The 70819-nt window shown below is 46.9% G+C and overlaps 1 protein-coding gene across 1 annotated transcript; it reads left to right on the top strand.

Moving 5' to 3' along the window:
* Positions 1–23806: 23806 nt before the first annotated feature.
* Positions 23807–54533, top strand: NLGN4X (neuroligin 4 X-linked; the record flags this gene model as incomplete). The annotated part of the gene is made up of 4 exons (XM_081276899.1): positions 23807–24620; positions 45203–45388; positions 46980–47769; positions 53667–54533. The coding sequence occupies 4 exons, from the start codon at positions 23807–23809 to the stop codon at positions 54520–54522; spliced, it is 2646 nt and encodes an 881-aa protein (XP_081133025.1). The 3' UTR covers positions 54523–54533.
* Between the last annotated feature and the right edge of the window lie 16286 nt (positions 54534–70819).

Genomic DNA, 70819 nt, shown 5'->3' with positions numbered 1-70819 from the left:
CGTGATCCTGTAGATTCCCCGACCTGCACCCCTCAAACCTTCCTTGTTCAGACTTCGTGACATTGAGAAATAACCAGGAAAGTGCAGCTCACGACGGTCCACGATTGACTCCGAGATGTAACGGCTGTGGACACAGTCCGCAGAGTCCCTCTCTCTCCCTCTGTGCAAGTTAACGTCCTCGTACCCAGATTCTGGGGACACGAGACACAGGTGCAAAAGGGCCTTGGAGGTCACGATCCAATTAAGGGTCTTGGGTTGGCGCTTGTCCTGATGGGTCCACGTGGACCCGGGCGATCACGGACTTCAGTGCATGTTCCAAGGTCCTGGGGTCACAGCCCCCATGTGCCCTTGTCTCACAAGTGTCTACTGGGTAATAAAGATTTTTCTGGATGATGACCGCCGCCATGTTTTGGGCTCCAGATTGCAGAAACCCAGCTCATTAGCAGGGAATCAAATACGTTGATCCTTTTCTCTTTTCTTTAATGTCCACTTGAGACAACTCCTGATCCTCAAAATCTGTAAATTCCTCCTTTTGCGCAAACCTTGTTTATTTCTACGCCTGAGATCATTCCTTTTTCTCAGACACTGGAGGATCCACCTTCATGGAAACGCCAATTCACACCTGTGTCCCTCATCCGGGGGGTGACATTCCCGGCATCCGGTATCGGGGGTCGCTAAAAGCAAAACCGTAGGTCTCTGCGGTGTCCCTCGGGTGGCTCTTCTCATGGGTCCTTTAAATACTTCCTGATAAATTACAAGGTTCCGTGATTTTTGCAAGAGCTCAGCGCTAGGTCTGCAAGTGATTGACAGGCGTCGTGAGGGACCTAGAGATCTCAACCAGTGACTGGGGGCTCCAATCTTTGCCTGCACCCTCCGCATCCATCTGTCTCCTGTCACATCTGGTGGTTTCTTCCTCTCGAAGGGAATCGTGCCTTGGTTTCAACACTCACCTGGGGTCCAGGACGATTTTGCCCCAAGAGCTCGAACGCCTGACATTTGCAAGGATCTTGTTTCCAAAGATCTTCACGTCCCAAGGCTGGAGGTGAACCTGGGTTTATGGAGGACCCTATGCCAACCATTGCACCCCACCTTGTCCCCTGGATCTGGGTGGCAGTGTACATTTGGGGGTCCCAGGTGGGCACTCCCTGAATGTGGACCCCAGCTGTCTCTGGGATGCTGTCCGTCTGTCTGCTGAGCACGCCGCGCTCCCTTAGGGACAGAACCACCCTCCACCAGCCTCCTGTCTCTCCTTACATCCTCTTTGCCTGAAGCGATGCAGCCCGACAGGATTCGCAAGTTCTTTTCCTGAACCTTAAAACTTGTGCATTTGCTATTCAAGTGACAAATTATCAATCAATTAAAAAAAAAAAAAAGAAAGAAAGAAGAAGGTTTTTCTCCACTTGGTCACAAATCTTGTGGCTTCGCTTCAGCAACATGAACGGCTGCATTTCACACTGGCTTCATGAATCATGGTGGGGACAAAGCTCTCTACCCAAAGATGGCTGGTCACGGTGGCTCACACCTGTAACCCCAGGACTCAGGAGGCTGAGGCAGGAGGATCCCATGTTGCAGGCCGGCCTCAGCGAGGCCCTAAGCACCTTACAGAGACCCTGTCTCAAAATAAAAGGTAAAAATGGATGGAGTTGGTGGCCCCGTGGTTAAGCACCCTGGGGTTCCATCTCTTGCACCCCAAATAAAAATAAAACCAGCCCCAAAGACCTTTGTCTGTTGATTGGCAGGACTGACGTCATTTTTCTTCCGCTTGGATCCATCTTTTGGGTTGAACTGCGGGTAATTAGATCAGCGTCAATATGAATCCATTATAAAGAGATTCTATAATCTTTTTTTTTTTTGGTCTAAAATGCTAAAAGAATTAAATTGAATCCTGTTTCAAAAGCAGACAAGCATCTTCTTGGATTTGGGATATTGCCTGTTGGAAGGGATTCACTTAAGGGGAAATAGACTTATCTTCTTTTTGGCCAAAATCCTGGCTCTCATTTACCACAATTTGGCAAAATCATTGGTGGTTTCAATACGAAGGGTTTGTGCATAATTCTGCCAGGAGTTTCCGAGAGCCCAAATCCATTCAGGAACCACCTTTTTTTCCTGTTATGGTTTTATCTGGGGAAGCTACTCTATTCCGAGAGATTTCAGACCAGGGGAAAGAGCCCTTGCAGAAGGATCCGTATTTACCGATCGTTAAGCACTTTCAGCTCCGAGAGGAGCAGATCGGATACGCTGCAGAAAGAGCCGGGCAAATGGAACCTGGGATCCCCATCGAGAACGTCCCCAGTTTGCATTTGGACAGTCTCCGACTCTGGCAACCTGGAGAAACATCATCCCTGGTCTCAAAGGAGCAACCCTCGCTTTTTACAATCCCATCCTGATGCCTCTCATGGGAAGTGCACATTTGGGAAGCGTCCAGTATGTTCTTTGGGGGAAGAGAGAGATGATAGCAACTCCGAGTGAGTCATCACTAAATGGATGTCGGACGAAGTCGTCCGTGATGTTCCCACCAGCCGCCAGTCGTAGCCAGGATGACGGGATGCGTACCCACGCTTTGAGAGAGGCACAGATCCAACAAGCCAGAGGATGGAACCAGCCCGGGTTATCTCCCCATGAAGGAATGGAGGAAGCGCTGTGTTTGTGTATAGACAGGGGAGTATTACACAGCCACGAAGAAGAAGGAGGCGATGGCATTTGCAGGGAAATAAGGGCAACTTGAGGACATTCTGTTAAGGGAAATGAGGCATATTCAGAAGACCAAGGATTCCAGGTTGTCTCTCCCATGTGGAGGCTAGAGAGGAAAAAGGAAAAGAGAGGTCAGAGGTGGGGAATCTCATAAAAATCAAAGGTTGAATTAGGATGGAGATGGGTTGACGCTGGGTGCTGGGAGCCTGGACCAGGACACTCCAAGTCTCAACTCTTCACCTTCGCACTAACTCACAAGAAATATCGTCCGAGCGTCCTTGCTATCCAACCCATTAGGATGGTCCTTGGATTAATAAAACCCCAAATAAGAAGTTTTGTTGAAGACTTTGTGGAGACTTTGGGACTATAGCTCGCTGATGGTAGGAAGAGGATATGCTCCAGGCGCTTTAGAAAACCGTGAGGCCGTTTAGAGAAGAGATTAAATGTACAACGAGCAGGCGATCCGGGTCTTTCACTTGTGACTTAGCAAAGTGCTAAGCAACTCGGTGAGACCCTGTCTCTAAATAAAATGTAAAACGGGGCTGGGGACGGGGCTCAGGGGTCCAGCACCACGGTGACTGTGAAATTCTGTGCTGTTGTACATCGTGGGGTCAGATCTCACGCTACGTCAATCATTCTCTGTGCAGAGTATCCACAAGGTGTATGCTACCCTCCTGGTAATCACTTAGTAGCTGTCTCCGTTATTCAATCTCCTGTCACAATATCTATTTCTGGTGTCTCGGGAATCTTTATTTTACTTAATTTTGTGTCCCTAGATCTCAAAAGCAGTAATGCTGGCACTTTGGATATGTCCCCCCAAAACAAAACAACAACAACAAAACAATTGCTATTCTAAGTTGAAGACGTGAACGTCCTCTCAGAGTTGCAAAAAAAAAAAACAATCTTTTTTGTCTGTTTGTTTAATTTATTCTCAGGACTAAGCCCCAGTTTGCTTAACCACAGAGCCTCATCCCCAGCCCTTTTAAATTTTTATTTTGAGGCAGAATCTTACCAAGTTTCTCAGGGCCTCACTAAGTGGCTGAGGCTGGCCTCCAACTTGCGATCCTCTTGCCTCAGCCTCCCGAGTCACTGGGATGACAGTGTGCACCTATGCATAATGCAAAAATAATGATTTTCAGTTGGAGTCCGGCAACAGCTAACTGCAGGCTCATACTTCACCTTGGACCTCAGCTACATTTCTCTCTCTCTCTCTCTCCCTCTCTTTCTGTGCACGTGTGTGGTTGAGGATTGAACCCAGAGCCTCCTGCATGCTAGCTAATTGCTGTGCCGTCGGCTACACCCACAGCCCCTGAGCTAAAGGCTACAAACCCCCGGGGACACACAACATGAAAATGGGCACAGAAAACGATCGAGCCAAGAAATCTGGGACTTGGGGTGGCCAGTCTTGGAACTGTAGAAAATGGAGCGAGATGGGATTGCATGTGCAGAAACGACAATCTTGTGGTGCAGAGGTTTTTATTTCTAAAACCTCATCCTTGCTGAGCCAAAAAAGAAAATAAAATCTACACATCACTTTAGGTTGAGTGTTGAAAGACGGAACCCATGGTTCTTCCTACTATGTGCTAATTCCACGGGTCCAAGAGGTGTTTAAAATACAGCTCTCTATTTGTGCCCGAAAGAGACTTTCTAGTGCATTTTGGGGGGTTAGCTTTATGTCAATTTCTCTAAAAAAAAATATGCACTTGCGTATGTGGCTGTATTTGTGGGAGAACGTGGACATACCGAGGAATATGATATTTATTCGTTAGGAACGTGGGTTCCTATTCATGTTCTGGTGCCCAAGACAGTGGGTTCGACAGTGTGCATTTCCAGTCCCCTCTGGTTCGTTTAATAGATTCCAGGTGAGCGCAGGTGGAACAGCAAACTGAGGTCACAGTCAAGCGCCACCACGTCCTACGTCAAATTTATCTTTTCTATAGCTGTCCCTGTAAAGTCAGCTTCAAGGGCGCCCAGTTGGCCTTCCCACTTTGTGTGGGTCGACTTTCCGATACTGTAACAAACGCCTGACAGAGTCAACGTACAGAGACAAAAGGTTATTTTGTTATTTGGCTTTCCCATCGGAGGTTTCCATGCAGGGTTCAGGGGCCTGGTTGGTTATGGGCCTGTGGACAAGCAGCGCGTGGTGGTCAGCGTGGAGTTTGGAGGAGAAGGTCCTTCATCCCAAAGCAGGGACATAAGACTGACGGAGAGGAAAGGGGAGGGGTTCTTACCATCCCCCTGAAGGCCACGCCCCAGTATCCTAACTTCCTCCCTCTAGGCTCCACCTGCCAAAGTCCCCCCACCTCTGCAGGCTGGGGACAAGCCTTTGACACATGGGACTTGCTAGGACATGGCAGAGCCAAACAGGACCTTGGGCAGGGATTGAACCCGGGGACACTCGACCCCTGAGCCCCCTCCCCAGCCCTATTTTGCATTTTATCTAGAGACAGGGTCTCCCTGAGTTACTGAGGGCCTCCCTTTGGCGGAGGCTGGCTTTGAACTCGCCATCCTCCAGCCTCAGCCTCCTGAGCCGCTGGGATGACAGGCGTGCGCCACCACCGTGCCCAGAATAAAAGGAGATTTTCAGAGATGCCTTTTCTGTATATTTAGGTTGAGGAATCTCCTATTCCCACTGAACTGACTTAACCCTGAGAGAGGATGCCATGCCTAGATCTTTCTGGGGCCAAAAAGCAAATTTTAATTGAATCTCGCTCTAGAATAAGTGTTGTCAATTGCAAGGAAACGGATTCACTCCGCAGGAGATTTCAGAGATGAATCGAGGGCGGACCGTGGCAGGAGGTCTGCTCAGCTCAAACACCTTCCCTGCCATATTCAAAGATTATCCGAGTCAACACTGAGTGTTGGATAAAGGTCCTGCGCCGGCCCGGGCTGCACGCGAGCCCTTCAGACAGGACTCTCCCGCCAGGTTCACCCTCCAGGTCTGTGCAGAGAGGTGAAGGGCTGACGTCCAAGCCACCAAACCCTCCTGTCAATCAAACTGCATCTTCCACCTTGGAGGTGAGATTTCCCAGAGATTAAAAGAAGAATCTCCAGGAGGCACATTGGCTGCATCTTGTCTTCTTAGAAATGTCTCAGAAGGAAATGGAGGAGAAGAAAATTTTGCAAAAGTATATCCATAAAAAAATAATATATCTATCTCTATACACACATTTTATCAGTCTGGTTTGCTAAGTGATGCACGGTGATTGACATTGTTGCAAGAGAATATGTTTCTCCAGGTTTCTTTAGAGGAACATGCAAATTCACGCAAGAAGGTTAAACTAACAACAAAGACAAAATCCCTCTTCATCAGAATCTTATTCGAGACCTTATTTCCACAGCAACTTGTTACGATTGATTTATGGATGGTTTGTTCGACTGAGTGACGGAAGGATTGGCTTATTTCACTCAGCACGATGTTCTCCAGCTCCATCCATTGACCTGCAAATGCTATCATTTCATTCTTCTTGAAGGCTGAGTAATATTCCACTGTGTACATGTACCACGTTTTCTTTATCCCACACCCCTCCTGGGGACCCAGGTTCTGAGCCTAGGTCTGCTTCACCACTTACTTACACCCCAGACCCCCTATCCTCTTTGTGCATGCACACAATATCTTTATTTTCTATATTTATTTCTATGTGGTGCTGAGAATCCAATCAGTGCCTCACACAGGCCGGGCGAGTGCTCTACCACTGAACCACAGTCCCAGCCCCTTTTTAATTTTTTTTTAAGAGAAAATTCTTGCTAAGCAATCATTACTCTTCCACCTCAGCCTCCCGAGCTGCTGGAATTATAGGGGTGCACCAGACCCCCCCCCCAGCAGCGAACTTGAAACTCGAGCTATTTTAATTATATTCCAAATAATGGCTTTAGACATGAAGATGCATCCTTCGTCTCTGCAAAAGGAAGGAGCCGGCTTCCTGACGGTGAGGTTTTCCGTTTGGTAAAATGATCTTCTACGAATTTTTAGCAGGAGGAAAAAAAAAAGCACGTTTTCTTCTTTTATTTCTGATGTCATCTTTCTTCATTAAGGAGAATAAACCAAAAGACGTAGCAAAATCCGCAGCCTCTGCCATTTCAGGTCTGTGCCAACAGTAGTGAGACGGGGTACAGAGGCTGCCGGGCGGTTCCCGTCCTGCTGTGAGATATGTGCCTGCGGGGCCCCGTGCAGACTGCAAAACCAAGATGCTGGGAAGGGGCTGTGATGTTTATTTGCTTTGCAAAACCAGACGAGGCTCGGAGAGGTCCCACCAGAGAGGAGCTGAGTGGCCACTGTTGGAGAGGTGATTGCAACCCACCTGGTGGATGAGCGAGGCCCTCAGCAACTCAGCAAGATCCTGAATAAAATACAGAATAGGGCTGGGATGGGGCACAGTGGCCAAGTGCTGCTTGGCTCTGGCCCAAGGGGAGGCAGAACAAGATGGCGGCAGGGCCTGGAGGAGGAGAGCAGCTCAGGACAGGGCACCAGGGAGCAGAGAGAGCTCTGCTCACCAGGGACAGGACAGAGACCCCAAAGGCACAGCCCAGGGACCCCCTCCTCCAGCCACACCCCACCTGCTGCAGTCACCACCCAGTGAGTCCATCCAAGTGGATTAATCCACTACTAGTCTACACCCAGTGAGTCCATCCAAGTGGATTAATCCACTTATTAGTCTACACCCAGTGAGTCCATCCAAGTGGATTAATCCACTTATTAGTCTACACCCAGTGAGTCCATCCAAGTGGATTAATCCACTTATTAGTCTACACCCAGTGAGTCCATCCAAGTGGATTAATCCACTTATTAGTCTACACCCAGTGAGTCCATCCAAGTGGATTAATCCACTATTAGGTTGCACCAGGGAGCAGAGAGAGCTCTGCTCACCAGGGACAGGATAGAGACCCCAAAGGCACAGCCCAGGGGAAAATTATGTTGTGTATATTGAATTTTTAAAAATTAGTTCTGTTTAGTTCTGTATGGCACTAGGCTGCACTTGGACACGTCCTACATGGATGGAGTGTCCCTTCTCCTCCTTCTGGTTGGACATGGTGCAGAATCACCCTGGTCCTGGGGTCACATGTGCACACAGGGTCACAATGTCCCATTCATTCTCCTGTCCTCCCTACCCCACACCCCTCCCCTCCCTTCACTCACCTCTACCTAATCCAAAGCACCTGGATTCTTCCTAGACACCCCCTTATTGTAAATTAGCATCCACAGATCAGAGAAAACATTCAACCTTTTTTTTTTTTTTTGGGAGGGGGATTGGTTTATTTTACTCAGCATGATATTCTCCAGCTCCACTCATTGACCTGCAAATGCCATCATTTCATTCTTCTTGAAGGCTGAGTAATATTCCATCGCGTAGACATACCACATTTTCTTTATCCATTCATCTGTTGAAGGGCACCACAGAAAGTTTTCTTGTAGGTTTTATGGATTCATGTTTCCTCTGAATATATTTATCCATTTATATAATATATCTTCAAATACGTGTGTGTGTTATATATATATATATATATATAACAGTAATATGGTGGGGATATATGACATGCACCACCTGTTTTCATTGGTGACCATGTTTTGTGCAACTTGCTTTTGTGCCTTAGAAGTCTTCTCCCTGCCTATAATCTATGAAAATTCCATCTATTTATTTAAAAAATTACACACACACACACACACACACACGGATATGTAGGTATAAATTTTCATAGACACACACATCCGTAGCAAGAATATATACTAGATATGCGTATTTCTCCAAATTTGTAAGCCTGCATCTCATGCATGCGTAAACTTTGTGAGCCTTCATATATATGTGTGTGTGTGTGTGTGTGTGTGTGTGTGTGTGTGTTTAAAATAAAGATGCAGCAGTTCACGTTGCATATTCTATTTGTAACATATACACTGTGACAGTTTTTTTTTTGTTTTTTTTAATGTTGAGTGTCCCCCAATGGCCCATGTGTTAAAACACCTAGCCCCAAGACTGATGCTATTTGCACGTAGTGGCACCTTTAAGAGGAGGAGCCTACTGGGAAGTCTTATGTGATTGGGGGCGTGGCCTAGGAAGGGATATGGGACCCCAGCCTCTTCCTGTTTCCCTTTCTCTCTCTCCCTCTCTTCCTGTTGACAGCATAAGCCATTTTACTTTGCGACACACTCTCCACTGTGATGCTGTCCCTCCACACAGGTTCAAAGCAAGAATGGTACATGATCGTGAACTGGAACTGAGAAACAAAACGAACCTTTTTTTTTTTTTTTGCTCTATAAGTTAGTTTCATCCAGCAATTTGTTACAGCAACGGAAAACTCACCAACACAGACACATAGATACTGAACCATCACTCACACTGGCTCTTTTTGTTCATCTATCAATAGTTGCCGCCAACATTGGAAGACTTTCAAGGGTCACAGATTTCTCTAAGGGCAATAAGCTAGACTAAGAGTAGGCACACAGAATCTCATCACACTGTTCCCTTCCATGCCTATGTCATGAACATGATATCTATTTAAGTAGCTCAGCCTGGTGGTCCCCAGTTATTTCGGAGGCTGAGGCCAGAGGATCACAAATTGGAGGCCAGCCTCAGCAACTTAATATGACCCGAAGCAACATAGCAGAAACCTGTGTTGATACATAATATAAAAAGGGCTGGTGACAACATAGCTCAGTGGGTTGGACCCCTGATTCCCCTGTGGGTGGACCTCAGTAATAGAGCCCTTGTCCACCATGCAGGAGGCCCTGGGATCCACCTTCAGCTGCAAAAATAAATTTAAAAATACAAAGAACGTCACTTGTCATCATCAGAAATTTCTGCCATGATCCTGTGCCCATTTTTTCATGTTTAAAAATGGGTCTGGACTCTTGTTCTCCAAATGAGCAGGTCCCCAAGTATCGGTCCTTGGTGCCATCGACGTGATCATCTGTGACCTCCCCTACCTGCCTGTTTCACCTAACAGAGACTCGAGACCCGCAGGTCTGTGAGCAACGGGAGTCCATGAGCCCTGGCTTCATGTTGATCGTCTCTGAATCTCGCCGCTGGTCGGGCTGAGCCGCGTCCGCCTGGGAAGGAGTCTTTGCAAGGACTGAGACCCTCGGGGGCACCTCCTGCCTGGCTTTCCTGGGGACAGGATGCACTTCGATACCTCCTCATGGGACAGATGCTAAGAAAAAGCAAACTTCAGCTAGCGACCCCTTTCCCTGGAAGAAAGAGGCTTGTGCACTTAGTATGCACTTGCTGAGTTCACATGACAGCCAGCTCCGTCCGGGTGGATCTGCAGTGGCCCGAACACGGCTTCTTGGACATCGAATCTCACGGACGTCACCCAGAGAGCTGCTTTGGAAGCTCAGGGTTGGGACCACTACAGTCTGTCCCCTCCACGGACATCAGAGTACGTGTGAGGTCATTTTGGAGGTTGACGTCCCCACAGTTGCTCCAGCCTGGCCTCCTGTAGCTGCTAAAATCTGATGGAGTCTTGGTCAGGTTTTCCCCAAACCCAGGTCAGACTTGTCCAGCTGCTGAGGACAGACTGAAGACTCCCGATTGGGGAACCAGGGACCCGACACCGACACCTTGGAGGACGACAACTTGAGTTTGGGTCGTGGTTTCCGAGATTCCGGTCCATGGTTGGCCGGCTCCATGGCATGGAGCCTGGAACAAAATGGCGGAAGGGTGTGGTGGAGACAAGTGGCTCGCCCCATAGGACCCAGGACGCAGAGAGAGTCAAAGACAAGTGGACAGGGGTCATCCATACTCCTGCAGGGCAGGACCTCCGTGAGCGACTTCCTCCGTCTCGGACCATTTCCACCACGTCCCAAGGGTCCATCCAAACTCTGAACCCATCAGTGGATTAATCCACTTGGAGACCAGAGTCCTCAGGATCCAATCGCTTCCCAATTGTCTGACTGTGAACTTTGTGGTGTTGAGGACCAAGCCTTTGACACACGACATCCGAGGGGACCACGTAGGTCTCTACCTAGAAACAAGGAACGCACCCAAAGTGCATTTGGGGGGCCATCAGATTCACTGGGTTAACCCCAGGATGGCGTCACCTAACCAAGTGACAGTGGCGGAAAGTCACCTAACACTGCAGATCCATGCAGAAGGATCATGCAAAGGAACGTTCATGAAGGGACAGTGATAAACGTTCAAATAGGACGAATATCGAACGTGACCCCCCAACGTAGTCAAATTATCCAAAATATCCGGCGCCCCCCCGTATCAGATAAAATCATTTTGGGGGGTTTGGCCAATCTTGGTTTAGTGGATTCATATCAGTGGGTAGTAAATGAACCTAAAAATACTTGTTCGTCACCAAGGAACTGGGAACGGGTGAGTCAATTAAACCCACAAGGATGGAGCCAAGAGCCAACATGGCACCCTCTACCTCATTTCTGCATCATGTTCTGCCTACTGCATACCATTCAGCATCGAGGCCACCACCATCTGCAAGGCTTGACCAAGAGGTCGGAGTCTCTTTCCACGGGGTCAACAGCCCTCATGATCCCTTCTCCATCTGCTATGAATGTCCCAGAACGGGAGTCTGCCATTTTGTTGGCGGCTCCTGGTGAACCTGGATGCCCGTGCCCGGGGTCCCTCAGCAGGTCTTGCATGGCCGACTGGCTTCGTCTTTACGGTTTATGACTCTGGATTTCAGCATCGAGCGATTGTGCCCCTCTAGAGTCCCTTAGCTCTGTCTGGAGGTACTGATTGTCACATCTGGAGGTGGACCGCGATCCTCGTACCAGTTGGTGGAGATGCTCGACATCTTCCAATTTGTAGGACTGCCACCATATCAAAAATTGATCAGGTTCCTAAGGCTCCTGAGGATGATGTTGGAGAACTGAGTCCCAGGCCCAATGTTGTGGTTTTCAGTTGTAAAACGCTTTGCCTTCGCCATGAGCTCCCGACGGGTGGTACATTTGCCCCGTCTTTCCCCCGAGGACATTGGGCTATGCTTGGAGTTATTATTGGCTGTGCCAACGGAAGGCTGGGGATGTTCCTGGTACCAGTTGGTGGAGGCCAGAGATGTCCCTCAACATGCCCCCCCATGGGCCGACCAGCCCTTCCCAAACAGAAACCCTCCACCTTCTAGAGACACTGCTATGGAGTTTGAGAAGAACCATTTCAAAGATGGCGGTGCTGACTCCCTTCACGTGGGTTGGGAAACATCTTTGAAGTGCAGCAGAGGGAAGAGCATTTGAAATCACTTTTACTGTGTTTAAGTCACAGCTTAGAACAAATCACAACGGAGATCCAGGTGTGGTGGTGCACTCCTGCACCCCCAGTGACTCAGGAGGCTGAGGCAGGAGGCTCTCACTTTGGAGGCCAGCCTCAGCAATTTAGCAAGATGGTGTCTTGACATTTTAAAAATGAAAAGGACGGGGGACGTAGGTCAGTGGTGGAGTCGTGCCCAGCATAGTAGAGGCCCTGGGTTCAATCCCCAGCAGCACACAGCTGATTCTCCTTCTGCGTCTCTTTGTGCGTCATCATCATCGTGAGCACCGCATTCATTGATTGACAGCCGGTTATATTGGCAGGGAGCCATGGGCTTCTCTAAGGAGCACACCCCCATCTCTTACCCACTCGGAGTCTCTCTCCTAAGCGGTCCCATATTTTTTCCTGCAGTGTATGTTTCCCCCATCCGTACTTTAAGGGAGCAAGCGCGACAGAAATTCCACACCCCCCTGTGAGCCCTGTGATATTCAAACATGTCCTTAAAAACAACTCTGTGTATTGCATCTGGCTCAAGGGATGGCTAGAGACACCGCAGCCATCCAGGTAGACAGTCGGTGACACATTATTGCACCTGCTCCAGTGCAGTCTGCCCCTCAGACTGAGCTGCTGCAGACGGAGAAGAGCCTGAATTTCATTACGGAGCCTTAGTTTCCTATCAGAGTCACGCACCTGGGGACAGGTGGACTCAGGGACCCCTGTCAGCCGCCGTGGGCCACATCCCAGCCCTTTTTATTTTTTTTTATTTAGACACAGGGTCTTGCTGAGTTGCTCAAGGCCTCCCTAAGTCGCTGAGCCTGGCCTCCAACTTGAGATCCTCCTGCCTCCACCTCCTGAGCCACTGGGATTACAGGTGTGCACCACCACCGTGCCCAGCTTGAGTTTTAGAGTGACATATATATTTTATATTATATTTTTAATATTTCCTCCCAGCAGTGTGAGATCTTGAACAATGTTTACTAGTGTCTGATTTTTATTTTCGGTTTCTGAACCCGTAAGCCTGAGCAAAAACCCACCGTTTGATGAACTTGCCAATCGGGAGAGGATACGTTTCCACATGGCTATTGGTCATTCTGCGACTGGTTTGGTGAAATCTCTTATAATTTTTTCTTTCATATTAAAAAACAACATGGAATTGACTCTTTTTTTTTTTTTTTTTGCTCCATATGAGTAACAGAACTATTTTTCCCGGTAGATAATGAATATTACAATATTACATTATATTTTTCAATCTTTCTTTTTTCTTTTTTCACTTATTTAACTGAGGATTGAACCTAATCACACTTTACCACTAAGTCACATCATTCATATCTATATCATTTTTTTTTTCCCAGACGATTTCTCCCCAAGTTACTCAGGGGTTCACTAAGTTACTGAGACCGGCCTCAACCTTGGGGATCCTCCTGCCTCAGCCTCCTGAGTCACTGGTCTTACAGGAGGGCCCTACTACACCTGTCTCTTACTATCATTAATTGAAAAATAAATCGTCACCTCATGTCCCTGAAGTTCTCTTTGTTCTTATGTTATTCTGTTCATATAAATTTGGCGAAAATCCACAACATCTGGTATCGCAAACCTTTTCTTTTCCTTTCCAAGAAGGTCTCAGCTAATTTTGATGCTTAGATTTGGGTGCAAATTTCCAATTCCTCCTCTGAAAAGCAGCCATCTCAGTTTAATTCGGAAACGTAAAGGATCTCTTGTCCAACCTAAGTTCCTGGGACATCCTTCAGGACTCAGTAGACGGATTCATGAATATTCACACCCTTCCACGTGTGTGAGTCTCGACCTTTTTCTCTGTGATCTTTTACAATGTTCTGAAAAGAGAGTCCATCGATCTCATTTAATTAATTTGTGGGAAATGGAATTGGGAAATTCATCAGCCATGATTCTGCTTTGAGATGTTCACTTCCTCTTAATGGAAAAACGTAAAATGCCATTTCTTTTTTGTTTAGCATTAATTTTGCAACCAATGGTCCTATATTCTCTGGAATTTCCCTCATGCTCAGAAACACTGTGAGCACAAACACCTTGAATCCTTCTTTTTTCCACCTTAGGATGTGTTTCTTTCTCTCTGATCAATTTGCAGTTGCAAAGGTCCACAGTAAATGTCAGACACAGAGATTTATGGATTTCTCTTCTTCTTTCTGAGTTTAATCAGTGTCTAACATTTACACAATAAAATAATCCCAAATTTTATCAGAGAATTGGTTTATCTTCATGTTTTTATCATTATTATTACTTTTATTATTGTTATTATTATTATTATTATTATTATTATTATTATCACTTGTATCACGGATTGAACTCAGGGGTGCTTAACCACTGAGCCACATCCCCAGCCCTTTTTAGATTTTATTTAGAAACAGCATCTCCTTAAATTACTTAGAGCCTCCCTACATTGCTGAGGCTAGCCTCTAACTTGCAATCCTCCTGCCTCAGCCTCCTGAGCAGCTGGGAGGACAGCATGCATCCCCCGGACCTGTCTGTGTGTTAAGATATCTCTAAGGCTGTTATTGTATGTTGAAGTTTACTTTCTGAACATATTTGTTCAGATTTCATTGTCTTTACTATGACTATAGTGACTTTGTGTAATTCACAGAAACATAGAGACACATACATGGACAAATTAGGATATAGAATAGACGTTTTATGTCCCCACATTAATCCACAGGTGGGGTGTGGCTGGAGGAGGGGGTCCCTGGGCTGTGCCTTTGGGGTCTCTGTCCTGTCCCTGGTGAGCAGAGCTCTCTCTGCTCCCTGGTGCCCTGTCCTGAGCTGCTCTCCTCCTCCAGGCCCTGCCGCCATCTTGTTCTGCTCCCCTTGGGCCAGAGCCATGGAGTCGGCCACCAGGGACTGAGCCTCGGACACCATGAGCCAAATAAATACGAATATCAATGACCCATAATTGTTCTCTGTCTCTTTTCTTTGAAGGGAATGGAACCCAGTGTCTTGCCCTCACTAGGCACCTTCCCTATCACTGATCCCCAGCCCAAGTAATCATGATCCATTATCTTCACATGCATGTATTTAAATTAGGCACAAATTAGGGATTCTTCTTCTCTTTTATTATTTAAAACACTTGTTTCTTTATTGTCGATATTTTCTCTATCTTTTTTTTTTCCTTCCATGATGCATCCTGGATACTTTTCTTCTCAGCGCTCAAGTTCAACGATTCTCTTTTCAGCTACATCTATTCTGTTCTTAGGCCGATCCTGGATCCCCTCCTTAATTTAATTTATTTTTTTTTAATTTTTTGGATCTAGAAATACTATTCAGACTTTCCTGATATTCTCATCTATCTCCTCCTCTATTGTCTCCTAGTCATCATTCTCCTCCTGCATCTCCTCCTCCTTCTCCTCCTCCTTCTCTTCCTGCATCTCTTCTTCCTTCTCCTCCTCCTTCTCCTCATTCATCTCTTCCTCCATCTCCCCCTCCATCTCCTCCTCCTTCTCTTCCTGCATCTCTTCTTCCTTCTCCTCCTCCTTCTCCTCATTCATCTCTTCCTCCATCTCCTCCTGCATCTCCTCCTCCATCTCCCCCTCCATCTCCTCCTTCTCCTCCTGCATCTCTTCCTCCATCTCCTCCTCCATCTCCTCCTGCATCTCCTCCTCCATCTCCCCCTCCATCTCCTCCTGCATCTCCCCCTCCATCTCCTCCTCCTCCTGCATCTCTTCCTCCATCTCCTCATTCATCTCTTCCTCCATCTCCTCCTGCATCTCCCCCTCCATCTCCTCCTCCTCCTGCATCTCCTCCTCCTTCTCCTCATTCATCTCTTCCTCCATCTCCTCCTGCATCTCCTCCTCCATCTCCCCCTCCATCTCCTCCTCCATCTGCTCCTCCTCCTGCATCTCTTCCTCCATCTCCTCCTCCATCTCCTCCTCTATCTCCTCCTGCATCTCCTCCTCCATCTCCCCCTCTATCTCTTTCTCCATCTCCTCCTTAATCTCCCCCTGCATCTTCCCATGCAGCTCCTCCTCCATCTCCTGCATCTCCTCCTGCATCTCCTCCTCCATCTCCTCCTTCTCCTCCTCCTTCTTCTCCTGCATCTCTTCCTCCATCTCCTCATGCATCTTCTCCTCCTTCTTTATGTTCTTTGGCCATCTTCCCAAACAAATTGGACTCACCCCTGCTTAATCGTTCCACCAAATTCTTTTGTTACCCCTTGCTCCTGCATCTTGCGGGTCCCTTACTTCTTTCTTCCTGTGCTCAGTCATCTTTGCAAATTGGTGGTTGCATTTTCCAAAGAATTCAAGTCCATGAACTGATTCCTCAATGAGCATCCTCCTCCAGGGCAGACCACCTGGGAATACTCAGGTTCATGGTCTTCCCTTCCTCCAGCCCCAGGTTTCCCATATTGCAGAGATGCTGTGGGGCTGCGGCTGGGGATGCAAATCCTTGTAGGATTGAATTTCAATTTCTTGCAGGTGCATGTGGCCTGGTTATGAGGTCCTCCAGGGTAAGAGGATCATTCTGGCAGCTCTCCTACAGCCAATATGAGTGTTGCACATTGTCCCCTTATGTCATAGCCCTGTGCCTTCCCTCCAGTTGCTTATAGCTGGGAAAAATGACTGAGGACCAGACCTGCTTTGTCTGTGGCTATCTTTCTGCACATCCTTTTTTTTTTTTTAAATCAAGTTTGCAGCTGTGCAATTTAAACATGATTTTAGCATCAAAATGCTTCCAAAAAATATATATATTTTTTTTTAAAAATCCCACCAACCTGAATGTGTGCCCTGTAAGTGCATTGATTCAAGTCGCCCTGTCCACGATTACAAGACCCAGACTTCTGATTTACCCGCACCCGGCTCAGATGCCCAGGGAAGAGACACAATTTGCAGGTCTGATGCGAATGCTGTATTAGAACTCTATTCTCTTAGGAGCGCTCCAGAGGGCAGAGAATTTCCACTTTATTTTATTTTTTTTCCCTGCAAACATGAATGCCATTTAAATAAGCAACCGCATCCCTCAGAACTCAGGCTTCAAGGAAATTTCCCTCAGTTCATCATGGTGCAGTAAGACGGCAGATGCCGCTCGGATGGCAATTAGGATTTCGTTAGCGCCTGAGTCATGGATGAGGAGAGAGTTTCATTACAATTTCTCGGTGAATCAGTGAACCGTACTCTTGGCTGATTTCCGCCGGTTTCTTTACAGTTTTCAATCAATATTGGAGTGTTTCCTGGGAAAACGCGCGTGTGGGGCTGTGGGGGTTGTTCTCAGACTGTTTGTTCTTTGAAATTGTAGGATTAAAAGCCACTTTAGGACGGAATTCAGGAACCACTTTACAGAAAATCGACGGAAGCCCGGGTTTCGTTTGAAATTAATAGATTGGCATTTTTTTCCCATCTCAGCGCTCTCCTGTAGGAGATGTGATGTTGTGGCAGACGGTCGACCTTAAACGTCGATGGTGGGTTTATGGCCGCCTGTTTCTGAGTTTGTGTGGAATCCATCTACAGAGGGCAAGGAAGGTGGATATTTTGCACATTGATAGCAGAGAATAAATGAGATACAATACGCACAAAGCGACGAGTAACCCTCTTCCTACTCAACAATTATGCAAATAAAATAATAAGCCTTCATATTTTACATCTATGGATTATCCCAGGAGTCTTGAATTTATGCTGTGATGGATGCAAATTAAGGTTTCACGTTGATCCTTGTCAATATGCAATTCTGCCTGAATAATTTGAAAGTTTAGTGGACTTGATAGCAATGTCAATTCCGTCTTTAAGATAATATTCAATGTGTGCTTTGCTAGTAATGAAGGTCAGTACCAATAAGATGTTAGTAGAGTGTTCAAAAACAGTTTCTGCCCAGGCCCCGTGGTGCATGCTGCTGTTAATCCCTGCAGCTCGGGAGGCTGAGGCAGGAGGATCGCGAGTTCAAAGCCAGCCTCACCCAAAGCGAGGCCCTAAGCAACTCAGGGAGACCCTGTCTCTAAATAAAATGCAAAATAGGGCTGGGGATGGGGTTCAGGGATTGAGTGCTCCAGGGTTCAATCCCTGGTATCCCCCCTCCAAAAAAGAAAAATGGTTTCAGGACTCTGAAGTTTCCCAAGTGCTTCGTGGCCTCAAGAAAATCTGAAAGCGTGACATTTTTTTATTCTCTGTCGTGGATAATCAGGTGTCTCTAGTGGAAAGGTAGTTTTGTATGTGGATATAGGAAAAAATACATATTTATGTGCATCTGATAAGGCGTGTGTGTTGAGAGCTGTGCTCTGTGACCATGAATCCTCAGCGAAGACCCAAGCACCTTGGGGGACACGCTCTGTTCTTGGGGACCCCCCAGGTGGCTGAATGTGCGATTGGTACATGGATCAGCCGATGCCCTGCTGTCCTCCGAGACACACCCGGAGCTTTCTGTGGGTCGAGGTGCTGAGTGGCACTTGAGGTTCATTATGCACATGTCAAGGACCTGGTCGAGGAAAGCACTTGGAGGTCAGCTGCTGAGAGAAAGGGCACCAGGACAGGGGGACGTGAGCGTGAAGATGCAAAATGGAGCAGCCCATGGGACAGAGACCCCAGGGATGGAGCTGCACATGGATAGACCGTGATCTTCCCCCAGGGCAAATGTGGTTCTGAAAACCCAGGGGAGCCCTTCAGGGTACCAGGGGGTCTGGTGTCCATGCAGGAAGAAGAGGAGGAGGAGGGGACTTCCATGTGTGACTTATGCCACGTGTTGTGGTCACCTTTGTGTCACGGTGACCAAAGGACCTGACAAGGACCATTTAGTGGAGAAAAAGTTGATTGGGCTCACGGTGTCCGAGGTCCAGTCCCTGGTGGCCGACTCCATGGCTCTGGCCCAAGGGGAGCAGAACAAGATGGCGGCAGGGCCTGGAGGAGGAGAGCAGCTCAGGACAGGGCACCAGGGAGCAGAGAGAGCTCTGCTCACCAGGGACAGGACAGAGACCCCAAAGGGACAGCCCAGGGACCCCTCCTCCAGCCACCCCCCACCTGCTGCAGTCACCACCCAGTGAGTCCATCCAAGTGGATTAATCCACTATTAGTCTACACCCAGTGAGTCCATCCAAGTGGATTAAACCACTTATTAGTCTACACCCAGTGAGTCCATCCAAGTGGATTAATCCACTTATTAGTCTACACCCAGTGAGTCCATCCAAGTGGATTAATCCACTTATTAGTCTACACCCAGTGAGTCCATCCAAGTGGATTAATCCACTTATTAGTCTACACCCAGTGAGTCCATCCAAGTGGATTAATCCACTTATTAGTGTACACCCAGTGAGTCCATCCAAGTGGATTAATTCACTATGAGTCTACACCCAGTGAGTCCATCCAAGTGGATTAATTCACTATGAGTCTACACCCAGTGAGTCCATCCAAGTGGATTAATCCACTATGAGTCTACACCTCTCACAACCCACTCATTCCACACATGGCCTTATCTGGAGTATCTAATGTCTAAACCACAGCATCATTTGTACCAATAAATAGACAAATAACTTGGGAAACTATCCACAGGAGCTGTTGCTTACGTTAGCAAATACAAAGCCCAGAATCCAATTCCCAGCAGAGATTACATATTGACATGTATCATACATTATTACATATTTCATATACAATTTGTATGCAAGATACGTGACATAAAATCATAAAACTTTCAGGTTCTGACTGGGGCTCAGCGGCAGAGCGCCTGCCTAGCACGTGCGAGGCCCTGGGTTCCATCCTCAGCACCACATAAAAAAATAAAATTAAATAAACGTATTGTATCCAACTCCAACTGAGAAATAAATATTTTTTTTTAAAAATTATAAAAATTTCAGAAAAAAATAGAGGGAAATTTTGTGACCTGGGCGATAGGCAAAAAAATGAGTAAAGATTGGGAGGCTGAGGCAGGAGGATGGCGAGTTCAAAGCCAGCCTCAGCAAAGTGAGGCCCTAAGCAACTCAGGGACTTCAGCTGGACTTCTGGTGGGACTTCCTGGGTTCTACCCTCCCCTTCAACAGTCAAGAACAAATTGCAACTCGATGCAAGAAATTTCAGGCTTCACAGAAAGATGAAGCTGCACCTTCATGAATCTGTAGTTGGGCTTCACAGAGCATCATTGAAGGTCAGTGCTAGGGACTGTGCTGTGCATGTTCAGGTATTTAGCAGCATCTCTGGCCCATACACAGTGGATGCCAATTGCCATGTGTCTGCCCTGGATCCTTAAAAAATCAAATTTTTTTTTTAGTATTTTATCTGATTTTTCCCTCCAAACATGCACTTTTGGTTTCCAGGCCATATTTTGTATTTTCTTTGCATCTTGAAAAATCTTGCGAAACATTTTCAAGATAACACACGGTTGACAGTAAACATGATTTGATCTATGGACTTTGCTTTTGAAAACCCCTCCCAAGTTTGCATTGGAGAATTATCAAGAGAGATGCATATAGAAGGTTTTGTGTGTGTGTGCGTGTGCGTGTGTGTGTTTTGCAAAAGTTTGCACTAGTGAAAAATGGTTAAAAAGTCTGCCGCATCCTGGAACGGAACTGGTTTCCCAAAATGCTTCTTTTTAATTCAGCTCTCAGGTTGCACATTTCATGTTCCCCTACACAAGACGAACTATTGAGAAAGAAAAAAGAAGAAGAAATAAAACTGTTTAAAAGTCTTTACCAGCCACCCTCAGCCACTTAGCGAGACCCCGTCTCAAAATAAAAAGACAAAATGTCCTGAGATGTAGTTCAGGGATCCAGCATCCTGGGGTTCAATCCCTGGTTACCAATAAAATAAAATAAAATAAAATAGAATAAAATGCCTTTACCAATATTTATCATATTTTTTGATGGACACATGAAACAATTCAATTGATCACATTTTTTAAAATATTCAAAACTCAGAAGTTTCTCTTCCTATTTCAACTGAATGTTGGGGACATGAACAGACTTTCTTTTAAATCATCTTTCGGAAGAGATCTTGACGGCTCTCAAAAAAGCCTCACTAAGTGGCTGAGGCTGGCCTCCAACTTCCCGTCCTCCTGCCTCGGCCTCCCCAGTTGGCAGGAATTACCGATGAGCACCACCACCCCCTACCAAAGACCTTGAAAATCCTAAAATAAGGGCTGTGGAATTTGGAGGAACACTGCTGCCAAAAAGCAGCCCGTGTATTTTCCTTTTTCGGGATGATAAGAGACAGAAAAACACATTGAGCGAAGGGTAAGGATCTTCCGAGCACAGGACTCCCTCTTGAAAATCCACTAAAGGGATTGCCCGGCAGGAGGCAGGCAGCTCGGTAACAAGAAGCCCCATTAGTCACCCACGGAGTTGGCTCCTCTGACATTGTCACCCCATGAGCTGCTCTTTCTGCGTTTGCTGATTTGGGCAGAAGCCTTCCCCCTCCCACCTGCCGGCCTCCGGGCCATGGTCCGGACATCAGGGGTCCTGAATTTGCAATAAACGTGGATCCTCATAGAAACAGGCAGTATATTAAACACCTGGGCAGCTGGACACGGTGGTGGCCCACACCTGCAATCCCAGTGGCTCAGGAGGCTGAGGCAGGAGGATCGAGAGTGCAAAGCCAGCCTCTGCCAAAGGGAGGCCCTCAGCAACTCAGGGAGACCCTATCTCTCAATAAAATGCAAAATAGGGCTGGGGACAGGGCTCAGGGGCCGAGCACTCCTGGGTTCAACCCCTGAAACAACAACCAAAAAGAGGTAAAATGTGGTCGGGATTCTAAGTCACAAGCACAGAAGTGAGACTTTCCGTCCACCCTGGACTCCACTTCTGGGGTCTTCCTGCCCCTCCGTGGTGCCTCCCAACAGAGGCTGTCAGTCACCAGGAGTGACCTATTCCTGGAACCCCCAACCCTCTGCCCAAGGCAGGCACAGCCACTCCTGCTGACAGAGGTGACATTGGTCTCCATCCTCCTGCCTCAGCCTCCACAGTCTCTGGGATTACAGGTGTACGCCCCTGCACCCGGCCAGGTGGGCCATTCAGGAGCATCCCTGCAACCACGGGCACCTTGCCCTCCGTGACAGCCACGTCCTGCTGCTCAACCTGGGAATGTTGGTGACTCTGGCCCTCACCTGTCTCCTCACTTGCTTGGGGGAGCTGCAGGTCAACTCAACAGAACTCAGGGTGACCCAGCAGCAGGGACCCGACTCTCAGGAGGCCATTTGCAACACACAGAGTGAGCCACCCATGGAGCCTGGGCCTGGGGTCTCTCCTGGGGGTGGGTGACCAAGTAGGGAGAGGCAGGGTCACCAGGCCCTTGATCAACAAGGTCACCCTTCACCCGAAAACCTCTGAGGTGCCCCTTCTCAGAGTCGGTGACCTGGAGAGTCACAACCCGCCCAGTGGTCTTGGCAACACGGATTCCTTTTACATTTTTTATTTTTTTTGTATAAATAGGTGACATCGAAAGTCACCTAGAGTTTGCCACTTATGGACAGAGCTAAATAGAGACTCCACCTGGACTCGTGATAATTCCTGAAAATGGAAATTAAGGTCGTTTGTGGTAATTATTCATCATTCCTGCTAATCGATTTCTGCTCCTGATTCAGTGAGTCTAGACAGTTCATACTGCAGTCTGCCTGCTATCCACATAGATTGCAACTTTGAGGCCGACTTCTCATTATTGCAACTTGTCATTATCGAACTTGTAATTATTGCCGACTCTCATGATTGACAGCGGAGATGAGCTACTGCCCCACCTTCTCAGGCTCACAGTTGACAGGTGAGCAGCAGCCTTATTAGCCCTAAGGACAGGGGACAGACCCCCCCCATTAGTCCGTGTAACTGTGTTTTGTGTGTCTCTTAAACTTGAAAGTGAAGAATGGATACGTTGCTGGTGGGACTGCAAATTGGTGCAGCCATTCTGGAAAGCAGGATGGAGATTTCTCAGAAAAACTTGGAAGGGAACCAGTTTTCCCACTCCTCGGTTTATACCCAAAGGACTTAAAATCAGCATGCTACAGGGACACAGCCATGTCAGTCATTACAGCAGAACAATTCACAATAGCTAAACCATGGAGCCAACCTAGGTGCCCTTCAGTAGATAACTGGATAAAGAAAATGTGGTATATATACAATGGAATATTACTCAGCCATAAAGAAGAATAAGTAGAACATTTGTCGATAAATGATGGAACTGGAGAGCATCATTCTAAGCCAAATAAGCCAATCCCAGAAACAGAAAGGTTGAATGTTCTCAGTGATATGCAGACGCTAACGCACAGCAAGGTAGGAGCAGAAGAATAAAATTGGTCCATTGGATTACACAAAAGGGAGTGAAGAGAAATTGGCGGGAAATGGGAATAGGAAAGACGGCAGAATTAGCTGGACATAAATTTGCTATGGACACGTACAAATACACCACGGTGGATCTCACCATGTGGACATCCTCAAGAAATCAATATAAAAATGAAATGAAATAACTATGGGTAAATGGCAGAAAGATCAATAGCGGGAAGTGATTCAGGAGAGGGAAAGAGAGACACTGGGACCTGATTTAGAGTAAGAAGTATTCCGTGCCTACATAATTCCATCAAACTGGATTTTACTGTCATGTATAACTTAAAAGAACCAATAAAATAAAATTTTTAAAACAGTTAAAGCCACACAACATGGTCAAAGAGGAGAGTTACTTCCCTTATGGCAGAAGGAGCCTCTGAATTCCAAGAGTGAAGGTCCAGAGAAGAATCCCAGGTCCATCGAGGGACAGAAGATGACTATTTACTAGGATTGGCCTGGAGAGAAGCTAAAGAAGGAATTCAGGCCACACAGCTTGTCCCCCAACCCTGTGTCCAGGTCCTGGGGAGAGTCAGAAACCAATATGGCAGGTGGTGTCAGAAACCAATATGGCGGATGGCGTCAGAAACCAATATGGCAGGTGGTGTCGGAAACCAATATGGCGGATGGCGTCAGAAACCAATATGGCGGGTGGTGTCAGAAACCAATATGGCGGATGGCGTCGGAAACCAATATGGCGGAGGGCGTCGGAAACCAATATGGAGGGTGGCGTCGGAAAGCAATATGGCGGGTGGCGTCGGAAACCAATATGGCAGAGGGCGTCGGAAACCAATATGGCGGGTGGTGTCGGAAACCAATATGGCGGGTGGTGTCGGAAACCAATATGGAGGGTGGTGTCGGAAACCAATATGCGGGTGGTGTCGGAAACCAATATGGAGGGTGGTGTCGGAAAGCAATATGGCGGGTGGTGTCGGAAACCAATATGGAGGGTGGCGTCGGAAAGCAATATGGAGGGTGGCGTCAGAAAGCAATATGGCGGATGGCGTCAGAAACCAATATGGCGGGTGGCGTCGGAAACAAATATGGCGGATGGCGTCGGAAACCAATATGGAGGGTGGCGTCGGAAAGCAATATGGCGGGTGGCGTCGGAAACCAATATGGCAGAGGGCGTCGGAAACCAATATGGCGGAGGGCGTGGAAACCAATATGGCGTCGGGCGTCGGAAACCAATATGGCGGATGGCGTCGGAAAGCAATATGGAGGGTGGCGTCGGAAAGCAATATGGCGGGTGGCGTCGGAAACCAATATGGCGGAGGGCGTCGGAAACCAATATGGCGGAGGGCGTCGGAAACCAATATGGCGGAGGGCGTCGGAAACCAATATGGCGGAGGGCGTGGGAAACCAATATGGCGGGCGGTGTCATGGAATCTGCTTTGCATCTTGGACAGAAGAACTTCTCCCTGAGATGGACCCAAGGCAGAGCTTCAGCTGGACTTCCAATGTTGTCCCCCGAAAGGAGGTGCATCCCAGTAGGTTTCTTGGTCCTCTGAATCTAGGAAGTCAGATGTCACAGCCATGGCAAAGGGACACTCATGTCCCCAGTGATCCTGCAGGAGCCACCGAGCTACAGATCCCGCCCCAGACGTTGGGCCAAGGCTTCCCCCCAGCTGCTCCCCTGGGGCCATTGATCCTGAGGTCCTTCTGTGACGCTCAGCAGCATGAGTATAAAAGTTCTAGAAGGATAGTGCCCCCTCCAGGGGACACGGTGAACATCCCAAAATGTCCTTCCCAGCCATTTGGACTCAGGGTTTCCTAAGCCTCGGGGGCCCCTGGATCCCCCCTGAGGGTTGATTTTCTTTGCAAGGCTGACAAGTTCCGCAAGCTGTGGAGGACACTCCGTTATTGTCACTGCACCAGATCCAGGGGACCCTCCAGAGCCAGGGGTTGGACCAGGTGGCCAACTGAGGGTGCAGGACTCCAAGCCACGGGGGGGGGGAGTCTGTTTTGAGTGACAGGGACCAACTAGCACCTTCCTGAGATCATTCCAAACAGGTTAATTAGTTACAAGTGTCACTGCAGCCCGTGTAAACATATGGCATCCATAGATCTATGTTGCATGTGTATACAGCTGGTAGATATTATATGATCACCGCATTGGCGCAACGGATGTCTTTCTTGGAAAGTTTGGTTCTGGGCAGCTCTGGCTTGAAGCCAGCCGTGTGGGAGCCATCACTGAAATCCACACGCTGCATCGATAATGAGAAGAAAAAATGATATTTGCTGCTCAAGAAAACAGAGAGGTCTAGCAAATGTCATCCATCTCCGAAGAAATGAAGCCTCCGAGTTGTGCTGCAAAAACGAGAATTCAATCCTCCTGCCTCAGCCTCCCGAGCTGCTGGGGGTGACCAGTGTGCACCACCATGTCTGACTCACAGAAATCTATTTTTTTTCTTTTTTCCTGAGGATTGAACCCCGCGATGTGCTGAACCCCTGAGGGACACCCCAGCCCTTTTTTACATCTTGTTTGGACCCAGGGACTCGCTGAGTTGCTACGTGCCTTGCTAAGTCGTGGAGGCTGGCCTTGAACTCCAGAGCCTCCTATCTTGGCCTCCCCAGCCCAGCAATCTTCACTGATACCCACTTTGTGCCCAAACGACTTGATGGACGTTCTGGGGGAGTTTGTAGAACCTTGACAGATTGCTCCATGACATGTCCCCTGCTCCATCCATGGAGACCTTCCGGACGTGAATGTTTTCTTTGCAGTTGCTACTTTTTAACCTCCTTTGGCCTCCACAGAAAGCATCTTGGAGGCTCTATTCAGGTGTGACACTCACACTTGCTCTAAGGACACTGTACCCAGATCTGTTTGGTTCTAAGTCTCTCCATTCGCTCCTAAGAGCAGACCCGTGGGGTGTCTGACGGATGATGCCCACGGTCCTTCTGTCCAGGGGTGGAGCCCAGTGTTTGCAGGTTCAGATACAAACCACGCAGCATGTGCAACTGGCCGTGTGCTGCGAGGTGCAGGGAGAGGACAGTTGTGCACTGGAGCTTCCAACTGCAGCCTAAGGTGACATGGGATTCGCCACCTTCGTCATCTTCCAACTGGCCTCTACCCCGAGCAATTTTGGGTGACAGACTCTTTTCTTGAGAGTCTCCTCGAGCTTCTGATTCTCTGCTCCTGAAATAATCGAAGGACGTCTTTGTCGTTTCTGTGGAGATTGTGATTAAATACCATCTTGTAACAGAGCCATCGAGGGTCACTTCTTGCCAGGTGCGGTGGCAAACACCTGTCATCTCAGCAACTCTGGAGGCTGAGGCCGGCTGGAGGATCGCCAGTTGGAGGCCAGCCTCAGCCAGGTATCCAGCCCTTAAACAACTGAGTGAGACTCTTGTCTCAAAATAAAATATAAAAAGGGCTGGGGACATGGGTCGTGGCGAAGCGCCTCTAGGTTGGATCCTTGGAGATGCGTCACCTCTAAGTCCCATCTCTGACCTCAGACATCGTTTGGAACTCGCTCTGCACCGTGTTAGAATAAAAGCAATGAGCCCCGTCCCAGGTGCCTGCTAAATGACCTTGCAAAATGCAAAGAGATTGTGTCCACCTGTAGCTAAAAAACAAATATTTAAAAAACTAAGAATAAAGTATATTAACCACAAATAATAAAATGGAACAGTTGCAATAATATCATGCAATAAATATCTGTAAAACACTTGCACGCTATTTATGAGACTTTGCACTTTATATATTCAGGCAAATATTTGGGGGGGGGGAATAAATGAAATTCCAAAGGTAGACAAGATTGCAATACTTAATGTTGAATAGTTTGGCTGATTTTTTTTAGCTAATATTGACATCTTGGATATTTTGAGCTATTTTACGAGTATCATTTTATTAGGTGAGATTGGCATTCGATGAGCTAATAGATCATATTAACGGTTTGGTTCATCTTATTTGCTACGACGGATGCACATTTTATTACCTAACAGGTTAAATCGTTTTCATCCTTCTATCAAGTCAATATGCATTTTATTATCTAACATTGATATATTGAATAGTTTTCATCTTTTATTGCAAAGGTTGATGTATGGCTTTTTGCTAATATCCATAGGTTGAAGAGTCCGCGTCACTCTTAGCAAAAATCGGTCGACAGTTTTTCGGCGAATATGGATAGATTGAATTTTTTTTTCCATGATTTTGTTAGCAAAGATGGATGTGCATTTGTTAGCGGATGTTTGCCTGCATCATTTTGTGAGATGAGATGCACACACATGGTTTTAGGTGACACTGATACACTCAGAGTTTGTGTGTCTTATTCGCAAAGCGCCATAAACATTTTATCACCTAATGTTGATATTTTTTTACTAATTTGCCCCATTTGGTCAGCGAAGACTGGGACATGACCTGACATCGCTCTATTGAATACCTCTCGTCATTTGCTTAGTGAAGACGGACAGGCATTATGTCCACCCACTAGGATTCACAAAGTCCTCCTCTGAGAACTTGGAACACATGAGCTTTTTGGGGGGCTGCAGGTAACCTGGGAATGAACTTGGGGGACGCTCGACCCCCGAGCCCCGTCCCCAGCCCTATTTTGCATTTTATTTAGAGACAGGGTCTCACGGAGTTGCTTAGGGCCTCCCTTTGGCTGAGGCTGGCCTCCAACTAGTGATCCTCCTGCCTCAGCCTCCCAAGCCGCTGGGATGATAGACATGTACCTCTGCGCCCGGCCACATGACCACTTTGATCGGTCCATGGTCATGAATCAAGTGTCCCTTGGATGTCACTAAGGTGTCCTCCTTCTAAGGGGATGGATAGAGACCCAGCCTCCAACGCTACCCGGGGGCACAGCCATGTCCAAACGGGTCTCAGCTTTGGGAGTGACTCACATTTTTCCCGGTATCCATGGCGAGGAACCCGCCTCCCCGACCTTAACAGGATTTTCAAATCGACACTGACAATTCCCGTAAATCAGAACGAGTCTTTTTCTCCTCCCCACCTCCCGGGTCTTATGTAAATGGGAGCGCTGACTTTTAGGGATTGAGTGCTCTCGGAAATGTCAGGCAACCTGATAGAAAACAACTTACCATGCTCCTGTTTGGATCTTAAAGGGATACGGTGTGAAAATACGCATTATTTTTTCTGTTTTTTTGAGAACCATCCAGCCTGGATGGGTTTTTTTTTTTTTTTTTTTAATGTATATTAGAAACTGGAGAATTGAGCAGATCTATCAAGGTAGATTTTTTTTTTTTTTGGCTTTTAAAAGGGAAATCAGGATTCAGAAGGAAATATTATAATTTGCTTAAGTAAGAACTGGTGCCCGCCTGTCATCCCCGCGGCTCGGGAGGCTGAGGCAGGAGGATCGTGAGGTCAAAGCCAGCCTCACCCAAAACGAGGCCCTAAGCAACTCAGTGAGACCCTGTCTGTAAATAAAATGCAAAATAGGGCTGGGGATGGGGCTCAGGGTTCGAGGGCTCCTGAGTTCAATCCTTGGTACCAAAAAAGTAGATATATCATTGCCTAAAATATGGGCAACTTATGCCAGATGTCAACTGTAGGCTACGAGGGATAAGAAAATATTTTCTATTATTTAAAAGAAAAAGGTGTACGAATCTTTTTTCCACTTTTCCCCCCATTTCTGTCCTGAGATTTAATTCCAACTTGACCTCAGTGGCACTATGAGTGTGTGTGCAAGAATGTTCCTTCGGAAGGTACCTGTCTCACGTACTAACTCGTAAAAGTGAGAAATTAAGCCGCGGATCCCCCTTGGATGTCAGTTTACCACAGTGTATAATACTCCACAGCCTTGTGAAGAGGCCGCTTTATTCTTTGTCTTTCCAAACGGCTTTCTGTGCATTTCTCCGTTTCTTTCTAGAACCCACAGGCTTTTCTGCACACCTGCACACAGCTGAAGCTTTATGCACATTTATTTTTAGTGTTTCCTCACCAAATCGGGATCCTATTGACTATAGAACTGTGATGTGCTTGATTCTGTGCCTTAGCAAGTGAGTTGACAGGTGTAAATGCTATAGATATTTTTTTGGACCGAGGATTCAACTCAGGGTTGCTTAACTACCGAGCCACGTCCCCTGCCCTTTATGTACATATTTTTATTTTTTGAGATAGGGTCTCGATAAGGTGCTTAAATTACCGCATCTGGCTTTCAACTCCCGATCCTCCTGCCTCAGCCTCCCAAGCTGCTGGGATGACAGGCGTGCGTCACCGCGTCCCGGTGAGGTCGATCATTTCTTAAGCAATAGTGCAATGTTCAGCCTCATGGGTGTGCGGTCATTGGTTAAAGTGTCTTCCTGTTTGGGGACATTTATGAATAATGGTCCAGAGGGGGGAAAACATTCTACATTTTCCTGTTTTGTGATAAATGTGTAAAGAATTAGAAGCTGAGTCCGGTGCCCACCGATGACGGTCTCCAAGACACTTTGCGAAGATGTCACTGCAGTATATTGCAAATCCATCGCCAATGAGCTCAAATGTCCACGGGTGAATTTTTTTTTATTATCGATCACATGCAAATCGATCCTTTCGTGCACGATCGGCAGTGCCCAGGAGTCAAAATGCAAATCATAAAAAAAAAAAAAAGCAATCGACCTCACCACCAGGAAATAAATTCTTAAAAAATTCCTTGAGCATTTTGAGTATTTTTTTAAAAAAATAATGAGGTTTCAGAGCAAAATGGGACAGTCACAAAAGGGCTTTTCTTTCCTTTTCGTTTTTGGTCCCGGGGATTGAACTCAACCACCCTCCACCCCTGAGCCCTGTCCCCAGCCCTATTTTGTGTTTTATTTAGAGACAGGGTCTCCCTGAGTTGCTGAGGGTCTTGAAGTTGATGAGGCTGGCCTCCAACTTCTCATCCTCCTGCCTCAGCCTCCAAGCCCAGGGGCTGACAGGTGTGTACCACTTTATGTGCCCGGACATTTACAAGGGGCCATTTTTCCTGCCAAGTTCAACCGACGCCCTTGTGTTCCCCTCACAGATCGGGGAGTCAGAGGAGGTACACGATACGGTGTCAGGTGTGCAGATTTTACACGGCCATCCCTAGGGACGGGTTTCGGGGCCGTCACTCATTTTCTTTATTTGATTTTGGAAATTGAATCTAGGTCTGCCCGGCGACCGAGCTCAGGAGCATTCCTTCCCAGATGTTCATGCACAGCCCCTAAACGTAGCTCCTAAAGATCCCTGAGACAGGGGATTGACAGGTTTGGAGGACGTTGTCCCCAAGAGCTGCCATCGCTCGTCCTAGTACCTCCTGATGCTTCCCACCTTGTGATGCTCAGGCCTAAATGGACAGTTCGGAAGAAAGAAGGAGGAGAGCCGGGCGTGGTGCCTCTCGCCTGTCATCCCAGCGGTTGGAGAGGCTGAGGCAGGAGGATCCCAAATTGGAGTCCAGCCTCAGCAATTTAGGGAGGCCCTAAGCCACTTAGGGAGAACCTGTCTCCAAAAAGTAAAACAGAACAAAACGTAAGACACTCATCACCTTAAAATGGTAAAAAGTGGGAAAAGGCTATTGAAAAGAACACACTTAAAAAATTTTCAAAAAACATGAAGGCGGCCATGTTCCATTGTCCTCCATGATGGAGGGAAAGTGGCTCACGATCGAGTGGCAGACGCGAAACTTGAATCACAGAGTTGTGCTCCTTCCAGTTTGGGTGGGTGTTAAGTTGAGCACGAGACAATGGGAAAACTCACAGGCAGCAGAGATTGACTGGGGGCTCTTTGTTCCCTGTGGCCGACGGCTTCCTACCTCCCAATTTGTCAAAATTCAAAGGACGATACCAAGCGCTTAGGAAAACTCATAAAGCCCCGCAGTCCTTGCAGGCAAATGCTTCTCTTGTCTCCATTTCCAGTGCGTGGAAATCCGGCAAGGGCTGACCCGTATCTGTTCAGGTGTGCCCCCAAAAGGTGCCAGAGGATAAGAAATTAAGGATGTTTGAGGTGTGAATATGTTTATATATTTTTTTTTTAATCATGAATGACCTTTTTTTGTTGTTGTTTTGCTTTGCTTTTCTGTTTGTTTCTTTCTTTCTTGGTGCTAGGGATTTAATCCAGAGTCTCTTCACCACGGTGCAACCTTCCCCGCCATTTTTTATTTTTACTTTTTATTTATTTATTTTTTTTTTAAATTTTGAGACAACATCTTTCTAAGTTGCTGAGGCTGGCCTCCAGCGTGGTCATCCTCCTGCCTCAGCCTCCCGCTCTACTCACACTCCGTGACTAGCTTGCTTCACAAACGAGCCCCAAGTCGACTGAGTGAACTGGGACACGGATGCCTTTTATTCATGCATCCACTATTTCGACCCACCTGTCATGCTCAGGGTGACCCCTGAAGGCCACCACCCAACGCCCCCACAGCACAACCTGCTGCTTCCTGCAGGGTTATGTCACCATCCTGCACGGCCCTTGCTGATGTGGGCCCTGGATGTCCTCACTCAGTTCATGTCTGAGCCCTGATCTTCAGAATCTCTAGATATGTATATTTATGCAAATAGGCTCATGTTTGTAATATTAATATATGTAAATAGATGCATACGTAATTCAGTCAGGTGAATATGTGTGTGGTATATGTATGGGATCACGTGACCTAGGCATATAGGAAAGAGCACCTTGAGCCACATGTTTACATGTCACATGTTATATATGCACCATAGGTTGTGCACACACACAATGTGTATGAAAACATCATGCATGTTATCTGTATGTTACATATTAAATATTATATATTGCATAATATGATATATTACATAGGGTATTATTATATATTATATTGCACAAAATATGCATATTACCTATGTCTATTTATTTTTTATTTATTTAAATGTATATTATATATGCGTATTATGTGTACATATATAGTATTACATATATCATACATCTTTAAAGTGCATGTGCTTTACATATATGTGCACACACACGTGTCTATCGATTTCAGTTATTGTTTTCACTTTGATCGTAGCATTGCAGGGGATTTTCTTCCTGATATCCAGGGAGTGGACCTATCCACCCCACAATTCACAGTATTTGGAAGCCTCTTGAAGGAAGGTTATTTGCATTTGCCCTGAAGAATTTAGCTGCCCATCACGAAGCACGACAGCTTGTATTACCTTCAAACAGACTCGCAGGACAAGCAGTGAAAGAACCATCAAGGCTTGCCATAGGAGAAAATGCCCGTTTATTGAGGAACAGCTCTGCATACTTATAGAGCTGGGGGTCGTCTGACAGTTGACATGGGGTGCTTTTTGATTGGTGGGTAAGGATCAGGTGAGCAGCAGGGCTAGTCTGATTGGTGGGTGAGGATCATGTGAGCCAGCAGGGCTAGTCTGATTGGTGGGTGAGGATCATGTGAGCCAGCAGGGCTAGTCTGATTGGTGGGTGAGGATCATGTAAGCCAGCAGGGCTCTGATTGGTGGGTGAGGATCACGTGAGCCAGCAGGTCTAGTCTGATTGGTGGGTAAGGATCAGGTGAGCCAGCAGGGCTAGTCTGATGGGTGGGTAAGGATCAGGTGAGCCAGCAGGGCTCTGATTGGTGGGTGAGGATCACGTGAGCCAGCAGGTCTAGTCTGATTGGTGGGTAAGGATCAGGTGAGCCAGCAGGGCTCTGATTGGTGGGTGAGGATCAGTGAGCCAGCAGGGCTCTGATTGGTGGGTAAGGATCATGTGAGCCAGCAGGGCTCTGATTGGTGGGTGAGGATCAGGTGAGCCAGCAGGGCTAGTCTGATTGGTGGGTAAGGATCAGGTGAGCCAGCAGGGCTAGTCTGATTGGTGACTAAGGATCAGGTGAGCCAGCAGGGCTCTGATTGGTGGGTAAGGATCAGGTGAGCCAGCAGGGCTAGTCTGATTGGTGGGTAAGGATCAGGTGAGCCAGCAGGGCTCTGATTGGTGGGTGAGGATCAGTGAGCCAGCAGGGCTCTGATTGGTGGGTAAGGATCAGGTGAGCCAGCAGGGCTAGTCTGATTGGTGGGTAAGGATCAGGTGAGCCAGCAGGGCTCTGATTGGTGGGTGAGGATCAGTGAGCCAGCAGGGCTCTGATTGGTGGGTAAGGATCAGGTGAGCCAGCAGGGCTCTCTGATTGGTGGGTGAGGATCAGGTGAGCCAGCAGGGCTCACCATTAGACGCCTCTTCTCTGGGGATGGGGAAGTTAGTCTTTGGAGCCGGGGCCACTCCCAACAAGCAGCATCTCTTAAAGCACCCTGAGCTGTGTGGCATGTGAACCTGCCCTGAAAGAAGACATTTCTTTTGTTTTAAATTTCTTTTTCGTTTTTTGTCTTTTATTTATTTTTGGAGCAGATTTGCTCCCTCTTATTTTTTTTTCTTAAATAAATGTTAAATTACTTAAGAGTTTTCCGACCCTCCTTATTGACAAGGAGAGTCGACAGGCATTTCTCTCCAGCTCATCCGTACCAGGCAGCATCTTGATTTTTTTGTTGATCTTCAGTTGGAATCATCTTTGCACCTTGTCTGAGGTCACATTATTCTCTGGGACCTCCTCCTGGCTCCTTGGTGCTGGGCAGTGACCGCAGGACCTTGTGCATAGACCTGGCGACCACTCTCCCACCTGTCGGTTGCCTGAGGGTCAGGATTTGCACTGGGGAAAAAGTTGAAGGCAGATGGTCACAAAAATGAAGGCAGGTGTATCGTGCGTCTGCTGCACAGTCTGATGTGGTTTTGCAAATTTCATAGTTTGTGAAAATATTTTATAACTTAAATATCTGATTTACTTTTATAAAAATTTTTTTACCAATTTTTGAAAACATCTGTTGCACATCTTATAGTCTCGAACCATCCTGGATTTTTAAAAAAATAACATAAATTATCTATTATATATTGTGAGCAGAGAGAACTGTCCCCAGGTACAACTTAGAGTGACATTTTTTTCAGATGGCACAGTAACAATCCGAAGTCACACCGTACAAGTGATACCGAGTGTGTCTAACGCTGCATACCAACAATGCACAGCAACACTGCTTCATGGCGGATTTTGTGTGTGTGTTGTCATTACATAAATATGTAAAAATAAAAGTTAAAAAAATAAACAAATAAACCCAAGGGACAGAGGTGAACACCCAGTAATGCCAGCAAGTTGGGAGGCTGAGGCAGGAGGATCACAAGTTGGAGGCCAGCCTCAACTACTTAGCAAGACGCTAAGGAGCTTAGGATGTCTCTGTCTCAAAATTTCTTTAAAAAAATTAAATTTAAAAAAGCAAGAAAAAAAGAAAGGAGATGTGGCTCATTGGCGGAGGCTGGCTTTGAACTTGCCATCCTCCTGCCTCAGCCTCCTGAGCCACTGGGATGACAGGAGTGCACACCACACCTGGCTAGTTTTCCGTCTTTTCTGTTAAATGCGTCTGAATTCTATGATTCTTCATTTCTTACCTGTTCAAGTTGTTCTTGCAAAGTTGCAAAACATCCCTTCGATTCCTCTTCGCCTGCGTCTGCCGGGCAGGAACTGGGGTAGCATGGATATTTATTCCGTTTCCCGCTTAAATATAGCCATTTCTATTTTTGCCTTGAAGCACTAAAGGCAAACACCTTCAGTCTAAGAATAAGACGTGCCTCACAAAGCTATGCCTGTCATCTAGGTCTTAATATAGCGCGCTTTTCCTCAATGTGTGTCGCTTTGATATTTTACATTTTATTTCACCAAAAAAAAAAAAAAAAAGCATACACATGTTGGTGGGTAGAACAGATCGATCAGAGAAACACCAGGATCCTGAGAAAAATGACTACTTCCACAAAAACGTCTTCACTTAATATCCATCTTCTCCTGCACGCAGCTCGGATTCCCTGTCCCAGTTATCGAGGATTCTCAGAGACTAAATCTCCTGAGGGCACCCGTGTTTCTCTAAATAATTTAATAATTTCCTTATTTTGGAAAAAAAAAAACTTTCTTGAATCTCTCATGCTGTTTACATAGGAGACCTCACCAACTTGAAAAACGCTCCCCATGTCTATGAATCCTTGGTTCATTTGCAACAAAAGAGCCATGATTTCAACATTGATAGATCTCAACTGTCTTCAAAGAGGTCGTTCTTAGAAGAAGGAGGTCCAGAGACCCATCCTACCATTTCCATTGTTGATGCTGTTCCTCTGCTTAGTCGTAACTTTCTTTTCTTTTTTCTTTCTTTGGGAATTGAATTCAGGGACACCCGACCCCTGAGCCCCGTCCCCAGCCCTATTTTGCATTTTATTTAGAGACAGGGTCTCACTGAGTTGCTAGAGCCTCGCTTTGGCTGAGGCTGGCCTCCAACTTGCGATCCTCCTGCCTCAGCCTCCCAAGCTGCTGGGATGACAGACATGCACCATTGAGCTGGGTTTACCCATAGGTTTCTGAGCATCTCTCTTCTCTGCATGGTGACACTTTCCATTTGATTGATTTCTGCAAGGAATCACAGAAACACTGGTTACCAGTTTGAGTCTCTTCCTTTTTCTTTAGGTCCTGTGCAAACCCTGTGAGAATCATAGGACTTTTCTCGCAGCATTTCACACCAACAATAGAGGAAAACACATTTTTTTTTTTGCACTTTCTGAAGAATGCTCAATAATTCGATGTCTGATAGTTTAAATGTCCAACCAGGAGATATCACTTCTCTATGGAGACATTTCTGATGATCACTGTAGGTTGGAGTTCTAGGACCGTCATGGAGGCCGACCAGAGACACTGCCCAACCATCTGACGACACCCAGCACCGAGCATCACCCAATCCCAAATATCAATTTTTAGTTGCCAGTATTTGCCTCACAGCGAGGTACCGCCTGTCCATCCAATACGGGTGTCCAGTACTGCTTTATAAATAGTCGCCACGGAGGGCTGCTTGGGGTACAATGACAGGAAATTCTGTAGAGACACGGGTTTTCTTCCAAATTATTTTCTTTTATGGTTGGTTAAATCTGTGGATATGGAAATTACAGATGCAAAGATTTTTCTCGGTCATAAATACATAAATAGGCAATAATAGATAATAAATAGATGCCCTGGTACTTTATTATATTCATGATTATCTTTTGAACATTATAGATGCAATTCTGTATATTTTTATGCATGGAATATCTTCAAATTTCTATGGATTCATATATAAATATTGGACGGTCTTTGGGGATTCTCTCTTCTGCACATGCAAAAGGTCCCTTTCACCTGGAGGATGTCTTCTGAGGCTTCTCTGTCAATGTCTAAAACCCCGGAGCGTCCCGTGCCCGATGCGTGCTGTGCATTTTTTTGTGTGTGCCCACGAGGACCTAGGATAGCATTTCACTGGTAAGTTGGGCCCCGACGGAGATGAAAAGCAGGAAACTGAGTCACCGTAACGATGTGAAATAACGGGATTCCTATAGGATAAGTGGAAGGACACCCCACTGTGACAGTGTGAGGTTCTGGGTGACTTTCCTTGAAAAACAACCTCTCTGGTCTGATAACCAACACAGCTCCTGGATGCCTAACGGGAGGGTCACATATACCACGTGGAAACACTGGAACTAGGTATGACTTGCTTCTCCGGAAGGACAGAGAAGGGCAAATAAAAATGTCTTCATGGTCCTTGGAACTATTGAGCATGTGCACATATTTTTTTTTTAAAGAAATGATCCCTCCCTGTTTCAATGATCTCTTAATCTTTTCTCCAAATTCCACTGGTGGAAGTTGACGTGGACAAATGCGACAGCGGTCGCTATTTTCACGCTGCTGACGTAGGTGCTGGTTTTCACGTTATCTTAGAAGAACTCATGGAGGGGAAGGGACGTGGCTCCATGGTTGGAGTTCAGGATGGGCTTGCACAAGGGCCAGTGTCCGGTCCCCAGCCCTGCAGAAAGGACCCGGCTAACCACCTAGCAAGCCAGTCGCATGCACCAATGCCCAAATCTTACCTTTCCTGTTCCTTTGGATATCAGACGTTCAATCGTCCATGCCATCCGTCTCCAACAACGAGGCAGGAGCAGATGGTTTCTATCCATCGGCCACTGGGAAATAATTGCATTTTTAATGCGATTTCAATCATTGCAAAAGGACCCAGGAAGTCCTTCCAAGATCACTCTACCCTCTGGAAATCTTGTGTTCTCAGGAACAAAGTAACACGCCTTTTTTTTTTTTCCCTCCCTCCCCTGATCTAATTCTCTCCTCTGAATGTCAAACTATTTTTAAAATAATTGCATTATTTTCATTTGCATAGTTATGATTCTTCATCTCTGGAATTTGAAGTTTGCATCTCTTGGTTTTCTTTCCTTGACTGGAGGGATTGCACCACGGGGAGCTTATCCACCTAGCCCCATCCCCAGCCCTTTTTATTTGGAAACAGCATCTCTTGAACTTGCAACGACCTCACAAAGTTGCCGAGGCCGGCCTCCAACTTGCCATCCTCCTGCCTCAGCCTCCAGACCCGCTGTGTTTAAAGGCATGTACCACCACCTCCCGGATCTCTGTATCTTTTATTTGTATCCAGATTGGTTTTATAAAAGTCCCTTTAGGACCTAAGATAACTCAGTGAGTGGAAGTCTACAATTCCACCATTCCCCCCCCAAAAAAAATTCATTATTGCAATAGCTGTTGAGCTCTTTGATGGAAATCAATGAAATTAGCTTCTTATGACGGAGGCCATTCCTGACGGACGGCAAAGGCAGGCTTCGGCTCCTTGATTTAACTTCCAAATTCTCTCTGAAATCGGAGCTCACTGGAGAATGAATGAGGCTGGAGGAGAATCTCGAGTCCAAACGTGGTGACCAGAAAGGGACTTTGCAATCGGCCGGTGGACTAAGCAGTGCATTGAGCTTAAAAGAAATGAATGTCTCAGCAGCAGGATCCTTCAGGGAGTTAAAAATAGGGGAGTCACCTGCTTCTGCCGCCTGCTTCGTGCATGCAGAAAGGTGGATGTTGCAAACTCGACCCAATTATTTCCCGTGTTCCTTCCTGACTCACTTGTTTCTCATTTTAATTTCGGGAGCTGGGAACTCAGCGGGGTGGGGGTGGAGGGGCCCATCTCCTGCATCCTCATGATTGCAAGTCACAAGGAGAGGGTGTATTTTTGGAAGTCGGCTGTAGAGAAAGGCATGGGGACGTTGGCTCTCGACCTCCGCGTGTGCAAGGTGACGTGCCTGTGGGTTGACCCTGGGACATCTCCAGTTAGGTGCCGCCATTACCGAGAAATCACGGTGGGCTTCCGATGGACAAGATGTGCCCTGGAATCCCTTTGAGCATCAATATGCAACGATAGCATCTCAAATCGGGGGGTGGGGGGACTCAGGTGCCCAGAGCCGTAGCCCATGCCTGTAATCCCAGCAGCTCGGGAGGCTGAGGCAGGAGGATCCAAAGCTGGAGGCCAGCCTCCACAACGTAGCGAGGTCCTAAGCAACTTAGCGAGGTCCTGACTCTCCACATCCCCAGCCCTCTTTATTTTTCATTTTTGAGACAGGGGTCCCTCAATCTTGCTTAGTTCCTCCCTCAGTTGCCGAGGCTGGCCTTCAACTTGCCATCCTCCTGCCTCAGCCTCCCAAGCCGCTGGGATTACAGGCGCGTACCACCGCTGTGCCCGATGATCTTCAGCACATTTAAAAGAAGATTCAGGGAGAAAGAGGGAGGCTTTTGTCATAATGATGAGAAAGTCCGCCTTTGACAGGGGACCAGTCCTGGCCACCCTGACGCTGGGGATTTTTGGGGGGGATCTTCAACAGATCTGGGAGGACAGATTCCAACCTCTTCCAGGTTGGGACTTCACCCTCCGCCACGCTCCACTCAACCAAGCTCAGCCCCTTAGACAATGATTGCAAACATCTAAGATCCGACCCCAGACCTAAATTTGCAGATGGGGAGGGTTAGGGGATTTAAGATACTTCCCCGTGTTGGTCAATTTCTTTGTTTGACCTAAAATCTCGGAAAAGATGTCCCTAGTTTGAAATATCTGTCTTTTTTTTTTTTTTTTTACCGTGCTATTTGCAGCTTTCCTAGAAACCGAACATTAATTAAAAGCGCATCTTTCTGTGCACAAAGCAAATCAAAATAAGGTCTCGCCGCCATGGACAGCCTTGCCTCTGAGCCTCTTGCTGCATCCATTTCCGCCCGAGGAGGATAAGCTTCTGGATTCTGTGTGATTTCCTTCTTCTTCTACAAAACTCGGTTTCTAAAACTCTGTAATATATCCAGTGAGGTCTTCATTGCCGATTTTACAGTCTTCATCTGCACCTGGAATTTTTTTTTTTTAATTAAATAGTGTTGTTTTTTTTGGTGACATGAGAAGTGACCGTTCTGTCCACGGTTACATAGAACCCCAAACTTTGCAATTCTATCCTAACACAGTTCAGTGCTTCCAAAGCTCAAAGTTAAATCCAGATTCACCTTTTGCAAATGGTGCAGGAAAGAATATCGTGCACAGGTGCCTTGTGGAAAAAAAAAAAAAAAACAGAAGTTTAGGTGCCTATTTAAAAATGCATCCTGTGCTCTGAATATTTTTGCAGAGGCTGGACATTTTTATATTCCCATTTTTTTTTTCTTTTTTTGGTCACCAGGGATTGAACGAAGATGCATGAACCACTGAGCTACTCACCCAGCCTTTTATATTTTTATTTTGGGACAGGGTCTCACTAAGTGGCTTGCAGTCTTGCTGAGTTGCTGAGACGGGCCTCCGTCTTGCGATCCTCCTGCCTCAGCCTCCTCAGTAGCTTGCATTATAGGCAGGTGCCGCCAAATGAAGCGATATTCTTAATCTGATAACATGGAATCAGGTAGCTATTCCTTGTTGATGGACATTATCAAAATGTTGTCTTTAGTTGGTTCTGGTACTAAATTGTCCACTTGGACTTTCTCAGGTTAAACTTAGTGGTGAAATGTAAGGTCCAGTACATTCTGGATCATTATTCACCATGCTTTCTGGCAGCTCTGTGTAAAACACGAGAGGCAGTCATTTTCCTTATTTCTCCTGCTCTTCCCCGCTTTTAGCACCAACTTGGATCAGCTCCACTTACTGACAAAGAAAAATGCTCATTTCCGCCCAATGTGGTGACGCACGTCTGTAACCCTAGCATCTAAGGAGGCTGAGGCGGGAGGATCCCAAGTTGGAGGCCAGCCTCGGCAACTAACTGAGGCCCTAAGCAATTTAGCAAGACGTTTTCCCAAAATAAAAATAAGATAAAAAAGTTCTGAGGGTGTTGCTTAGTGGTGAAGCACCACTGGGTTCAATTCCCAGTACCAAAACAGAAAAAAAAGAAAGACAGTGAAAGAAGGATGCTTATTTCTATTTTCTGCAAGAATTTACCCAGAAACGCAGAGTCTTCATTTATTTTCTTACATGGAGACCCCAGGGGCTGGTGTTGGAGGTGGGGCTCTGGGAGGAGCTGAGCTCCTGAGGATGCAGCCCAAAGAAGGGATCCATGTGGAATACTACTCAGCCATAAAAAAGAATGCAACAGAAGAGTAAATATGGATAATAATGATCTTTTGTCCATTTCAAAAAAAAAAAACTACCAGAAAGGGTTTCTCTTTGCTCTGTTTTTCTTTGGTACAGGACAAACTCACACAGGTGACAAATAGATACGTCTAGAAATTTTTATGCCATTTTTAAAAACAGTTTGGTCCCATTCAAAGACAGTTTGAGGCAGCCCAAGAATACAACACCCAGTACCTTTCATTTCCCCCAAATAACTGAGAATATGGGGACTCAAGTTGAGCACCCGTCTGACTTCGTGATTTCTTGCAGATGAAGTAGGAGAGAGAGAGAGAGAGAGAGAGAGAGAGAGAGAGAGAGATGGAGGGACAGGGGCATTTGCTGGTGAGATTGTTATTTCTGGAAATAGAAAACTTTTTTCTTTCCTTTCTCTCTTCTTTTTAAGCCCAGTTTTGGGGTTGGTGACCAAAGAAATGCAGGATCTCTCTCTCTCTCTCTCTCTCTCTCTCTCTCTCTCTCTCTCTCTCTCTCTCTCTCTCATTTCCAGTGCAGCCAAGGGAGGCAGGTGCGTGTCCCAAGGTTTAGCGTCCAGGAAGAGCACTGAACAATTTTCTCTAGAATCTCTATTTTAAGCTCCTCCTCACCTTGACTCTTGGCTTGGGTGACCTTGAGACTTCTGATGGGCGGAAAATGAGACTGGGTTGTGCGGCTGTTCTAGGAAAAAAAAAATACGCAACAGAGGCGTAGATTTTAACAAGAACCTCTTTTAAATGTAGCTTGTTCAATGGGCATTTCTTACATTCCCCCAACTCTTGGCTCAGTTGTCCCTCTTCAAACGTGGGGACTGGACCTTGAGCTAAAGTGAATGTAAATATGAACACATTACCAACATTTGATATATGCATTCGAGATATATATATATATTCAATATTCAATATACATATTCAATATATATATTTTAAATGAGCACCTAGTAATTGCACCCAGGTATGGGGTGCAGGGGGATAATTTGAAACATCTGTGCTATCAGCATTGATCTATTTACACCCAAGTCCTTAGTAAATTTTCCTGCACATGATAATCACAACTCGAGTTTTATGGGGTTTTGCAAAAGGTGAAGTACTTTGATAGCCATCACCTCATTCAAAGTCATGCATTAAAGGAGCTTTGCTAACCTCATCTGCTTTTCTTGGGGGGGTTGGGTAGATACCAGGGATTGAACTCAGGAGCACTTGACCCCTGAGCCCCGTCCCCAGCCCTATTTTGCATTTTATTTAGAGACAGGGTCTCCCTGAGTTGCTGAGGGCCTCGCTTTGGGTGAGGCTGGCTTTGAACTCCCGATCCTCCTGCCTCAGCCTCCCCAGTTGCTGGGATGACAAGAGCACAATGTGTTTGGAAAGAGCCCCTGTTAAAGGATTTATGAGCATCATGTAATAGTCATGAAACAACGTTTTGTAAGTCATCTTTTCTTGTATGTATTTTACAATATCCTGCCTAGTATGAAGGTTCAAAAATATGTTTTTTGCAGTACTGGAGATCGAACCCAGCTGCAGCCCCAGGTCTTTTTATATTTTATTTTGAGACACATTCTCACCGAGTAGCTTTGTCTCGCTGACTGGTCCGGGCTGGGTTTGAACTCGTGATCCTCCTGCCTCAGCCTCCCCGGTCGCTGCAATTACTGGGGTGCAAATAAGTCAAAGGAGGAGATAAAAACCATGCACCAATTGTGTCTTCTGGGGCACACCTAATTGGATGGTGAAACAAATATGAACTCGGTTCAAATGACTTAGAAGATTCTAATTAAAAATAAATTTAATGAGGGCAGGAGACCCTTCAAAAAAATTCTCCAGTGAAAATCTCCCTAAGTTATGCAGCAGTTTAAAAAAAAAATAGTCCTTTTACTTTTAGTCTTGATTTTCACAGTAGGTTTTCAACTGAACACTTGAGACACTGACTGCATAAAAAAAAATACAAATAACATTTCTGCAAAATCATTCTGCAACCAGGAGCCTGAAATGCATCCTTCAATCTCCGGGGAGAGAGTCCATCACCCCAAACCTCCCCATTGGCATAACCTGAAACTCCCCGTCTACCTAGTCCTGAAGTCCCAGTTTCCAAACTTCGCCCGTGTTGCAAAGCTTGGGAGAGCGCGGACCTACTGTGCGCAGGGAAATCAAAAAGCAACCGGACAGAAGCCTCTCTGGGGCTGGCCTGCAGGGGGCGCTGTGCTCTGCCAGGGCCCTATCCACAGAGGCACCCTCTGGAATTGCCCAGAGAGCAACATGGCAGGCGGATAAGGTCAGCAGCCAAAAAGTGATTTATTGGGTGAGGTTTTGCTTGCCTGGAGGTGCAGCCGGAGATCACACAGCCTGGGCCTGGGCCCTGGAGCCCAGGGAAGGAGTCTGTGCTGACAGCACGTGTGTGTGTGTGTGTGTGTGTGTGTGTGTGTGTGTGTGTGTTGGAAAACCGGCTCTGGGAAGAAGACAGGACTTGCAATCCAATCATTCTGACTGGTTCTCACACGCAAGTGTCCAAATACCTCGCATGGGGCTGGGAACAGGGGTGTACAACTGTCATCCCAGCAACTGTGGAGGCTGAGGCAGGAGGATCCCAAGTTTATAGCCAGCCTCAGCCAAAGGGAGGCCCTAAGGTCTGCAGGGATCCCGGTGTCTACAAACCCAGTCCTGAGTCTGCAGAGAAGGACCTGAGCATCTCAGCAAAGTCCCTTCCTGTCTATCAACGGCCCCCGGGGCTGACCCCACAGCTTCCTTCCCTGAAGCCCTGGACCTGCAGCCCTGCCTGGCCTCCGGGCACAGCCTCCCCGACCTTCCTCACACACCACCTGTGACCTGCAGGGGACATGCAGGCGGGATGACGCTGTGACATGGCAGGACACCTCCCTGCCCCGAAACACGAATGAATCATTGCCCGTTTAAACTATTTAAATAATTGCTCATGAAACACTCATGAATCATTACTCCAGGTCCCAGCGTCCCCTGGAACCCCGGCTCATCTGCCCCAGAACTGCACCAGACACATTGCCTTCTGTGCGACCTTGTTTCCCTGCCGACCTGGGCAGCTGTCTGGCTCCGGGGGCAGTTCCTACTGGGTGGGTCCCCCTCAGGCTTGCAATGTGACCCCCTCGGATCAGGAGAGTGAGGTTCCCTCAGGTGCAAAGGGAAGAAATCCCTGCAGGAAGACAAGGTGGGCGGTCCGTGTGCGCCTCCTGCTGGACAGAGTGTGATTTGCAGTTTGAGAGGCTCATCCTCTAGCGGCTTCCTGGTCCTGGGTTTGTTCCATTTGGAAAAATCCTCAGGCAGTGGACGCCTCTGGATGACCATCCGTGCAGCTCATGAAACACGCAGGATGCTTTAGGGGGAAAAAGAGAGATGCGTGATTTTGCTTCTGCCCAGGTAACTCTCCATCTTGCTGTGAAGTGACCTGAATACATCGCGGGAGAGACACTTTTTTTTTTTTTCTTTCCCAGGTCGAATTGTTTTGCAGTGTTCAAGAAAATGGGGCAGGAGACACAGGGTCGCTGATGGTCCTGCTGTGACCGAGGCCAAATTTGCCTGGTTTGCATCTCCCAAGGGGGCGTTGGCCATGTGACGGTCCTTAGCAAAATCTAAACTGTCCCCTGAGAGAATCCTCCTTGTTGGAAAAGTTAAGAGCAACATTTCCTGATATGGGGGGGAGGGACAGTTGGGGAGATGGGAATAGGAGTTGAGGGTTTGGAGTGTGATGAAAGTGCCAGATTTTTTCGCATTTATCTGAAATAATTTGTTCTGATTAGTTCTCCGTGACGGTGGACGGCACTTGGACACATCCTACATAGACAGAGTGTCCCTTCTCCTCCTTCTGGTTGCAGAATCACCCTGGTCCTGTGGTCATATATGCACCCAGGGTCATAATGTCCCATTCATTCTCCTGTCCTCCCTACCCCACACCCCTCCCCTCCCTTCACTCCCCTCTGCCTAATCCAAATCCTATTCTTCCATAACCTTATTGTGCATTAATATGCACATATCAGAGAACGCATTTGGCCTGGGTTCTTTGGGATTGGCTTATTTCACTTAGCATGATAGTCTCCAGTCTCATCCGTTTACCTGCAAGTACCCTAGTGCCATTCTTCTTCATGGCTGAGTACTATTCCATCCTGGACGTGTACCAGGTTTTCTTTATCCATTCATCTATCGAGAGACACCTAGGTTGGTTCCACAGCTTAGCTATTATGAATCGAGCTGCTATAAACATAGATGTGGCTGTGTCCCTTTCGTGTGCTGATTGTAAGTCCTTTGGGTATAAACCGAGGAGTGGAATAGCTGGGTCACGTGGTGGTTCCATTTCCGGTTTTCTGAGGATTCTCCATACTGCTTTCCAGAGTGGCTGCACCAATCTGCAGTCCCACCAGCCACATACGAGTGTGCCTTTTCCCCACATCCTCGCCCATATTGATGGTGACTTGTATTTATTGCATTGATTGCCCCAATTGCCATTCTGACTCGAGTGAGACGAAATCTCCCTGTACTTTGAATCTGCATGTCTCTGACTCCCAGAGATAACACCAAAAAAAGTAACCAACCCCCTCAATAACTGAACTCAGGATCTGAGCAGACCCTCCACAGAAGAAATGCCATCAACAATATGTAAAACAAAACAAAACAAAACAAAACAAAAACTGTTGGATACTCACAGGGTGCAGGTGCTTGCTGTGATTGACAGGCGGGTCTCGTCCCTGCAGGCTTCCTGAGTACGGGGGACCAGGCAGCCAAGGGCAACTACGGGCTCCTGGACCAGATCCAGGCCCTGCGGTGGATCGAGGAGAACGTGGGGGCCTTCGGAGGGGATCCCAAGAGAGTGACCATCTTCGGCTCAGGGGCTGGAGCTTCCTGCGTCAGCCTCCTGACCTTGTCTCACTACTCGGAAGGTAATGCAGGTGACTCCCGGGTGGAGAGGGCGGGGGGATCTGCAGGAGCACTTGGTCCAATGACAGTCCTCTGTCACTCTCTAGGGGAGCCCTATTGGCATATGTCGAAACTGTCCTATCCTCAGCCCCTGATGTAAAATGGCATTTATTAAATAGTGACAAATACAAATTCATAGATCACCTTTTTTCCGAACGGTGCCTACCAGGGATTGAACTCGGGGACCCTCGACCCCTGAGCCCCGTCCCCAGCCCTATTTTGCATTTTATTTAGAGACAGGGTCTCCCTGAGTTGCTGAGGGCCTCGCTTTGGCTGAGGCTGGCTTTGAACTCACGAACCTCCTGCCTCAGCCTCCGGGGCTGCTGGGATCCCCAGGGTGCACCACCAGGTCTGGCTCCTGTAGCATTTTCAACTTCTTGATTTAACGTATAAATGCCACCAATGGGCAAACAATGACACGTGATTTTCCTCCAGGGCCTTGAACACGTTGCTCTTGAGAGGCCAACACTCAGTGCCGCCGACTCCAGTGTGCATTTCTGACAGAAAGGGGTCCCCAGGTGCCTTCGAGTGACACATTAGGCAGCTTCACGTCCCAATCCCATGTCATCTCCGTGCAGTCGTCCAACTTTTTCCACCTCATCCTCCTGACAGCCATCATATTCCCGCCCTCTTTGATGGCTTCCTTGTCCTTCAAAACCGACAGGGCGTGAACGTCCTCGCCTGGTCACAGCTCCGTCCGTCCCTCCCGCTGCACCGAGAGCTGAGCACACCTAGAATTCCGCTCCTGCAACTGCCCAGGCCTTTCCAAATTTGCCTCGGAGTCAGGCATTTTTTTTTATTTCTAATGGGACAAAACAAATCTTAGCAAACTCAGTTTTGCACGGATACGATTTGGAAACGAATGAATTAAATAATAATAATAATAATAAATTGCTAATTGGAAACCCATTGAAGATTTCTGCAAGCGTAGCTCATTTATTTGTTCCATGAGAAACCTAAAAGCCTGATATCTTTCAACCAAAGGCAGGAACACACACATGCTTCCCTGAATCCTTCCTCTGAATCGGATTCCAGAGTCTTTATTATTATTATTATTATTTTAATTATTATTTTATGATTATTATTTTAAATTTTTTCTTTCCAGCACAGTCCTGAAGTTGTGCTTGTGAAATGCAAGCTCTTTGGACCTCATGCATAGGCAGGGCATGCATGGGGGGGGGGGGGGGGGAGGAAGGCAGATACCAGGGAGCATTTTTACGCACGTGCATGAAGCCAAATTAGCAAAAAAAAATAAATGCATAAAAGTAAAATAAAATCCATGAAATTGTGCAAAGAGAAACTGCATTTTTTCTCCCTTTTGTGTATATATATATATTAAATCTGGAGATATACCCGTGCAGACATACCACCGCAGCACAGCTCTGCGGATGCATCGTGCGTCCTCACTCCAGTGCGCACGGGCTCCGCTGCCTGGTGCGGGGTGCAAACGTTCGCGCGCCCCCGGGGGGGACAGTAGCAGCGTCCGGGACGTCCCTCCCCCGTGCGCGCGCGTGCGCTCTCACTGGCTCGCGTCTCTGTGCTCGCCCCCCGCAGGTCTGTTCCAGAAGGCCATCATCCAGAGCGGCACGGCGCTGTCCAGCTGGGCCGTCAACTACCAGCCGGCCAAGTACACGCGCCTCCTGGCCGACAAGGTGGGCTGCAACATGCTGGACACGACGGACCTGGTGGAGTGCCTGCGCCACAAGAACCACAAGGAGCTCATCCAGCAGGCCATCACACCGGCCACCTACCACATCGCCTTCGGCCCCGTCATCGACGGCGACGTGATCCCGGACGACCCCCAGATCCTCATGGAGCAGGGCGAGTTCCTCAACTACGACATCATGCTGGGCGTCAACCAGGGCGAGGGGCTCAAGTTCGTGGACGGCATCGTGGACAACGAGGACGGGGTCACCCCCAACGACTTCGACTTCTCCGTGTCCAACTTCGTCGACAACCTGTACGGCTACCCCGAGGGCAAGGACACGCTGCGCGAGACCATCAAGTTCATGTACACCGACTGGGCCGACAAGGAGAACCCCGAGACGCGCAGGAAGACCCTGGTGGCCCTCTTCACCGACCACCAGTGGGTGGCCCCGGCCGTGGCCACCGCCGACCTGCACGCGCAGTACGGCTCGCCCACCTACTTCTACGCCTTCTACCACCACTGCCAGAGCGAGATGAAGCCCAGCTGGGCCGACTCGGCCCACGGGGACGAGGTGCCCTACGTCTTCGGGATCCCCATGATCGGGCCCACGGAGCTCTTCAGCTGCAACTTCTCCAAGAACGACGTGATGCTCAGCGCCGTGGTCATGACCTACTGGACCAACTTCGCCAAAACCGGGTAGGTGCCGCCTCCTCCTCCTCCTCCAGTCCTTTCCTTCTCACATCTGCACCCCCAAATCATTCCCTTGACTGGTGCCATATTATTGAAGCGTGGTACTGCACGCCTGTCATCCTAGCAGCAGCGGAGGCTGAGGCACGAGGATTGCAAAGGGGAGGCCGCAGCCTCAACCACTTAGCGAGGCCCTGAGCCACTTACCAGACTCTATCCCAAAGTAAAAAAAATTAAAAGGGCTGAGGGTGTGCCTCGGTGGTTAAGCACCCCTGGATTCAATCAATCTCTGGCACCTTATCTATCTATGGATCTACTTATTTATATTTCACATTTTTTCTCATACCGATATATTGACATAATTCTCTACATATTCTACCTGAGAGTGGTTGGTGCTTATTGAAAAATCCTCCAATTTGCACACGCTGGTGCAGGATGGGCAGATTTTTCACTATTGATTTCTGAGCTGAAGGCAGAATTGCAAACCTAGTCCTGACCTGATCTCATTTGTTAAGTAAAAGGATTCTTTGAAACGTGTGGGTCACGTTGGCAACTGACCTGACCGATATTTTGGAATCTTGTTTTCAAGGTGGAGTGAAATACTTTGAACCTAGGAACCAAGGAAATCTCGGGATAATTATAAAGGTGTATCAACATAGGTTCTCTGTATCTTTAGGTATTGAGTAGACATATGTGACTGTATGTAATTTAGATGTCTGTGGTGTATACATGTGGGTGCCTATATATGCATATATAAATATATGTAGATGTGTGTGTGCATACACACACACAAACACACATACACAAATTTATATATCCATTTCTCTTATAGAAAGTTCATTGCAGGAAACCCCCCACAATGAGCAGATTCTGAAGACCCCCCCAAGTCCCTTTTATAAAATGACACAAGATTGACATGCAACCCGTCCACATTGTCTTATGCACTTTAAATATTTTCTGGATGACACATAAATGACGGAAAATTCTGCAAAGACCCAGGTTTTCTTTTTAGATATTTATTTTTTTTTTCTTGTAGTCGGACACAAAATCTTTATTTTATTTATTTATTTTTATGTGGTGCTGAGGATGGAACCCAGGGCCTCTCACGTGCGAGGCGAGCGCTCTACCTCTGAGCCACAATCCCAGCCCCCAAACACAGGTTTTCTTCCAAATTATTTTTACTCATGATTGCTTGAATCCGTGAATATAGAAATCATGGACGGTCACCAAGATTTTTCAATGTCCTAAATATATAGATAGACGATAATAGATAATAAATAGACATGCACTTGTACTTTATTATATTCAGTATGTATCTTTTTAACACTATACATGCAATTTTATATTTTTATGCATAGAACATATATTCAAATTTTTATTTATAAATATATCCTGAACTGCCTAGAAAAATAGGTAGAGATGTAGATATACTTTGGTATTGGTAGTACATCTTTTTTATTTTTTATTATCGTCTATCTATATATTTATTTATTTTTTTTGGATACCACAGATTGAACTCCAACTCAGAGCACTTAACCCCTGAGCCCCATCCCCAGCCTTATTTTGTGTTTTATTTAGAGACAGGGCCTCACTGAGTTGCTTAGGGCCTTGCTAAGTTGTAGAGGCTGGCCTCCAACTTGCTATCCTCTGGACTCGGCCTCCCCAGCCTCTCGGATTACAGGCCTATGCCACCCTGCGCAGTTTCATCTATTATTTACTTTGTACCAAAAAGTTCTATCTCAATCCTCATTAAAAGAGCCTACTTCTTGTCTCTTACACGTTTCAAAAATCACCTTTGTGTGCCTTCCCTAAATGCAAAGTCAGAGTCGTTTATCATATGTTTAATTGACCCAGTAAAGAAGAATGAAACCCAAATAAAGCCATTAAATTCTCATTAGCTGTTCCTGCTGCCGATGTGTCTGAGGATGAGGTTGGTGCTTTCCCTATTAAAAAAAAAAGTATAATAATAATAAAGAGGAAGAAAGGAAAGATACATGCAACAGAAGTTGGAAGGACACTTCGTTTCTTATGTGCAAAGAAGGCTTCTTAAACTGGTGGGTACACATCTGTCATCCCAGCCACTTGGGAGGCCGAGACTGGAGGATCGCGAGTTCAAAGCCAGCCTCAGCCAAAGCAAGGCCCTAAGCAACTCAGGGAGACCCTGTCTCTAAATAAAATGCAAAATAGGGCTGGGGACGGGGCTCAGGGGTTGAGGGCCCCTGAGTGCAATCCCCAGTCCCCCACTCCAAAATAATAATAATAATAATAATAATAATAATAATAATAATAATAAATGACATAGTTGGTGCTTCTACCAGAAGTGAGGAATGAGGTCCTGGTGAAGTATAAATCTAAATACACTGGTTGGGACCAAAATGGCTATAGCCATCCTTCATTTTTCCCTTTAATTAAAAATTAATTAATTTTTAAATTTAGAGACAGGGCTTTGCTAATTTGCTGAGGCCGGCCTCCAACTTGCAATCCTCCTACCTCAGCCTTCCAAGTCATGGGGACGACAGGCGTGCACCATTGCATCCGGTTTGCTCTTTTTTTTTTTTATACCAAATCACATAGTAGGTCCTGAGACCTGTGGTAGACCACCTGCCTGGCATGCCCAAAGCCCCAGGGGTCCATCCTCAGAACAAAATAAAGGGGTAAGGGATGAGGTTGGGAACCAAGCACACTATGCACCCCCCTCCCCCATGAAAAACTTCAAGTGCTGTTGCAATTCGAGAATGGGAAGATCTTTCTAGAATGGCCAACCAAAGCCACAAACCCATGCATCTCTTTGGAGGGGGTCAGCTGCCATCTCTATGTAGGGATTTTTTTTTTTTTTTTTTTTTTTTTTTTTTTTTTGGTCCAGGAGGTATTTCAGGTCGAGTGGATATCGCCCCCTGGTGTCCGGGAGGAGTTACTGAGTCCCCAGGTGGAGGAACAGCAGCTCCCTGGATCTTATTTCAAGGGTCCAGACAGCCTCCTGCCCAAATGAGCTGAGAGGAGGCCACGCTGATGCACGGACCCCAGACCACGGTGTCCCCCTCTGACCGCGGAAATGCTCTGGATGTTTGCTGTCGAGATTGCATCTGGGCTCAGATGGGGCAGGTGCCTGGGGATGTGGAGGGAGACCTGCCTCCTTTGGGTCTGATCCTTTGCTTTTTCCTCTTGGGAATTAAAGCATTTTGGATGCAGAAGGAGAAATTGGGAAATGGGCCTCTGGTTCTCCACTGGCCTCCTGCCGTCTCTGGACTGTCCGGGTGGGGAGAGATGGCCCCGGGTTTGCTCAGCTCCGAGAGTTGGTGGCGGTTTTACAGATCCTGCCTGTGCCTCTCAGAGACCTTTAATGGCGAGATGGTATCGGGCTGCAGCCGGCTTATCTGGGTTTTCCAAGTCCTCTGGCCTATTCTTTGAGAACAAAATAAATGTGTTTTTCTTTACCTTTGAAACATGCACTGAGTTCCTCGCCGCAGAGCCCCGGAGCCCAACAGACAGAGCACTGTTTGTCCTGGTGGCTCGGCGCTTCATAAAAGCTCTCTATCTAATAGACGCCGGGCGGCAAAATCACCCCGAGGGGGAAAGAGGAGGCATCTTTACCCCTTTTCATGTCTTGGGCAACAATAAAAAACAGAGGCCCAGCCTTTTCCTGGCAGATCTCAGTTAAATAGAAAAGACTTGAGATTCCTTTTGCAAGATACGTAAAAGACACATGAGGTGTCACATCGAAGCAGACATCTTTCCAAAAACATGTAGAGAGAAAAATGTCATGGATCCGAACTGGATGATTTTTCAAACATGTAAATGTTGCTAACTAGGTAAGAAAATTCACGATATATGGACTTAGACATATATATATATATATATATATGCATATAAGCATACAAATATGCATAGGCACACATAGGCACTGTATACAGTTGGCATTTAGTAAACAGGATATTGTGTGTTTTGTTCGACTTTTCTGTTGCTGTGACCAAAATACACAATAAGAACAATTTAAAGTTTACTTGGAGCTCATGGAATTAGATGTCTCAGTTCATATACAAGTGGTTCCATGGCTCTGGCCCAAGGGGAGGCAGAAGAAAATGGCGGCAGGGCCTGGAGGAGGAGAGCAGCTCAGGACAGGGCACCAGGGAGCAGAGAGAGCTTTGCTCACCAGGGACAGGACAGAGACCCCAAAGGCACAGCCCAGGGACCCCCTCCTCCAGCCACACCCCACGTGCTGCAGCCACCACCCAGTGAGTCCATTCAAGTGGATTAATCCACTTATTAGTCTACACCCAGTGAGTCCATCCAAGTGGATTAATCCACTGACTAGGTTACACCTCTCCTAACCCAATCATTTCACCTCTGAAGGTTCTTGTAGTGTCTCACACATGAGCTTTTAGAAGAAGAGAAGTCTAGTTGGGGCTCATGGTGTCCAAGGCTCAGTCCCTGGTGGCCGACTCCATGGCTCTGGCCCAAGGGGAGCAGAACAAGATGGCGGCAGGGCCTGGAGGAGGAGAGCAGCTCAGGACAGGGCACCAGGGAGCAGAGAGAGCTCTGCTCACCAGGGACAGGACAGAGACCCCAAAGGCACAGCCCAGGGACCCCCTTCTCCAGCCACACCCCACCTGCTGCAGTCACCACCCACTTAATCCACATCAGTGGATTAATCCACTATTTAGATCAAGGTTATCATAGTGTAAATATTTCACCTCTGAACATTTTTTTTCATTGTCTAACACATGAGCACGGGGGGATACCTCATATCCAAACCTGAACAATGTGGTACACTATATAAAGCTATATTGTATGCCACTTAGAGTATACAGGTGGCATACACTGTGGTACAGAGCGTACAATATGCACTGTTCCTGTGTACACTGTATACAGTAAACACAGGATAGACTCTAGTCTACAATAAGGTGGCCCGGGAGCCTTCTTTCCCTAGCAATCGCTCAGGTGTTAAAATAATTGTATTGGGAGATGATGGATAATGTTTCTTGAATTCTCTGTTGTGACAAGACTCTCATTGCTATTCTTCACCTCCATCTCTCGCCTCCAAGGGTGATTATTGTGCCCACGGTGTGGGAGACCGAGGGAGGGCCAGGTGGGGGTCAAGAACTTGCTCAAGGTGTGCAGGGCTCTAGAAAACACCAACTGTTTCCTGGTCATTTCCTGACGGGTATCCCATACTCTCATGGGCCCCTTTGAGACAGAAACAGCAAAATGGTGCGAGTCTGTGTCCGAGCCGTTTATGCAACAGCAATGCACGTTTTTATTTGATGTTCCGTGCTAAAATCCCAGCATCTGTCCATGGACTTCAATGTCCGTTCTTGATGGAGATAGAGAGTGCTCACTGGGTCAGCCCGAGTAGCCTCTGAAATCCAGAATCCTCTCCGTCCCTCCTGTCCACATGGGGGGATAGTTTTTATGCATTTATTTAATTTTATTTTTAAGGTGGTATCTCTAGTGTTCCGTGGAGATGTTTCGCACCATTCCTGACCTGTACCCCGAGGAGCCACACAGTCCCCCCCAAAGTATTTCCAAACACTGTCCATTGTCCCTATGGGACAAATGACCCGTGGTTTGAGATGGACCAGGTCAAAGCGATTTGAAATACCAAATTCGCCTGGAGGCATGGAATTGTTCCAATTCCTGGAGTAAAAGGAATTCCATGCATTGCAAAAGCAGGGAGATTGTGGGGAACAATCATCCTTCACACCCAGAGGGACTTACCTTTGGTTTCAAAATGGTAGCCGCACCTTGGATGGAAGCAGAACCGTGCCTGGGTCGAGCTCAGCCATGATCACGGGCCATGACCCTGTCACGGATCCCCACGGGGCGGGGTGGGGGTGGGTGGTCGTGCAGAGATTTCCGTGCATTGGAGGGTGACCTCGTTTCTCTAACCTCTGCTCCTGTCTCCGCAGGGATCCGAACCAGCCCGTCCCCCAGGACACCAAGTTCATCCACACCAAGCCCAACCGCTTCGAGGAGGTGGCCTGGTCCAAGTACAACCCCAAGGACCAGCTGTACCTGCACATCGGCCTCAAGCCCCGGGTGAGGGACCATTACCGGGCCACCAAGGTGGCCTTCTGGCTGGAGCTGGTCCCCCACTTGCACAACTTGAATGAGATCTTCCAGTACGTGTCCACCACCACCAAAGTCCCTCCCCCGGACCTGACCTCGTTCCCCTACGGCACCCGCCGCTCCCCGGCCAAGATCTGGCCCACCACCAAGCGGCCGGCCATCACCCCGGCCCACGGCCCCAAGCACAGCCAGGACTCGCACAAGACGGGGCCCGAGGACACGACGGTCCTCATCGAGACCAAGCGCGACTACTCCACCGAGCTGAGCGTCACCATCGCCGTGGGCGCCTCGCTGCTCTTCCTCAACATCCTGGCCTTCGCCGCGCTCTACTACAAGAAGGACAAGCGGCGCCACGAGACGCACCGGCGCCCCAGCCCGCAGCCGCGCAACGCCACCAACGACATCGCGCACATCCAGAGCGAGGAGATCCTGTCGCTGCAGATGAAGCAGCTGGACCACGACCACGAGTGCGAGTCCCTGCAGGCGCACGACACGCTGCGGCTCACCTGCCCGCCCGACTACACGCTCACCCTGCGCAGGTCCCCGGACGACATCCCACTCATGACGCCCAACACCATCACCATGATCCCCAACACGCTGACGGGCATGCAGCCCCTGCACACCTTCAACACCTTCAGCGGGGGCGGGCAGAACAGTACCAACCTGCCCCACGGACACTCCACCACCCGCGTATAGCTGCGCGGCGGTCCCCTCCCCGCCCGCCCTCCGCGGCGGCCGCCCCCTGTGTCCCCTCCAGCCAGAAACAGAACCCGGCGGCGCCCCCATCTCCCACCCAGGACAGGTTGGCATCCCCCTAGGACTGAGGATCGGAAAAGGAAAAAAAAAATAGAAAAAAGAAAAAGGCAGGGTCGTCACGGTGACCCTGCCGACCACCTGTCCCCTCCCCGCCCCTCTGCACCCCCCCGCCCCCCCCCATCCACTTCTGACCCTGTGAAATGTGAAAAAAGCATCCATTTCTGTGACCACACTGCTTTAAAGATCCCCACCATGCCCCCAGGGGACGCTTGGGTGCCCCCCCCCCCCAGGAACTTCCCGATTCCCACCACCACGAGGTGACAAAAGGCAGTTGACGTTCCTGGAACTCAGCCAAGGATATCGGATTTTTTTTTTTTTTTAAATCACAGTTGGGGGAGGGAAAAAAACACAAAAAACGCATCCATCAATCATGTCCTTCATGTGCCACACCAGGGGACGGCGGAACCTGGGCCAAGGAAGTGCCCCTGGGGTCCTCGGTCACCACTTGGCACCGTCTCATGGAGAGACAGAGAAGGGAGAGGAGGATTTTATTATTGAAATCAAGAGACTTCACTATGCAGGAGAATCCTTATAGTTCTGCGCAGAGCGACCCTTTTGCCCGCTTGAACTATATTTAAGAAACTTTGTACAAATCAAAAAAAAAAAAAAGTGTATATAGCCGTGAGTTTAAAACACACACACACACACACACACACACACAAAACGAGAGGGTGGGGAGGGGGGGGTGGAGAGAAAAAAAAAAGATTTAAAAACAAAACAAAAAAAAAAAAAAGCTTTTATTGGTGTTTTTAGTTTGGAAAGAGCTTTTAGCAAAAAAAACGTGGTTTTCATCGTGCTCTGAATGTATATAAATATATAAATATATATATACATGAGTCATTCCACCTGTTTCTTTCCCTGCAAAAAAAAAAAAAAAAAAAAATCAAACGACAAAAAAAAAAATGGCTTTTGTTCTTGATTCCTTGAGGTGCACAGAGACGTGGGATTTTTTTTGATGTTCTTGTTGCTCCGACTGGTTTCGTTGGTGAAGAGGGGGGTGGTGTCTTTCAAGACAGCCTGGGCCGTCCGTCCAGGGGTGAGGAGGGGACCCTCGCAGGTCCACTCCTGGGTTGCAGAAGTGCCTGCCGGGGGCGTCGGTGGCAGACCCCTTTTTGGGGGGAATTTTTCATTTTCTGGGCCTGGGTCTCGGTGCAGCCTCCATGCACACCCAGCAGCAGCGGGGACGTGGGGGAATACAAGTGTCCCTGTGTCTTCCGGGGTCCCTTTGAATCTGTTTAGGAAGATCTGCTTCCCACCCTGGGTCCCTGCCAAAATATCAAAGAAAGCCCTCTTGGAGGGGCCTGCCCGGGGCGGTCAATACCGCACTGTTTAGCTGGGCAGCTGCAGGGCCATCTTCCCCAGAAGAGGACCTGCTCAGCCTTGCTAATCGGGTGGCAGGAGGACACTCACTGTGCATTTCTCTTGGACTCAGCGGTGAGCCTTTATTGATCAGCAAACCAGTTTTTTTTTTTTCTTTAAATCATTTCTTTAAAAAAAATGTCCCTTTGAATGTCCCTTTCAGGGATATTTTTTCGAGTGTTTCAAGATGGAAGGATACAGTAGGAAAGGTCCCTGGCTCTTAGGCAAAAAAAAAAAAGTAAATAATATTCCTACACCCACCAAGAAACAGTAGCCAAAGACGTTGGAAGACAACCTACCTGGGCTCCGTTGGTGTTAATTCCAGAAATGCCTGTCTCTGATTTTAGCGTTGAGGTGGACATTCTGCCTTCTGCACCTCCCCACCTTGCAATAACAACCTTCAACTCCCCAGATCCCTGCACCAAAATCCCCGCCGCAGTGGTGTGTCCCAGCATTGAACCTGTACCTGGAACGGAGCCCTTGGGGACACCTGCATCTCCACTATAGATCCCGATCCTGCTGTCCATCTGGATTTTTGGAGAGCTCGGCTCTGTATATAAATATGTGAAATAGGATGACCGTCCCTCTCCCCCCCACCGAGCACCTGCAAACCACATTCCCCTGTCCACAGTGAAATGTCCTAGATAGGATGTCCCCGCAATTTGTTATTATTATTATTATTATTTTTTTTTTTTTTGGTTTTGTTGGAAAGCTGTGCTCAGGCCATTTCTGCAAGCTCCGCATGGGCTCCTGCCCACTGGCTCGGATGGTCCGCCTGGATGGGGGTTGAGTCTGTGTAGCGTGCACCCCGGTGTCTGTCCGGTACCTCCATCGTCTTCTGGTAGCAATATGTACAGTCCTGCGTCCGCTTCGTGGCCCTCGGGGTAGAGACAAAGCGTCCCCCGTGTTGCGTGGATAGACTTTTAGCTTTTACAGAGGATGACGATCCAAAATGCAATTTAATACGTCGCGAAGGATATCTTATTTCTACGGGAAAGAGGTTATAGAGTCTTCATAGAGTTCTATGAGAGGGAAAAAAATATACTTGCTATCTATAAAAAAAAGAGAAAAAAAATTAAGGAAAAAAAAAACTACTTTCTTAGGCTTTTATTCTTGATCTTGAAAGGCACGCAGGGTTCAATGGTTCTTTGGGTTATGATTCTGCAACTTTTGTTTTTGATTTTGCCTTAAGTAATGATAGAAGATATATATGGCTGGACACATATGTATAAACTTTTCAGCAACATTTTTAATAATAAAATATCACAGTATTTTCTAATGCTTTGTGCAAATAATTGAGCGTCTTTCCTTTCTTTGTAGGTGGTGTGGTGGCTTCTTTGATTCTTTGTGGGTGTTTTTTTTTTTGGGGGGGTGACAGGTACATCCGGTTGACAGGTGCATAGGAATTTATGTGCGATAAATGCATGTAGACTCTCATGCATTTAAAATCCCTCAAAATTGCACTTCTATCAAATATTTTGCATCGTGTGAACACAGAGATGCACACCTCACACGCCCACGTGTAAAAGCACACCCAGAGATTTACACGCTCACATCTGCATAGGAACACATGCATTGAATAGGAATTGCATCCATCGGGGTCTGAAGTTAAACCCTTAGACAATATTAGCCATTGAGGGTCACCTGCACTGACCACCGGGTTCCATCCCTGCATTCGATTTGCATTGGACGCGTGCGTCCACGTTCAAGGAAGACGCCTGGCCCCTGAGGCCATCTCAGCCAGGAGGTGGATGCATTTGGAAGGACGTCACCCCTAAGCCACATCTTTGTTCTCTGTGAGCATCATCGGGGTGGGGGGCAGAAACTTTGATCCAGGGAGTTGGAGACCAAGAGGAAGGTCCAGTTGGTTTTACTCCACGAGAAGTTGAAGGGCAGGGTCATTTCAAGTCATAGGGTGTCCTCATTTCTGTCCCCCACCTGCATGAGCGTTGGGACCATCTGTCACTATCTCCCATCGACCTTCTTTGAATGACATAGAGGGGAGCCAAATGCACCCCCCAGTTAACTGTGCATTTCCAACTTATTTCCTGCAATCTGACCGCAGGGCTGGGTTGGTTCTTCCTTTCTGCAAAATTGCTTGAAATGGTAAGGCTCCTCTCCCATCTCCTGACCCACCTGGTTAAAAAGCAGGTCATCGATAAGTAAAGCTTGTACTATGGGTACAAAAGCCACCCGGAAGAAGTCTTCTTGGGATGCAAAAATAAAACCCCCAAAATCTCATGCAGACTGAGAAATGCAATCACACCTCATTTTCAACTATTAGGAGCAATTTCATCTTAGTAGCATTATTATCCTTGCGTGTTCAAACATCTGCCCAATTTCCTTTTTTTGTGTGTGCATGTGTGGATCTGTGGATCAGCCTCCCTCTCTCTGGGGAGACGGATTATTTGTGGACATAGCTTTAAAACAAACATGCTGAGCCTGCCCGCCGTTATTAGGTTTTTGTACTATTTCGAGTATTTAAAGAGCAATTACCTTTTACAAATGACTCCCATGAGCTGCTGAACCTTGGAGATGTGTTCTCAGAAATGCATTTTTTTAAAGGCGATTTAAAAAAAAAAAAATGGTTTTCAGCTTGATGTCTTATCTTTCCTGAACGATTTGACTTGCACTTTGAGGTGGTCTTTGTTGGAAATGGTTCGCAGTTGGAGGAACAAAGCGTGCAACGTTGTGCGGAGTTTACCAAATCAATCACCCAAAGAAAGGGGGTGGGATTTGAGAGAAGTCACACTTGATTGACAGCTGCTCATAGCCAATCATGTTCACTAACTTGCTGCTCAGCTCCTGCAAATCCCCACCACCCCCCTTGGTTTGCAATATTTCTGGAGGGGGCAGCAGATTGCACCCCGGGTCCCAATTTGAAATAAGTTCTCATCGGACCTGGGTCTACCTGGAGATTTTTTTTTTTTTTTGCCATATTCTACAGCATCCCAGGAGCTTGGGGACCCTGGCCAAAGACAAAACCTACATTTGCCTCATTCAATCATTGAGAATGAAAGACTCTACCTTCGTGATCAAGGTTACATTCAGTGCAGTCACTGCAATAACTCTCTCTGCTCTCTGTCCCCCATCTCCCAGATTCAGATTTCTGTCTACATGCATGCTCCTAAGTGACAAGAAAATCTAACAGGAATTTTAGTCACTTTTTGTACTCTTGATCCTCAATTTTATCTGAGACCCAAGTGGTGGTGGATGGAGCACGCCTTATCCAAAATGCACGAGGCCAAAAGAGTTTTGGATGTTTTAGGGGACAGATGAGGTGACACGGATTGAACCCAGGGACACTCGGCCACTGAGCCCCGTCCCCAGCCCTATGTTGCATTGTATTTAGAGACAGGGTCTCCCTGAGTGGCTTAGGGCCTCCCTTTGGCTGAGGCTGGCTTTGAACTCACGATCCTCCTGCCTCAGCCTCCCGAGCTGCTGGGATGACAGGTGTGTGTCACCACGTCTGGCTAATAGTTTCGGATTTTGAATATTTTTCAGCTTTTAGAATTTTCGTATATACATCATTAGATGTCCAGGGAATGGGACCCAAGTCTAAAAACAAAAGTCCCTTATATTTTGTTTGCATCTTATTCACATAGCGAGGCCCTGAGCAGCTCAGGGAGACCCTGTCTCTAAATAAAATGCAAAATAGGGCTGGGGAGGGGGCTCAGGGGTCGAGTGCCCCTGGGTTCAATCCCTGGTAAATAATAATAATAATAATAATAATAATAATAATAATAATAAAAACAGCAAATTATAGATGTGTTCTAAAATGGACCTTGGAAGTGTTCTTCCAATATTAGGTTACAGAAAAGAATTGTTGGTTTTTATTTCTCTGGGAAATGGTCTGCAACCTCGATTTATCTTATCGACTAAGGTGGTCCATGTCAAAATTCAGCCTTTAGAAGCCGAGAACCCTGAGATTTTTTCAGGGAAGATTCATTGAAATAGGAAGAATATCCACTCACAGCACCGACAGGAAGACGAACAGCATAAATGCAGTATTTCTAGGAAAAAAGCATCCCCAAATTGGACTTTTATTATAAGAATACGCCCCGTGATGGACAGAAGCAGATCCTTTGTTCTTCAGAGATAATATTAGTACGATCACATACACTAAAAATCTCATAGATCATCTTAACAATGCAATCATATATTGCATTAAGGTGATCAATTACAATGTTGACAATACAATTACAGAATGCTAAAATACAATTATCTGCCATGGGACGATTATAGACCATAATACAATGATGCATTCACTATTCAGATACAGAGTCATACATAATTGCATATCAATCATATGTGCTGATAATGCAAAAATTCTTTATAATATGAACAAGTTGATCCACCAAGATTATTTTCTTCGTGGTATTTATTTTCATGCCTTTTCTTTCCGAGGTAGAGACGACAGCACTTCATGGAAGCAAGCTCCCTCCACCCAGAGCCCACATCCCTGGTCCATTTCCAAGGTACCGTCAAGGTCACCCTGGGCCAGACATGGAGGTCAGGAGTCTCATGCAGTCACTCACTCTGGGTGTCGATATGGAAGAATTGGCTTCCTTCTTCCTTCTGTCTCCTCTCTTTATTTCCTTCTCCCCAATTTCCTCGTCTCCCCGCTAAACATCCTCTGAAGGTATATCCCTGTGAGATGAAGGAAAGGAGGACACAGATACATATTGGGGCATTTTGTGTAAGATTTTTCTTTTTTTGCAGGAGGGTACCGGGGATGGACCTCAGAGGCACTTGACCCCTGAGCCCCATCCCCAGCCCTATTTTGTATTTTATTTAGAGACAGGGTCTCCCTGAGCTGCTTTCAGCCTCGCTTTGGCTGAGGCTGGCTTTGAACTCTCGATCCTCCTACGTCAGCCTCCCAAGCTGCTGGGATGACAGGACTGCACCACCACACCCAGCCAGAATGTCTTTTTAACGCTGAATAGAGTTCCATCTTGAAGGCATCGTACATTTTCCTTCTTGAGTTATTTGTCGTTATTCTTGATATCAACATTATTCAAAGTTATACTAATCACGGAAAACAAAGTCACATCGAACATGTGCTGAGTCTCTCTGCCTTAGCATCTTTGGGATCCACCTCGTGACACGGACACGGTATCATTCAACCCACCAAGAGATCAGTTGACACCCGTGTAGCAATTTCCCCGACTTCTCATTATTGCCCCAGTCACATAAAAGCCATTTTTTTTGCTAATATTAAAAAACCATAGTATCAATGACCACTTGCATATTCCAGCTCCACTGATATGTATGTCACCTCCTGCAAGAAAACCAAAGGTGGTGTTCTTCTTCCTCTTGCAGAGGTGACTTTTAATGGCTCTGGGTGCCTACAAGCCATATCTACAGCTGACCACGTGCATGTGTGCCAAGGAACTACTATGGAAAGACATCGTGTATGCCACACGAGGATGAATCTGCATAGATTTACATTCATGCATAATTACGTCTATAATTGCACATGTGCACATATAATTATATACAACCCATTTGTTCCCATGGCACAAAACGGAAGGTCGGTCTAAGACGAATGATAACAAGAAAGGATTTCCTGATGGATCCCTAAGTGATATCAACCTCCGATGCCTATTCATCTGTTTCTATTTTTCTCACGCCTCTGCATCCATATTTCGATGAGAAACACCTTTTAGCAAAGAAAACCCAACCCAACCAAACCCATCAATCAAACTCCAGTTCCATGCCACGGGTCCCATGAAGCAACCAGAGCCGACCAGTAGGTGGCGCCCTCTGCTCTGCCTCCAGACAGCCACCTTCTGAGGCAGGAAAGGGGGGACTTGCAGGAGAGCAAGATGGTGAGCCTGGGGAGAGTGTCACCAAGGGCCACCCGAGCGCCCACACGTCCCGTGTCCACCTTCCTGCCCACTCGCCCCTGGCCCTGGCAGCGCAGGAGAGTGCACCATGGGGTGGCATGACCCAGGAGCAGCCTGAGCTCCTGCAGAACCCCTCCCAGCCCCCAGGCACCACCTGCATCCCATCCTGGGTCTGTTCCTCCATCAGTGAGGAGTGGAGCTGTGCAGAAGTCCATGGAGACGCGCCTGGGTCACCTCCTTTAACTCCCTGCACATGTCCCAAGTGTCACACTGGGGGCTGGCAACCAGTCAGCCTGGGGTAATGGCCACTCTGCAGAACCCAAGGTGGAGGACTTTTTTTTTTCTATTTTTCTTTTTTTTTTTTTGCATTTGCAGGAGTGGACATTGAACCCTGGCCTGCAGGAAAGGTCTGTATCAGGAGCGAAGCCCTACATGCAATTGAGAACCAAAATAGGATTTAGTTCTTTTGCATCACAGTGAAAACTCTGATGTCAAAGTAATTTCTTTTCTCCTTTTATTAAAGATTTCACTTGAAATTCTGTTATATCTTATAATGTATTGTTTTCCACTAAAGGAAAAAAACATCGCCTTGCATTAGAACATACTCTGATCCTTTCTGATTTAAAGCTAAGAGAACAAATTCTACTACCAAATGATTTCTTAGCATTCTTTTAACTTCAGTGCAATCGAGGGACGTGGGTTCAAGTGTTTTTTTTTTGGGGGGGGGGTTAGGTACCAGGCATTGAACTCAGAGGCACTTGACCCCTGAGCCCCCTCCCCAGCCCTATTTTGCATTTTATTTAGAGACAGAGTCTCACTGAGTTGCTGAGGGCCTCACTTTGGCTGAGGCTGGCTTTGAACTTGCAATCCTCCTGCCTCAGCCTCCTGAGTCGCTGGGATTGTAGGCATGTACCATTATGTCTGGCTCTTTTTTTATTTCTTTATTTTTCCATTCATATGAGTGCAAAAATGAAAAGTGGTCATTTCCGCCATATGCAGATTCTCAGAATGTGACCACCCTCGCCCCCATCAAGTTTTTAAAAGAATCAAATTTTTAACTCCTTTGTGCTGAAACCTGAGCCCGAGTTTCCTCGATTCACCTTTTGCAATAGTGGGAAGAGTCTGGCCTCTCCGGCCTCCTGAATACCTCCTCCTGGAGCTGAATGCTCATGATGTGGTCACGACAGAGGGAGCCCCCTGAAGTATAAATGAGAACAGTCTCCTTTGCTCTTTAACGGGCGGAAGTGAGAAAAGCCACTCGCTGTCACCTGGTTCTGTCTTGTGCCCAAGGCGTCGGAGGCTTGGAAGAGCTTGTTATTGCAGAAACCAACGAGAAAGGGAAGGAGGCTGATTGATGTTTTATTGAGCACCACGTTAAAAGTGTGACATGATCATTTGCACTGGTCGATGGCAGAATGTCCTGATCGTTCCTACGTCCCCGGGACACTCCTCATATATACTAGAAATCCTAAATCAATGGCAATCGTACCAGAGAAGGATTGTGAATTATTGAGTAACGTTGGCAGTTTTTGCAAAGACATTTGCATATCTGTGGTTTTTTCTCGTGGGTTTCCGTGAAATGCAATTGAAGACGTGGATATCGGAACGTGGGAGATCATCAAGATAACGTTCTGATGCCGTTTTGGGATCTGAAAGAGACTGTCACCGTGTTTGACAACACGGAAATTCAGAATTTGCACCTGCTGATCTTCAAATATTACCCATTTTGGGGAATATCACAATGCACTCAATATTCAGGGGCAATCTCAAATAATTTGTCAGAAACCCAAGTTGCAGGGTAGGTTTTAATAGATGGAATTATCTTGCAAAATGTTGTATTAATGATACCAATAAAGCTAACCTTTTCCTATTTTTATTTCGTTAGTTTGGGGTACTGGGGATGAACTGAGGGGTGTCCTACCACTGAGCTGCACATTCTTTTTTATTTTATTTTTAAATTTTAAGACAGGGTCTTGCTAAGTGGCCGAGGCTGGCCTCTAACAGGTGATCCTCCTGCCTCAGCCTCCATGTCCCTAGGAATACAGCAGTGTACCCCCAGCCCTGGCCTCCAAATTTTAAAAGCCACATAAATGGAAAAACGTAAGTAGAAAAATACAAACCTTTACAAGAAAATGAGACAGACTATCTCCCAATTGACAAGTCTTGGGGGAAAAAAATTGTTCTTATCAGGAGAGAGCTCTACTGAAAAATTTCCTACTTCATTTTTTTTTAAGAATCAGACCAGCCATCCCAATCCTGAGACCATGTGACTTCAGTTAAAATTAGAGCAAAAACCTCCTGTCACATCCTGGTTTTATCATTATTCTCTCGACCCCATTGTAAAATTCATTCTCTCTGAATGAGTGTTGGTCCTTGTAATTACTCTCAGTTGCCTGTCGGCGATGACCATGTGACATCCCTAAAAGGTACGACCGTGTCCTTGTAAAATTAATACGAACATCATTTCATCTGGGTCCTGTTCAGTTCGTCGGAATCTAGTTAAATGTCAAAGCTTTAACATTTCTGCGGAGAAGGGCGTATTTCTACTAAATCATAAACCCGAGAGAGCCTCTAAGACTGGGCTAAGGAGACAGTGGGCGCCATCTTGAATTTCTCTCCACAAGGAAAAGGGGATAATTTTGGACTCATTTCTAAGAGGTGGCCACTGGGTCAATAATCGGCTCCAAATGGTCCAGATCTTTGGGATTTCTACATTATTTCCACCATCGTCCCCTTCAGGATGGACTTCTCTGAAGGTGTACAATCTCCATCCTACATGGCCATCCCCATGTGGAAGGAGAGGGCAGTAGGAGAAATGGGAACTTCCTTTCCAATATCCTGAGGAAGGTCAGGAATGGACACTTCCTGTTTGTGGTGGTCAGCAAAGAGGGTCAGTTGACATGAATTCTTCTAGGGACCAGCCTCACAGCATCATGGATACAAGGAATGACCTCCAAAATCCTTGAATTCTTTCACATGCAAAAAGAAATGCGTCACATGATACTAAATATTTGGGTTTCGATTCCACTTACCCAACTGAGTACGTTGGGAAATCAAAATGAGGTCATTAATGCATTTTTTTTAAATAATAGGACAAGTTTTTAAAAAGTTCCTACTATGTACCTGAAAGTTTACTACCACGTCATCGATGTATATGGGGTTGATGGAGCTGTCCGTAGATCTCAGATGAGACATTCAGGGAGAAGATATTGGATCTGGAAGGTCTAGAGCTCATCAATAGCTAACATGAGATCAAAATCCACCTCTGATTGATTGATTGATCGATTTTTAAATTCATTTATGATCTTAGGAAATCAACCCTCTGCCTTCCAGGCAAGCCATCTACCCAGGAGCTACACCTTTGACCCATGGTTCACCTCTATGGCCTCTCAAGGTCCTTCATATTGACTATGGTCATCTGTTCCCTAATGAACCAGGCGCCATCTTGTATTTCACGCCAAGGTGTACAGAAGAGGAAGGAGCTTAATCAATAGATCTTGAGCCACGTTGTAGCTATGACAACCGAGTCCACCATGAATACCAACTCAGGTACCACAAAGGTAGAGCCTTCGTTTCTCCCGATCATCCAATTCAGCCCTAGAATTTTCTATGCATGGACAGAGGTGGACTTGAAATTTAGAAGCGAGAACTTTAATGTTGTCTTCTGTGCCTTAAGAGCCAGCGTGATGGTATGGCTAATCTGAGAAATTCTAGAATTATATTGATAAATCCAATAGAAGCAAAAAAACATACCTATCCCAATACCCTTCGAAGAAAGCGATGAATTATGCCAATTCCAGTTCAGGCACGAGGAGTCTCTGAGTTTCACCCAAACCTGTTCCCAGATGTGTGGCTCCATATCGAGCCTCTGTGGCAAATGTGCTCGACGGTTCTTATTTCTCAAGTGCACTTCCCAGTGGCAATTCCAACGCTAAAGGGATAAGATTACCCCCAAAACTCTGCATGAATTAGAGATGGTGGAACTAGCTAATTTCTCCAAGTTCTCTGGGATTTTTTTTTACTAAAGACATCAGGTGAGATGCCCTACTTCAGATGAAGATTTCACACTGAACACCATGTAAATATGCTCAGCACAGAGGTCTTGGGATTTGCACATGGACTTTCAAATGCGACCACCTGGGGAATATAAGCAACACCAGAAAAATAAAAGAATAAAGAAGCCCAGAACTAGAATAAGAGACAGTGAATGTCACCACTGACTGGTCTACTGTCCTCTCGGTGACGATACCAAAGAGTGTGAGATCCGTTCTGTTTCATTCTATTCCTTTTTCATCCCCCAAATTATCTTGCTATTCCTTTTATCTCTGCTTCTAATTTATATTGGGAAATCATTCTCATCCCATCATCAGTACGGTCAACGTCACCCACGTCATCGTCACCAACATCACCACCACCATCTTCCTTCTCTCATCTCCCACATTGTGGGGGTGCTCACTGTGACCATCACTATCGTCAGCACGGTCCACACCATTCACTGGCACCATTATTATCACCATCGACATTGCCAACGCCTTCCGTGACTATCTGACTGTCAACATCCTTATCGTCATCGTCACCACCACCATCACCACTATCACCACCATCACCACCACCATCACCACCACCATCACCACCATCACCATCACCATCACCACCACCACCATCACCATCATCATCACCACCACCACCATCACCATCATCATCACCACCATCATCACCACCACCACCACCATCATCATCACCACCACCACCATCACCATCATCATCACCACCACCACCACCATCATCATCTCCATCACCACCACCATCATCTCCATATCTCCATTACTACCACCATCATCATCTCCATATCACCATCATCATCATTATCACTATCATCTCCATCATCACCACCACCACCACCATCATCACCACCACCATCATCATCACCACCACCACCACCATCATCATCTCCATATCACCATCATCATCATTATCACTATCATCTCCATCATCATCACCCCTCCACCATCACCACCACCACCACCATCATCACCACCACCACCACCATCACCATCACCACCATCACCACCACCATCACCATCACCATCATCATCACCACCATCATCACCACCACCACCACCATCACCATCACCACCATCACCACCACCACCATCACCATCATCATCACCACCATCATCACCACCACCACCACCATCATCACCACCACCACCACCATCACCATCACCACCATCACCACCACCATCACCACCAGCACCATCACCATCACCACCACCACCATCACCATCACCACCAGCACCATCACCATCACCACCACCACCATCACCATCATCATCACCACCATCATCATCCTCAGATCTCCATAATCAATACCAGTATCCTCATCATCTTCTCCAACACCACCACCAGCATCATCATCATCACCACCATCACCACCATCACCACCATCATGATCATCACCACCATCACCACCATCACCACCATCATCATCCTCATATCTCCATAATTGTTACCAGCTTCATCATCATTTCCTTCACCATCACCATCATCACCACCCCCATCATCTTTACCATCATTGTCAACGTCAACTATGATCATAAGTTTCTCCTCCTCCTCAACACCCTCACAAGGATCATCACTGTCCACATTAGCATCCTAATGATCATCATCAACATGGCTGATGCCTTCAGTAATGATCTCATGCTCAATATCTTTACTCTCACCATCATCACCATCATCACCATCACCATCATCACCATCATCACCATCATCACCATCATCACCATCACCATCATCATCACCATCATCACCATCATCACCATCACCATCACCACCATCATCACCATCATCATCATCACCATCACCACCATCACCATCACCATCATCACCATCACCATCACCATCATCACCACCATCACCATCATCATCATCACCATCACCACCACCATCACCATCATCATCATCACCATCACCACCACCATCACCATCATCATCACCACCATCATCACCATCATCATCATCACCATCACCACCACCATCACCATCATCATCATCACCATCACCACCATCATCTCCATCATCACCACCATCATCACCATCATCATCATCACCATCACCACCACCACCACCATCATCATCATCACCATCACCACCACCACCACCATCATCTCCATCATCACCACCATCACCATCATCATCATCACCATCACCACCACCATCACCATCACCATCATCACCATCACCATCATCACCACCATCATCTCCATCATCACCACCATCACCATCATCATCATCACCATCACCACCACCACCACCATCATCATCATCACCATCACCACCACCACCACCATCATCACCATCACCACCATCATCATCACCCACACCATCACTACCATCGTCATCATCATCATCATCATCATCATCATCACCATCACCATCACCATCATCACCACCATCACCATCATCACCATCATCACCATCACCACCACCATCATCACCATCACCATCATCACCACCATCATCACCGTCACCATCACTATCATCACCATCATCACCATCACCACCATCATCATCACCCACACCATCACTACCATCGTCACCATCATCATCATCATCATCATCATCACCATCACCTCTATAGAAATCATCCTCAGTGTAGGACTCCATGTGAGGGGACGGAGGGCCGAATTCAGGGAGGTGAGCAGTCAGATAGAAGCCATCAAAGTCCTCCAGAGAGAGCCGTCTGGATATGCACCCCATGAACATCTGCGTCTCCTCTGATGTCCAGCCAGACCAACTCCTTCCACCGGAATCCAAAGAAACGCTACTAAGAATCTCTCTAAAGAGTCAAAATCAATAGCATAGGAGCTAAACACCTGGTAGACATCAAGAGGGACTGGCCGCCCGTGATGCAAGCTATGAAACGCACCGGACAGATCTTTTAACGAGGGGCTCATTCTTGATCGCGGTTCCCAGCTGTTGGGCTCTGGGATCGACCACTGTATTCCCACCAAGTTGACACATCTCTTGGCCCGTCCCGGCCAGTGCTTGACTAAGGACAGCTGGTTCTTGGGTGCCCCGGGGGGGCCATGACACCGGAAGTTGGTTTTATGTTCAGAACATCCCTGCCCCATTTTTTATTGTGGTCTTCTACCCAATACATAGTTTGCACTTCTATCTCTGTCTTTTCTTCTTGGAGGAGGACGGGACCTCACAATTTGACCAGGATGATCGATTATAACATTTAAGACGGAGATCATTTCAAAGATCTGTGCAATTTGTAGGATGCTTGATGAAGGAATGTGGATAATGGGGACTATTCTGCAGGTGTGACGCTATGGGTCAGAGGGATAATCTTGCTCATCAATCTTTCATCAATCTTTCTAGAGCCTACAACTGCTCTAGGTATAAGTCTTAAAATAGACTCCATTTTCCCTTTTTTGATTTAAATTATATCATTTACATATATCACATTTTTTTTTCATACAGGAAAAAGAAAGAGTGATTTTCTATTGTTGTAAAAGGAGTTTTGCCATCTTCATGTATTGGTGGGAATGCAGACTGAGAAAGTTTTTGCCAAAAAACATGATAGAGATTCCCAAGGAAATTGAAAATAACACTAAATCACCAAGTTGCAATCTCTCTTTGGGATATAAGCTTATGAAATCACTACTTTGTAAATATTTCTGCTCCCCTATGTACATTCCAGCATTAGTATCCAAAATTAAGGCATGGAAACAATCAGGTGTCCACTGGTGGAAGGAATGCAAACAGAAATCACGGCATGCATACAACACGGAATACTACTCAGCCCTGAAAAGGAGGGTCCTGCCATATGTCACGACAGGGTGCATCTGTTGCTGCTCATGGAAGTAAAACAGACACAGGAAGAAAAGAGTGGGGAATGGTATTGGCCAAACCATATCGTTATAGTGTGTGAAGCTGTGAATATATCACAACAAATGTCACCATCAAGTGCAACTATAATGGAACAATAAAGAATTCAAGAAATCACGCAAGATCTCACTTATGTGTAGAATCTTAAAAATAATGTCTAATACAGAGAAACAGTCAGATAGTGGTCTGAAATACCTGGACGCTGCCTGGTTGCTGCCAATCCTTCTTGGGAAGTACTTTGTGTCCACCTGGGTGGACAGATGGGCTCTGGTTCTGACCTTTTTAAACAGCAAAGCCATCACGCATTGCAAACCCAGTTTTATTTTCTCATCCTGAGCCAGCAAACAAGGGTTGGTGGGCCCAATCCAGACAGCCATCTGTTTGGGCCAATAAATCCTTATTGACACAGCGCTCCACGGCCTGCTGTGTAGACCTGTTTGCTACAGTGATAGATCCCAGCAGCTTGCCTACACACAGCCAAAATATTTGCTAACTCCTTAAAATAAATAAAAAATGACCATGGCTACGCAGATGACAGGCCACTCCAGGGTCACATCACCCAGGATTTTCAAAACCCGTTTTGCAAAACGGTGGCTGGAATTTGTAGATATCAGGCAGAGGCTTGGAGAGGCAAAGCCTGTCGAGGAATTTCTCCGTGAGGTCCCCTAACGAGGGCAGAGATGGATGGGCTCTGGACAGACCAGTCTATTCCAGTGTGAAAGACAGGAATGCACCCGTTGATGGGACTCCAAAATTGTAAAAAGTCAGGGTAATGAGTGGGGATATTTCTAAGTAAATATCTCAGTACAAATCCCTGCTGTCCAGTTGCCGAAAGTTCAGTGATTTATGTGCATCGCTGAAATCTGCTTATGGTGTGCAGAAGTACATGCAAAAAAAAAAAAAAAAGCAAAAAACTCGAGGATTTGGCTTTTATGATAAGACCAAAATTGACCAGAGCATCTCCATGATTAGTACTTACAGCAAAATCAGAGACTCACTGAAGTGCCTTCCTATATCCTCCTCCTCCTCCTGCTCCTCCTCCTCCTCCTCCTTCTCCCCCTCCTCCTCCTCTT

Source organism: Spermophilus citellus (genome assembly GCF_964194105.1).
Source record: "Spermophilus citellus genome assembly, chromosome: X".
Lineage (NCBI taxonomy): Eukaryota > Metazoa > Chordata > Mammalia > Rodentia > Sciuridae > Spermophilus > Spermophilus citellus.
This window is presented reverse-complemented; position numbering and strand designations above follow the sequence as displayed.